Consider the following 72,089-nt stretch of genomic DNA (forward strand, 5'->3'; position numbering starts at 1 on the left):
TACACATCAATGCCAACACCACCCTGAGAGGAACCCTCATCTACAGACTGCCAGGCCCCCGCCCTCAATTCTACGACGCCATCGTTGACACAATCAGCTCCCACACCCTCGCATCCACGTACTACTTGCTCCTCAGCTACCTGAATTTCCAACTGGAGAACACCAGCGACTGCAACTCCTCTGCCCTACTGGACAACCTTGCCAACCTCGGCCTCAAGCAACTGGTCACCTCGCCCACCCACTCAGCCGGGCACACACTCTACGCCATCTTCTCCTCCAGCAGCCACATCACCTTCACTCACACCACCGAACTCCATTGGACCGACCACCGTTGCGTTCATTTTTCCTTCCTGAAGCCCACCACCAACAGCATCTGGTCCCTCACCGCAAGTGGAACAAGATCTCCAAGGACCAATTGATCTCCAACCTCACCTGATCCCTACCACCCAAAACCAACTACCCCAACACCGCCACCCTCAACCTCAAACAATGGCTCGACGACTGCGCCAACACCCTTGCTCCACTCAAGAATGCCACCAACACTGCGTCAAAAAGAAAGCTCCCTGGTTCACCGCAGACCTTCAGGCCTCCAAGCGAGAATGCCATAAAGCCGAGAAAATCTGGCGCCAAGAACAATCAGAGAGCAACTTCATCGCCCTTAAATCAGCCATGCGCAAACACCACCACCTCATCCGGACCACCAAAAGATCTTTCTACAAAGAACGAATTGACAACAACGCACACAACAGCAAGGAGCTATTCAACATCATCAAGGAACTCACCAATCCCAAGTCCTGCTCTGCCGACCCACCCCACTCACAAGACCTCTGCAACTCCCTCGCCACCTTCTTTCACCGCAAGATCACAGACATACCTGGAAGCTTCGCAATGCTGTCCCCCACCACCACCACTGACATGGTTGACCCCATCGCACCCTGCTGCACCAACGTACTGAGCGCCTGGACCCCCGCCAACGATGAGGAAACCACCAGAACCATGAGCACCATCCACTCCGGCTCTCCCACTGACCCCTGCCCTCACCACATCTTCAATAAGGCCAGCCAAATCATCGCTTCCCAGCTCCGGACCATCATCAACAGCTCCCTCGAGACCGCCATCTTCCCGGAAAGCTGGAAACGCGCCAAAGTCAACGCCTTGCTCAAAAAGCCGAAAGCCGACCCCAAAGACCTAAAAAACTACTGACCTACCTCCCTACTCCCCTTCCCTGCAAAGGTTATCAAGAAGATAGTCAACAACCAACTTTCCTGCCTCCAGTAGGACAGCAGCCTACTCGATGTCTTCCCAGTCTGGATTCCGCAAAAACCACAGCACCGAGACCGCCCTTATCGCCTGCACCGACGACATCAGGACCAGGCTTGACAAAGGTGAAACCGTTGCCCTCATCCTCCTCGACCTTTCCGCAGCCTTTGACACCGTCTGTCACCACACCCTTCGCACACGCCTCTTCGATGCTGGAATTCGCCACGGAGCCCTGGACTGGCTCACCTCCTTCCTTTCTGGAAGAACACAAAGAGTTCGCCTCCCCAGTTCCGGTCAAAGGCCACCAAGACCATCTGCGGAGTCCCCCAGGGATCCTCACTCAGCCCCACCCTCTTCAATATCTACATGGCTCCGCTCGCCAACATCGTCCAATCCCACAGCCTCAACATCGTCTCCTAGGCAGATGACACTCATCTCATCCTCTCTCTCGCGAAGGACCCCGCAACCGCCAAGAACAACCTCCACACCGGACTCCACGCCATCACCAACTGGATGAAAGCCAGCCGCCTCAAGCTGAATTCAGAAAAGACCGAGATCATCATCTTTGGCCCCAACAAGTCAGCATGGGACGACTCCTGGTGGTCAGCCACTCTGTGGTCACCCTCAATGCCCACCACCCATGCACGCAACCTCGGCTTCATGATAGACTCTTCGCTCTCCATGACCCAGCAAGTCAACGCCATCTCGTCCTCATGCTTCAACACCCTTCGAATGCTCCGCAAGACCTTCAGGTGGATTCGCGTGGAAACCAGAAGAACGGTCACCCATGCCCTCGTCAGCAGCAGACTGGACTACGGCAATGCCCTCTAAGCGGGAACAACGGCCAAGCTCCAGAAAAAAATCCAGCACATCCAGAATGCCTCAGCACGTCTCATCCTCAACCTCCCTCGCCACGAACACATCTCAGCCCACCTCAGAGACCTCCACTGTTCCCGTCAACAAAAGGATCATCTTCAAACACCTAATCCACACTCACAAAGCTCTCCACGACACCGGACCCGCCAACCTCAACAATCGTCTCAACTTCCACAACCCGACACGCCAGCTCCGCTCCGCCAACCTCGCCCTTGCAACAGTCCCCCACATTCACGGTACCACAACCGGCGGCAGATCCTTCTCCCACCTTGCCGCCAAAACCTGGAACTGCCTTCCTGCCAACCTATGTATGACCCTGGACCTACCAACCTTCAGGAAGTGCCTCAAGACCTGTAGCACCCCCCTGTGCCTTGAGACCCTTCCGGGTGAGCAAACAGGTCGTCAATTGCTAATAATAATTTTACAGTCATAAATTCAGTTGCAGGAGCCTCTGCCACTTTCATTTGAGAGGGCAGAGACTCTTAAGTCCATATCTAGGTGCAAAGTTCCACTCAGAAATGAGGAACAGCAAAAACGAGGACATTTACATTTAGTATAGGTGTAAATTAAGACATGAGAACAGGCACACAAGTATACTTACCTTAGCAAAATAGCCTGTTATTATGAAATGTAAAAAATTCCAACTGAGCTACAAACTTTAGTGAATGTTTCTTGGGCACCATTTTTTATAATGTCATCCAAAACCACGTTCATGGCTCTTAATCCCAAGAAACTTTAAACATAAAATATATGTTACTACGAAATACAAGAAAGAGTTTATGATTACTTGGGTGTGTGTATTTCTGCAAATGGTACCTGGACAAATGAAGTGAAAAAGGGTGGCACGTTATAGAGTTAGAGAGTCAATGCTACTATGAGATTTTGTTTCTCCAGATGTTGGATTACATAAGGCTTAAGAACAATCTGCAGCTTTCTAGGGATTCAAACTGTAGGGTGTTTCAAATTTTGGACAGCTTTAAATTGTTGAAGATACTCAGATTAACTAGTTACTGCATTTACCAGCTAGTGCACTGACTATTCCCCTATTGTCAAATCTAGAGGTCCATAGAATTGAGCATTGATGAATCGTGAGACCCATATTATTCTGGTTAAGAATATGGAGCAATCCGTGATAACCATTTTTTAGGAAAGCCCTTTGTGAGATCTTGGCTACTGATTGTGTACAAACTATTAGTCAGACTGCCTCTAAGAAATTCTGGTGTGAGAAATTAAGGTTTAACCATCTTTGGCATCATCTTGTACAGATAAGTCCTGAAGAAAAACAATCTAGTCAAGTAAGCATTGTGGTCTTTGATAAATTGAAGTGTACAAAAAGTGGCCATGTTGGTGGTGTAACTAAACATTTTTTTTTTTTTTAATACAAAGAAAAATAACTTTACAAAACTTACTTGTGAAGTTTAACCACTACTAGGCTAGATTTTGTTTATAAAATATAGGCTTACTATATTACTCCTGACTGATTTTCAAAATGGTTGATTATCGTTGAGCTCACTAATAGCAATGTACGGCCCATAGATCTAAACTCCATTTTATATTGTTTTGTTCATTGTACCATAGATTAACATTTAAATGGATTGGGTATACCTCACTGTATAACTTCATGGCGTATAGTAGAAAATCAGGTACAATGCATTCTTCAGTAGCTGCTGCGCATGTTTAATTTTTTACATTGAAAAAAGATTTACTTATTTAACCACTGCATCGTAAGCCACATTTTTTGACACATTTAGGGGCATTTTTTTTCAGGAAGTCATTCAGCGCAGCTCAGCACGTCACCTTGCTGCACTGTGTGGTGTGGCGGGCTAAAGGGTAGGAATGAGTCGAATTTAAAAGAATACGGTGCATTCCTGCCTTTTCCCTACACTTTTCCCTGTACCAATTTGGCTGCCTAGCGCCAATGCAGGCGAGCTTGCGTCATGGAGTAAGTGTGCCTCCATTGTAAGGAACATTGTTTTTGTGCAGTAAGGGGCACCTTCCTTCACAAAAACAATCCCTTGGGGCATTTTGCTCTTTCTATGTGTGCTGCAGCTCTGCATCTTGCAATTCGATCTCCAGACACAATACTTAGGCCACGTTAATGTCCTTGCTGCTAGCTGAAGTCCAGCATAGAATGTAGATGCAGCAGAGGGCACCACTCTCCAGATATTACTGGTCGTCGATTTAGGTCCCTGTCAGGTGATCTCTGATGTCCCTGAGACCTCCTCAGAGAACAGGAGGCAAGCCAACCTACCCTTGGAGTGTTACCCTTCGGGATGCTACACAACAGTGGGCAATAAGGCCCAGGCTGGTCAATAAGCAGCAAGGGAAGCGCGGATTCCCATGTCAGTTATTCTCCTGGACACAGCTGATTCCTCTGGCAGAATGACCACGTGGTCCAGCAGCACCAGTCCTGTATTGCCATAAAGGTTACTCCGCCTTGCAGACATTGAATACCTCTAATTATACTAGATGGTTCCTTTAAAGTTGGAGGTGGTTCAAAGGGTTCTCTTTAGAACCACAAATGTCTCCCCTTAATTTCCTCCCTGTCCTCCCTGAGGATTTTGGAAAGCAGATCTTTATCTTTAGTGGGGCTATGCCCTGGCTTCCGTAGGCCAAATTTCAAAAACCTCTCTTCTCAATCTTTCTATCCAGGCCACAAAAGGCATAGATCTTCCATTCAGAATGCCTGATTTTTATTGTGGTCATCTGAGGAATGCATATGTGCTCAACCCTCATGACCTGTAGAACAAAGCCTAAGTTACAAGATACCAGAACCATTTCAGCACATAGAAATGCCTACATCCTAGAAGTGACATTTCTAGGGCATCAATGACAAAACCATCTTTACCATCAGAAGGGGTCAGTCATTCTGAACTCAACGATACTAAACATCATAAAGCTGCTACCCTGTAAACCACTATTGCAGATAGACTTAATAAGATTCATTCTCCCATGTTACCTTATGGGTAGAACAGCACTCATATGTAGTGCGAACACACATGGGTATTTGGCACTCTTTAGGGCACATATACCCTGGTGCACACCCGTGCCTGCTGCGGCATGTGGGACACCTTAATTTAAGCCACCATAAAGGGGCAAGTGTGCCATTACTGGCCTGTTCTATTAGGCTCAGTTCCTATCTTAGACTACCCATGCACAAATGTGCACACCTTGGTAAGTAATGCCAGCTCCACTACCTATATAGAAAATCCATAAAGGCCAAGTTGCACACCCAGGTGAGTGCTACTAGCCGCCACCCACACATGGCAACACATGTGTGCAAGTAAGCACACAGTGGCAAGTTGTGCCAGTATCCTTTAAGGATATTTAGCTCTGGTGCAACTAGGCACCTCAAGGCCAGCTATGCCACGCTCCCCATATATGTGAACTCCCACATGGACATAGGCACGGAGAGGCCCCCTGGGCCTGGCTCACTACATGATCTGGTGCCCCTTGACAAGGGTGCCCCTATTGACAAGCTGTGGCAGGCGCAACATACATGAAATCCTCCATCATGTAAGTGTGCACCCACTGGCCTGGTATACCAGGCTTAGTACCTCTGAAGGCCCCATGGCCTCTGTGCACACCCTGGGCCCTGGCATGGTGGGAACCTCACATGTTGGCCAGATACATCCCCTCTATGGGACTACATGCACGCACACTTTCTCCATGCCCAGAGGGACAGTGCCCATGGCCAACAGCCACTAGTAGAGGACTGGTCCACCCTTATGGACGTATCTAACCCCATCTTTAGGTAGGGGACACCCACATGGGAGTGCTCCCTGACCGTAAAGAGTACACCCTTGTATCCATGCCTGCCCTCTGCCAACCAACAGCCCCAATATTGCGGCCCTCCGGGGAAGGTGTAAGGCAGCCCAGGGTTGGCCCCTGCATCGGGACTGCCACCCTGAGTGCAGGCACGCTAGCACCCTTGCAGGCCTCTTCCATAGGCCTAGGACATGGTTAATAGGGTCTTCTATGGGGTGGCAGACCCAGTACATGTCCCCCTAGTGCGCAAGGCCATACCCACCCTGGATATGTGATATACTTATTTCACTGGGACCTCTCGGGTACAGCACCTCAACCATGGCACTGCCAGACAGTTTGGAAGTGCCCAGATTCCTAAGATCATGCACAGAGAGTCAGCAAAATTCCGGAAGAAAAAGCTAAAAGCTTTAGGAAAATTCCCTCAGCCCAGCCATGTCCAACAGCTCCGATTCTCTAAGGTACAACTCACTTGATTTACGTATGCAATGTATTCGCAGATTGTTACCTTCCACTGGTAAATGTTTTGCTCATTCCTACTACCACTCCAATGTGGCATCATTTTGCTCGAGTATGGTTGTTTGATGATGTGGGAGCCAGAGAATGTTTTAAACTAAAAACTACCACATTTGTAAAAAAAAAAAAAAAGAAAAAAAAAAAAAAGATATTTTTCTAATCCATTCCCACTCTGGAGACAGTTAGAGATTTACTTGTATGAAGGACAGGAGACAATCTCTTTTGAAGTTGTAAATGGACCTGCATAGTGGCACATGGGAAGGGATTATTTTCTTGCTGAATCAAAAAAACACCTGAAATTGAACTTCAAATACAAGTTGCTAATTTTAAAAAGCAAACCAATTCTTGTGTCAATATTTTTTATTTTAACAAGTGCCTTCATTTACCTTCATTTTTTAATTTCCTCATTAACCCATGAAATATGTGCTCAACATTAATGGATCTCCGAAAATGATCTTACCTGCTTGAAGGAAGAGTTAACAGAAGAGATGCATTAATGCTGAACAGACCGTGTGCTTTTTTGGGTTTGCATCAATGCATTTATTATTTAAATAAACAGTTTTGCAAAGATATTCTGCCAGCTGACTATGGGCCTGATTACAACTTTGGAGGACGGTGTTAATCCGTCCCAAATGTGACGGATATACCACCTACCGTATTACGAGTTCCATAGGATATAATGGACTCGTAATACGGTAGGTGGTATATCCGTCACATTTGGGACGGATTAACACCGTCCTCCAAAGTTGTAATCAGGCCCTATGTCTCTTGAGAAAGGGGGTGTAGGTGTCCCAGCCCTGGAATGCTACCAATGGCTACGGCCCTCGACAGAACTTCTTTTGGTCTCCATTAATCCTTACTCTCCCCAGCTCTCAGAATTTAGCAGCAGAGAAAATGAAACCAGCTCAGTTACTAATGGCGAAGAACTCTGAACTATGTTCTAGATTTAGATGGGCCACTGGCTCTGCAGTTGGAAAACTCCCTCACAAGTGCTCACCTTAAAAGGGTATTTAGTGATTATCAGGCACTCACCCAGCTCGTCACTAACAATTAGCAAGAATTCACAGTAAATGATCAGTATTTCATCACTTAATACCATATTTATTATAATTATTTCCTAGTCCATATATATGCCCATGTGGCATCCACTGCGATCCTTTTAGTTCATAAAGAACTAATCAGACCCTTTAGAAAATCCCGTAAAGTAGCAAGTGAGCACACACTATAATTTTATAAATCTTGCAGATCACAATATATACATATACATAACCAATATCGCAAATGAGGTTGATCAATATCCACAGACATGAGTTAATGGAATAATAGGTATATAATAATGAATTAATATTGATAGACCAATTGAAGAATATTCAGCTGGTCCACCATTGTCCCATTGACAATATTTATATACTTAATTAATTATGGTAATTAATTTTCTTGGTAAATGATTTGGAATTGCAAATGGATTATCACACAGATGTCAGAGCAGGAACTGTAATGGTGTGCAAATTCTATGTCAGGACCGGAGGCGAGGATTATGCAGAATCTTTCTTCACTTTTAATGACAGCAGGTTCAAAGTTAACAAAGGAAAAACTACAACTCCCATGAGACCCACTCCCATGGCAACCAATGTCCAATCACACTGCCGTCCGACCAAATGTATAAATATCCCAATGCCATGACGTTCTTCCTCTTTCTTCACTGCTCTCTGTCAGATAAGTGTCACCTTCTCTGTCTCTGAGTTGTTGAGCTAAGACTGTTCCGTTAAAATAACTTGTATTTTGTCATAGTTCTATTCTTCATCGCGCGCGTGTGTGTTGTGGTGTTTGTTGCTACAGCAACATCAACGCGCGGTTAGGCTTTTCAGCCCGAGCGCGATCGAGATTTAATCTCGGTCGGGTCCACCAGAGGGCGCTCTTTCGCGCGCTCAGGTGTCCCCGAGCGTTATTCTTCAGCGTTTGAGTCGCGTTCGCGCTCGCACGCTTCAGTTTAGCGCTTTGGGGTTTAAAGCGAGTCCCTGCTCGTTTTAAACCCTCCCAACCCCCGCGGACACCGCGAGTCGGTGTTTTTTCTTTGCTCTGTGGGCCGTCTGCTGAAACGAGCGCTTCGCTCGTAACGACCCGGATTTTCCCTGTCACTGCAGGAGCGCGGGGGGGCTGCCCGACGAGATATTAAGGGCGTTATAATTTCTTCCTGCATAATCAAGAAATGTCCCTCAACGAGCGCGACGCTTTCCCCACCCTGTCCCCGGGGGAGGGCTCATCCCAGAGGGCCTCGGCTCCTGAGATGGACCTCCTGCTGACACAGGCCATTCATAGGGCCCTAGGGCCCTTGCAGGACAGCGTGGCCAGGTTGTCTGACCATGTGTTTGGGGAAACAGGGAAGGGGCTGACGGGGACTGACCTACAGGGAGAGGCAGTCCCCAAGAAACCTCGTAAGCGTGTCGCGGGGCACCTGGACGGATTCGGTCGTCTGACTGAATCTTTCCGTAAGAGTGCGCGCACGCTACAACGACTACCCTGCCGGGAGGGCTTGGAGCCCGGTGAGACCGGTGAAGTGACTCACAGTAGATTGGACCCGGCCCAAGGGTCCCCCAAACGGGTCGCGAGGGACACGGACGGGGATTCCTCCTCTGACGAGGATCAGGAAGCGGGACGCCCTTGGCGCCCGTCTTCTAACTTTTCAGACCCGCCCGGGACGGAGGACTCGGAGGAGGAGATGTTCCACCCTGAGGACTTATACCATCCCCGTTCTTCGGAGTGGCATCCGGATAAGAGGGTGGCGGATTACGTAGCCAGCAAAATTCGCCAACCCCTGGAGAAGGAGGTTCGGGCTAGATTGCGGGCGGAATGCCCACGCCCGACGCTTCCGGATCGAGTGGCGGCTACCCCTGATCTGGACCCCAAACTATGTACTTTCTTCGGAAAGTATGTCAAAGACCCGAAGAAGGGGATCGATCGCTCCTGGAGGGGATGCCAGGATAAGTTATTGGATGTCCTGGGTCCCCTCACGCAGATCATCCAGCTTGCCGAACGGGCTAGGCGATCCAACTCTCCCCTCCCCACGGATATCGTGGTGGGGTGGGCCCAGAGGGCGGTCTGCTTGCTGGGGAACGCCAATTGCGCCCTCTCTGCGGAGAGGAGAAGATCATTACTTATCAAAATAGACCCTAAACTGGGAGAACTCTCCAACTCAGAGGCAGGGGCGGTGGCCCAAGGGAACTTGTTCGGGGATCCTTTTCTGAAGGAACTGAGCAAGTTCGTAGCAACTTTCTCGGCGCTTGATAAGGCGCAAAGCTCAATTAAGAAAATCTTTCCGGGAAAGGTTTTCGGCGGGGCCGGACGAGGCAGTGGCCGCTCCTCCGGCCGCCCTTTCCAGCAAGGTCCCTCGCCCTACCCACCGCGAAACAACGGATGGAGGGATGGCCGTCAGGGCACCTTCTTCCCCAACCGGGGTAGAGGAAAATCCAAGCGATCCGCCCGTGGTGGAGCTAACGCCCCCGGAGGTGCTAACGGTAAGTGTTACCCTTTCTTCCCCTCGCACTCTGGGAGGGCGGCTACGCTTCTTCGCCCACAAGTGGGCATCCTTGACGTCAGACGCTTGGGTGCTGCAGACGGTCAAGGGGTTCCACATAGAGTTCCTGGGAACCCCAGTTCAGGACTCTCTTCCACGACCCTTGGTTTTCTCGGACGCGGAAGCAGCTCTGATAGACGCGGAAGTTCAGGAGCTCCTTCAGAAGGAGGCTATTCATCCATCGACGATTCACCCCAGGGGCTTCGTGAGCAATCTGTTCCTTGTAGAAAAGAAGGACAAGGGGTTTCGCCCTGTGATCAATCTCAAGTCCTTCAACCAATGGGTGGTGTATCGCCACTTCAAAATGGAGGGCATTCACATGCTCAGGGATATCCTACTGCTGGGGGATTGGATGGTACGGTTGGACCTCAAGGATGCTTACCTGACGGTCCCCATCTTTCCTCCTCATCGCCGGTTCCTACAATTCCTCTGGAGGGGTCAGGCATTCGAGTTTGCTTCCCTGCCATTCGGCCTGTCGTCGGCCCCGTGGTGCTTCACGAAGCTACTCAGGCCAGTCGTGGAATACCTGCGGGCTCGGGGGATCCGCTTGATTATCTACCTCGACGACATCCTCTTGATGGATCAGTCGCGCTCGCAGCTCGTATCCAATGCGAGCATAACTATCCAGCTCCTACAGGATCTGGGCTTCGTGATCAATTCTCAGAAGTCGGAACTGCTCCCCTCGCAGTCGATGACCTTTCTGGGTTTCCTCATCGATTCCCAGGCAGCCTCCCTCAGTCTCCCGGGTCCGAAGGTCAAGAAGATCAAGAAGGAGCTGTCCACGGTCTTGAGGCGGGACAGAATTTCCCTGAGGCAACTTGCCAGGGTGGTGGGGCTCCTTTCTTCCTCGATCCAGGCCATCTTCCCGGGCCCTCTTCATTACAGGGCCCTACAACGTCTCAAAGCCCATCATCTACAGAGGGGGCTTCCGTATTCAGAACTGATAGCTTTGTCCCAGGAGGCACGGACGGAGATCCAATGGTGGCTAGACCACATGGAAGCGTGGAACGGCAAAGCAATATTCGGGGCCGCCCCCGATTTGGTCATAGAGTCGGACGCCAGTCGTTCCGGCTGGGGGGCTCGTTGCGGGGACATCTCCTTCGGGGGCCGTTGGACCCAGCAAGAGCTCGAACTACACATCAACTGTCTGGAGCTCCTGGCGGGTTCCTTCGCGATCAGATCCTTGACGCGGGACAGGGTTTCTTGCTGCGTGCTGCTAAGGATGGACAACGTCTCGGCGGTTCAGTACATCAACCGCCTGGGGGGGACCCGCTCGAGGGCTCTAGCGGAGTTGGCAAAAGATTTTTGGCATTTTTGCCTTCAGCGTCAGATCTCGGTCACTGCGGAGTATCTTCCGGGGTCCCTGAACACCCTGGCGGACTGGAACTCCAGGTACCTGGAGGATCCCAGCGATTGGCGTCTGGACAGGGCGGTGTTCCTAGCTCTGTTGGAACGATGGGGTCCTTGTGCGGTGGATCTCTTTGCATCCAGGTGGAACACTCAGCTTCCTCACTATTTCAGCTGGCGCCCGGATCCGGGGGCGAGCGCAGTCGATGCTTTCCTTCAGAATTGGGGCAGAGATCAGAATTATGCGTTTCCCCCCTTCCTTCTGATTCCGAGAGTAACAGCTCAGGTTCGTCGCCAGGGAGCGACGGTCATTCTGATAACACCGCTTTGGCGGTCTCAAGTGTGGTTCCCAGCGCTTCTGGAACTTTCTTGCGATTTTCCCATTCGGCTCCCGGTCCGTCCGGACATTCTGTTGAATCCAGAGGGGCAATTCCATCCGTTAGCCCTTCAGGGCCATCTCTCTCTAGTGGCCTGGCGGATTTCAGGGAACGCTGGGCGGACCACAGACTTTCACGAGAAGCTGAGGATTTCCTCAGACAAGCATGGGCCCCTGGTACTTGCAAGAGATACAGATCAGCCTGGAACGGCTGGGTTCGTTGGTGTCTGGCGAGGCACTTCGATCCCTTGGGGGCCCGGATTACAGATATCTTGAATTTTCTAGCTAGCCTGGCTGCTTCTGGCCAATCCTATTGCTCTGTGAATTCTTTTCGTTCTGCACCCTCCGATTGATGATCACCCCGTAGGGGAGCACCCGTGGGTGTGCAAGCTACTGAAGGGCATCCGCTTGGCCAAACCGCCGGAACCCAGGTACACCTCCTTGTGGGATGTCGATCAGGTTTTACGATTCTTGATTGCATGGCCGGATAATCAATTCCTGTCGCGTAAACAGTTATCGGCCAAATTGGCGATCTTGCTCTGTCTCATCTCATGCAAACGGGTCTCTGATGTCAGGGCTCTAGATGTATCCGCTAGAGTTTTCTCGACGGAAGGGGTTACTTTCACGATTTCAAGGCGTACAAAGTCTAGTACCAGGTCGGTAACCTATCCCGCTTTTGAGCATGCGCCAAAGCTTTGTGTGGTTAGATGCTTAAAGAGGTATGAAGAGGTGACGGCGGGACTTCGGCCGTCGGGGGAGAGACAATTGCTCATCTCCATCAGGAAACCCTTCAAGGCGGTTTCCTCCCCCTCTATCGCCAGGTGGGTCCGGTGGATCCTATCGGAATCGGGCGTTAATGTCCAGCTATTTGGAGCTCACTCCACCCGAGGTGCCATGGCCTCTAAAGCTATCCATGTAGGCGGTAGATTGGAGGACATTATGAATGCGGCCGACTGGTCCTCTGAATCGACTTTTAAAAAATTCTATTTTAAACCTATTCATGAAGCCGCTTCGTTGGTGGTGAGTAAGCTTTGAACATGCATAATCCTCGCCTCCGGTCCTGACATAGAATGAGAAATTTCCTAGCTAACGTGAAGGAAAGTTTCAATTCTATTAAGGACACGGAGGCGAGGATTATAACGCCCGCCACGGTGGCCATGGCGCCCGCCCGGAGTGAAATTTCTTCCTTTGCAAGGTGGTATATTTGGTTTTCATTACGTATATTCAAATTGCGATGTCATTTTTCTTGCCTGAATTTGGTATTATAAGCTTGTTTGCTCTATCAATCAGAGGCTACGAGTTCGCTTGTATGATTAGTTAATTTATGGATTCGATTGCTTACCTTTTACTATTTACTTGTCCTTAGGAGTGATTCCTGCGACTACATAGTGGCGGTCCACGTCAGTTCGCAGTGAAGACGAGGAAGAACGTCATGGCATTGGGATATTTATACATTTGGTCGGACGGCAGTGTGATTGGACATTGGTTGCCATGGGAGTGGGTCTCATGGGAGTTGTAGTTTTTCCTTTGTTAACTTTGAACCTGCTGTCATTAAAAGTGAAGAAAGATTCTGCATAATCCTCGCCTCCGTGTCCTTAATAGAATTGAAACTTTCCTTCACGTTAGCTAGAAAATTTCTCATTACATGCCCAAAGTTTATGTCGCATAACTACTCAACATTGTTAGTTACCTTATTTAAATAATAGTATTGCTGATTTAGGAAGCTATTTGAGGCAAGAGTTATAGTATTTATACATGAGCAAGTTAGACAGACTAAATACACAAAAAGAAGACATGATGTTTTAGTCCTCTCTCTGTTTCTGTGCAGGAGAAACAGACAGAGAGACTAAAGTAGGACACAGCTAACGGAACACCGAAACCCGCGCGCAATGCAGTGACACAGTTATTTAACTTCGGGTGCTTATTGCACCCATTTGATGAGCATACTTGCATCGGACAGCATTATTTGAAAGGAAAACAGGATAGCAGCCATACGAAGGTAAGCGGGTGTGACTTGTTACAAACATAAAAATAACCTTAGCGATTTGGTCTAGAATGGAATTATAATTGTATTGAGCAATTCAAAAGACCGTTTACTTTGTAGTGGTTACGTGAAGCGGCTTTAATAACCATAATAACGCCAATACCGGTTAGTAGATTAATCTAAGATTAAGGGAGTGCTATTAACAAGAATGGTAATATAGTCTGTGGTAATGATCTATAACCATACAAAGGGGTAATATGACTAAATACCCTGGTTTTGATACTTGCAGAGGTTCCTTGATACACACATATGTTATTATAACTAATCTGAATATCAACAAGTGAATAACTTCTTTACTTGTCTAGCTGGACTTATCATTAGTTAGTTAGGGATCTGAGACAATAAAAATAATCAACATGATAAGTAATTCTAACTTTTCTTGTACTTTAAACAGATGGAGTACAAACAGTGGTGTACTTTGTGGGCCAACTATTTATGAACTAGAAACTTATGACAATTAGACGATTTATACTTGGAAACAAGCAGTCATTTGATGAATGCAGGTCAGTCTATATAATTAATTGGGCACTATTCACATGGGCATGCATGTATACAGGATGTGCACTGTTTTGCAAATGGAGGGAATATTAGTATTGTTATTAGCACAATTTACATCTAATGTAACTGAGACGTTGGGCACTTAATCACTTTTTAGCACACAGTTTTTTACAATTTATTTCAAAGTACACACGGATGGAACAGTACATATAAAAAAACGTTTTACTATAACACCTATAACATCATATTATTACCCACTTAACACCGCATGGTTAGCTATACCAGCAACAGAACCAAAGCTTTACTTTGTACTAAATAATCTTTTGTTATATATCACCACAGCCCTGATGAAGTCTAGTGGGAGATATCCCTGATGAAACACGTGTTGGCTGGATTGAGGATTATAAGATTGTTATTACGGTGGAGATTTAATGTGAAGTCAATGTGACTGGGATTTGGATGAATAACTAATGGAATTTTGTTGGACTCTTTATGAACTAAAAGGATCGCAGTGGATGCCACATGGGCATATATATGGACTGAGAAATAATTAGAAGAAATATGGTAAATATGGTATTAAGTGATGAAATACTGATCATTTACAGTGAATCTTGCTAATTGTTAGTGACTAGCTGGATGAGTGCCTGATAATCACTAAAGATACGTTTATCAGTAACCTTTTGCTGGTTTACAGGGTCTTCTGGAGGTATTCACCCTGCTCAGTGCACCTCCGGAACTAGTTAAACCTTGAATTAGGGACAGGTAGCACCAATACACTCATTGAATACTTACCTAATCATTTCATTCACCTTGAAAGGGTCCTATGCTGCCCCAGAACGTTATGTCTTAAAGAGAAAAGACATATCCAGCGTTTCTCCTTCAGCAGGTGTAATTTAATCCAAGGGTGGAACTGGGTTTATAAGGAATCTGACAGTGCCGGAAGGACTGGTTTAATGCGTAAGTGTGTGGGCCGTTCTTTTTACTTTATTTATGGTCTGTTTGGCCGGGTTTTAATGCTCTTTTTCCAGATATTACCACACACATTGCTTGCAGCAAGCACAAGTGAATGAAGTTTTCAACGGCAAGCAAATGATCTATTCAGGGTGTCTTTTATTTTGGTGCTCAGGACTATTTTCTGTTCCATTTTATGCAGCAGAGCCCAGATTTCTTCCAAGGTTTTCTTTCCCTGTTCTGCAGTTGGAGCCCATATGAACCCAGGTGCAAAGCTAGGCTAATCAGACCCTCTGAAGATGGAGATAATGGGTGTGTGTGTTATGTGCTTTTGAATATGCTGAAATGATCCTGGAACGGAGGATTTTTAAAATGAATTTGCGCATGTCAATGTACTCACTCCGTTTCATCCTGATTTGAATGCAACATAAAGTAACTATTTTATTTGAAAGAGATGATGACTATCCCTTGCTCATTTATAGTTGAAAAATCATTCGGCCCTGGCACCCAGGAGGCTGGTTCTTCTAATTAGATGAAAAATATATTGTTCACTAGGCCTTGCTAATGGAGCACAAGTGACAGAATATTAACCTTGAAGAAAAAATCCTTTAAATGTGTTAATAGAATCAATCATCGTATGGTGCAATACTAAAATGTCAGAAAAACTAAAGAACAAAGTGCTTCCAGGTTCAAAATATTCTAGTAGCATTTGAAGATAGAATAGAAAAGCAGCACATCATTCAATTTACACTCTATCCTCCAAAATACGGCTCTACAATTATAGCTCTCATAATACTAGGATTTTTCTTTCTTAGAGATTTGTACTAATGCTCTGGGAATAATTTTCCCGGTATGCATTGGTCCCTAATGCAATCCTGGGCTAAATATTCATTTTATGCATTCTTTACTAATCTAGGCCCCTCATCTTAATTTCCAATTTCTGAAAGAGTTTGACCATATCTATGATATTAGCATACTGCATTTGGTAACATAGCATTTTCTTAGGTTATTTAACTCATGATGTGAAAAACTCTGGCTAATTAAAATCAGAAGCCGAAAATAATGCGCACAAAATCAGGAAATGTGAAGGTAAGTAAAAATAGTTCAGATTACAAATTATGTTTCTGTATTAATCAACTGTGATTAATCTGAAAATTCTTAACTAACCACAGAAAAAAATATAGTACTATTGTATTAGGGTGCACACATTTCCAAATACGCCAACTTGAATGAATATCATAAAATTCAATGCACCAATTTCAATTCAATACAAAAGGAAAAGATATCCTAAAGGAATTGAGGACAGCGGTAATGGAAAATGTCAATTTTTCAGGGATTTTGCCATTAGGCAACTACAGATTCTGTAGTTGTGGGGTTTTCCATTCATCTCTGTTGGTGTCGCCTTAATAATACTGCCAATTAGGACTTGATAGAAAACTTTGTCAGAATTGCATTGTTAGTTATCATATCGACTAAATAATGTTTGTGAATTTTAAATTGTATTTATCTAATGCTTATTAATTCTGATAAAGCATTTACACAATATTCTATGCACACCAAGTCATATTTACTTTGGTGGGTTTGAAATGTTTTTGTTAATTTCTAAATATGTTATAACCTTGTATGGAAAGCATAACAACATATACATAATAAAATGTAATTATATACAATATATATATATATATATATATATATATATATATATATATATATATATATATATATGTGTGTGTGTGTGTGTGTGTGTGTATATGTAATATATAAACACAATTATTTTTATATATACATATTTATATATTTTTTCACTGAAAAAAACAAAGATTACAGGAACGATATAGCTAGGCTCAGATTTTTCAAACACAAAACCATAGAAATCCAGCAGTTATAGTTATCCGAGCGAACTATAACTTGCGGTCCCGCAATGCACTGCTTATGACTTAACATATTACATCACTCATGACAGTGACATCACTTATAACATCACTGATGACATCTCAAATTACAACCCTGATGACATCATCCACAATACACGGTTATATGAAAAAACATCTAGGATAGAAAGGCATGCATCGAACTGCATTACCACAGAATAGACAAACACAAGACACATTGAAAAACATACACATATCCACGCTCAGGCTTGCAGGCACACAACCACAATTGTGCACACAATTACAAAGACGCATTAGCAGAATTAAATACAGCAACACAGCTGCAGTCACACCACACCAAACAGAGCAGAAAGAATTGGTTTAACAGAGAATAAAACAACAGAAATGAAGCTTAATTGCTTGGCAGCTGTCATTTGTGACCCTGTTTGTTAGTAGCAAAAACACAGAACCAGGGCTACCGCCTCACACACTGTATCCCCCCCTTGGAATGTCATTCCCATTCCTGCGAGACTCCGCCCCTCTAAATGGCACGGCCTGCCCTCCACTTCCCCCAGCATGGGACTCTGAGCCACACAGACACCTGCAGGCCTTCCTCACCAGGAAGGGTCACCAGTGATTCCCACTTTTTTGATTCTAAACAGAGATGTATGTGAACTTATGTGCGTGTTGGCATGTAGTTATGTAACTTCATTACAACACAGATGCCACACAGACTGGATATGTCTGCAGTCTCAAAATTCAGGATGAGCACATCAATTAGGTAGATTATATGTATATATACATATATATATATATATATATATATATATATATATATATATATATATATATATATATATATATATATATATATAAATATATAAATATATATATATTTACTGAAAAAAACATGTCCCCACCAGGCACAGTTTTTATATTGAATAATTTGACTGCTAATGTTTATATTTTAATGGTGTTACAGAAGTTGTCATGAGTGCTGTAATAGCTGGGGTAATTAGCAGTGCATGGCAAAAGCACGAGTTATAGTTACCTTAGGGCATGAGTTATAGTTACTTGATAGAACTCTAACTAGAACTGCTGAATTTGTATGGTTTTGTATGAGTTAATTCAGAACCTAACTATAACATCTCTGTAACCTTTGTTTTTTTCATGAAATTTCTATGTTTTTTTTAATTTTATTTCCCAACTATAATGTCCCTGTAACCATTGTTTGTTTCAGCAAATGTCAATATTTTTTTTTTAACATGAAGTAATTTTCATTACTATACGTTAATCCAACCACCACCCTGCACGGTCTTTAGCAATGGTTGATCACAGAGCCTTAGAAATTCAGAAAAAAAGGTTACAGGAACGTTATTTTTAGGCTCACAATTCACGCTTGAAAAACCATAGAAATTCAGCAGTTATACTTACCTGAGCTAACTTTAACTTGCGCTCCTGTAATGCACTGCTTATAACCTCACAAACTAAATCTCTTATGACAAGGTCAGTGACATCACTGATGACATCTCACATGACATCACTGATGACATCATCCACAGAACCACTCACACACCTGCTAATACCCTCATACAAACTCTCATAGATCAACACACACACACAACTACTCACATACTCATTTACAGATCCATAAAACTATTGTCACACCCACTCACTCATACAGCCACTGACATAACCATTCACTCACCCATACAGCACTAACTCAGGTATTCACACACTCATACAGTTACTCACACACCCACTCACAGACCCATACAACTACTAACACACCTACTCATATACCCATACAATCACTCACATACCCACTAACAGACCCACACAGCTGTTGACACACCCAATCACTCGCCCATGCACCACTCACACTCCCACACACTCAGCCATACAGTCACTGACAGCCCCTCACTCACTGATACAGTCACTTACACAACTGATTACTCATCTATACAACTATTCACACACCCACTCACTCACCCATACAGTCCCTCACACACCCACGCACTCATCCATACAGTCACTCACATACCCACTCACTCACTGATACAATTACTCACACATCAACTCAATCTCTCATAAAGGCACTGACACAAGCACTCACTTATGCCTATAGTCATTCATACACCCACTCACTCACCCATAATCACTGACTCACCCATTCACTCAACAATACAGTCTCTAACACACCCAGTCACTCACCATTACAAGCACTCACACACCCACTCACTCACCCATACAGCCACGCACACATCCACTTACTCTCCCATACATTCACTGACATAACCATTCCCTTTGCATACATCCACTCACACAGCCACTCACTCACCCATACAGTCACTGACTCACTCACTCACTCACTGATCCAGTCACTAACACAACCAGTTACTCACCCATACAAGCTCTCACACACCCACTCACTCACCCAATCAGCCACTCACACACCCACACACTCAACCAATGCAGCCACTCACACAGCCACTTGCTGACCCATACAGCTACTTACACATCCATTCACTCTCCCATACAGCAACTGACAAAACCACTCACTCACCCATACACCCACTCACAGACCCACTCACACATCCATACAACCACTTACATTCACTGCATGATGTCATCAGTGATGTCACTGACCGTGTCATGAATGATATAATATGGCAGGACATAAGCAGTGCATTTTGGGGGTGCAAGTTATAGCTGGCTCAGGTAACTATAACTGCTGAATTTCTATGTTTCTTTTTGTGTGAAGCATCCCTGTAACCTTTGTGTTTTTAATTGAATTTCTAAGTTTTTTTTTTTTATTCGACTTCTTAACTATAACATTTCTTCAGTAAATATATATTATATAATATTATAGATAGTAAGATATATTTATCTCTCTCTCTCTCACTTATTACATCTCAAATTATTCATCATTCCAGCTTCATTTGTACACATTCATCTATAGACAGGTAAACCGTTATAGCTACGAAAGTATATGCAAACTAGCCCATGGTGTGTTTACTGCTTATATGCTTTTTCACCTGTTGTATTTTCAGCAGGTTTGACTGGCTGAAGTTTAAATAAGGTTGACTTATTTAACGCATCCTATAACCATTTCATACGTTAAATAAAACCAAACTCATAATTCCAATCCATGTGCAAATAGGGGTTTATGGGGTCTACGATTGGGTCAGAGTTAATTGAGCCAGTCATAATGAAGCCAACTGAACAAAACAACCGCTACTGTAGGGTGTGAGTTCTAGTTAATTGACATAACTATAACTGATGAATTTCATTGGTTTTGTTGGTTTAAAACAGTATGTTTTAACCGACATTTTCATCTAAGTATTATGCCTCTTTAACTTTTGTTTTTTTCAGTACATTTATATTAATACAAAGTAAGTTTGTATCACCATACTTAACTATAAAATTCCCTAAAACTTTAGGCCCAGATTTATGCTAAAGTGGTGCAGCGTGGCGCTGCTCCAAAATAGCAGCACCGCACAACGCCAATTTTGAAATGCAGGGTTGCGTCTTACTTGGCAGAATGCGGTGCACCCTGCATTTACCCCTGCGCTGGCGCTGAACTAAACTGCACCAACAGGCATTCTTGCATCATAGTGCAAGGGTGTCTACGTTGAGGAGATAGATTGTTTATGTGCAGGAAAGTGTCCCTCCCTGCACATAAACAATCTACAATGGCATTTTGACAGTTCCATGTGTGCTGCAAAATGCAGCACACATAGAAATACCAAAGCATCATTTTTAACAATCGTTTATGTCCAAGAACGTATCCCTCCCTGCATTTAAACAATTGTCTGTGCCATTTTGCTTATGTGTGTGCTGCAAAATGTAGCACACATAGAAAAAGTAAAAAACGAGGAGGAATAAAAGCATTCCTCCTCGTTCTGCGATGTTAACGCCACTCCTCAGTTGGCATTTGTTTTTGGCGCTGCTTCAGTTTTATGACAACTCATAAATTTGAGCCAACGTCAAAAGCAATGGGTTTTGTGGTGGAACACCCACAGCAATAACCTTTGCATGCCCCTCTGATGCAGAAAACTGCGTCGGAGTGGCTCATGTTTACAAGGATACGAAACACCACAAAAAAGTGGCATTGCAACTTCTTGTAAATAAGAGCTGTGCTTAGCGCCACCGGAGTGTTACAAAAAGTGATTCTCCGGTTGCGCTAGGGGCTCTTAAATATGCACCTTAGTTTTTTCAGTGAATTGTGAGGACTTTTGCATGGGTTTCCAGGTGCCTCCCTGGGACACCCATGTGTTTAATTTTTCTTGGAGGCTGTAGGGGTAGACCCAGGGCCACAACAGGCCAGTCAGCTTCTTTCAAGCAGCTCCATAGGCCTTTCAGGAGGCAGCATATATTTTGTTATATTTCTTTTACATTTTAAATTGGGGTGGCCTAGTGCACACCCGGGGCACTACACAGCATTTCTTTTATGTTACACGCCGCAGAGTTTTCCCCTGTACCCCCACAGACCCATCAGCTCTCTGTTACTGCAGAAGCCTGCAAAACTTTATATATATTTTTTTTTAATGGAGTAGCCTGACGTCCACCCTATACTCTCCACAACATTTCCATAGTTCAAAGTTATAAGTGGAGCCCAAAGCCCCCACAGACCTGCTGACACCCTGCAAGCACCCATTCTGGTGTAGCGAAAGCTGGCATTGCCCCCACCCAGCAGGAGTAGTAATTGTATGGAGTCTGCAGAGTGAAAGAAATTCTGTGTTTTCCTCACTGCCAGACCAAGGGCAGGGAGAAACTTTTGTGCTCCCACTCGGTGGGAGTAGCTTTCTGATCACGCTGGGTGGGATCAAATTAGACTTCCCTACCTGTGCTCCCACAGGCAGATAAACCATGGTGACCTAGATGTTAGTGTTGTTGGGATACCGTGGAAGACCTGGCTCCGGGGAATGGTACCTTAGAGTCACACAGTAGTTCGGGGAGGGGGTTGCATCCCCTCAATGTGAGGCACCCACTTTATGTGGAAACCATCATTCCAGGATTTCCACTATTTTCAAGGACCGATCACAACATCCACCAGTGTAATCTCTAAAGATGAGTCTCTCACTGGGGAGACAAACAAATACTGAGCAAAGCATTCTTTGGCATCATGCTATTAATTGTGAGTCCCACCAAAGATGGCAGCTTAATAAGTACCATGAGCCATGTAGTTCCTCATAATTTTCCAGCATCTTTTGGCAGTGCCACAATCGCCTGGCAGCAAAGGTACCTACTTGTCTCTTCCCACATAACATACTGGCATTAGAGGGTTGTTGAGGAACGTTAGTATTTGCTGCACAAGATGTTTGACACTTCAAGACACAGCCTGGTGGCTTGCTAATTAGAATCTCATATTGATAGTGATAGTAAGCAAGGCAACACTATAGTAGAATTTGAAGCCATGTTTAAATGAACAAGTATGAGGCTTGTTTAGGAGGACTGGAATCTGTACATGAAACACAGATCTAGTAGTTTGAAAATGGCCAAATGGGATGTCTTACACTAATAAGTACAACATCGGGATGGGTGGCAAAATAACATCTTGGTGCAATGCGTGAAAACATGTATGGATATTGTTATACTTGACAGCCTTAAGTGGGCTTTCCCCCAACTTTTTGCCTACCTTCTTCACTTTTATGACCTTATGTTTGCTTGTTTTGCTACTCTGAGCACTTTACCACTGCTAGGCAGTGCTAAAATTAGTGATTTCTCCCCTAAATCATGGTAACATTGGCTTAACCCCCTACTGGCATATTTCATTTCCTTTTATAATTTTTATTTAAAATGTCACCTCTAAGGTAGGCCCTGGTCATTCCTGAGGGCATGGTGTATTGTTTTAAAAGGTAGGTCATGTACTTTTATGTTTTACATTTTCTGGTAGTGAAAAGCTCCGAAAGCTGTTTTTCGCTACAGAAAGGCCTATCTCTCTCAATAGGATATTGGTATTACCTAATTAGACCTTATAAGTGTAATTCACAATCTGGAAGAAATAATTTGGTCAGGTTTGGTGTGTCTGGGCTTACAATTTAAAATCACAACTCATGGTGAAGTGAGATATTGAATTGCAGTTTTGAAAATGCCACTTTTATAAAGTTGGCATTTTCTTACTTTAGCCATTTGGTGCCTGCTGCCTGCCTGCAATACATGACTGAGGTGGGGTGATAGCTGGGCTTGTGCATTCGCCTTAGACAGCTACACACAAGGGGAGCTTAAGTGTGATTGATGGGCAATACACAGCCTGATGGGTAACCCTGGGCAGGATGAGAGGGAGGGGCTGACCCTTGCACCTGAATAAGCAGTGTCATGTCTTCACACAAAGGGCTGCAGACCCCCCAGAGTGAGTCTTGGGCAAGGGCAGGAAGGGAGGACCTCAACACACTTCAAAAACCTTTCTTTGAAGTCTCTACCACTTCGGTATAAGTATAGGACCTCTGGCCCCAACAACTCAGTACACTTTTGGACCTGTGAATACTCTGCCAGGAAGAAGACTGCTGTGCTGCTTCACAGATGGCCACTCTGCTGAGCTGCTACTCTGCTGGACTCATGCTTTGCTGTACTGACCTACTGCATGCTACCCTCTCAGGAACACAACAGAATTCAGCTCACCCTGCTACAGCACCTAGACTTTGCTTGTTGCAAGTCTCGCCCTTTCAAGTGGTGCCAACCCAGTCCTGGACCCATTGAAGTGGGTATAAAGTGCTGCTTCAACCAGAACACATGCATCTTCATTGGAACCAGCACATTTTCGCCTTTTAATGGATCAGAAGCAGCCCATCCATGCTGTTCCTGAGAGTGGACCCGGCACATCGCCTTCGGAACCAGTGCACCACCTTTGGAATCGATGCACCCCTGACTGCAGTAGCAGCAGCCACATATTGTATTCGGAACCAGCGTATCACACTCGAAACCAACACAATACTCCAATTGCATGGAAAAAATAAATGCACATCATACACTGTGTGGCTCGATATCGACGCAACGCTCCGGATGCACCTCGCACCTTCATCGATGATGACACAACCCTGATCAAGGCACTATGGTTCAGCTGGCCCAATTGGGTCCCTGTATATAATAAAAGCATGCTGATTAAAATATGTGAGAATCATCGCTAAATGTAGCCTTACTAATATGAATTAAGTATGAACTATAAAACAAAGCTAAAACAGGGATGACCAACTCGCGTTCTAGAGGTCCTCATGACATACCCATTTTCTGCACTCTGGCATTTTGAGAAATCATCTCCTGCAACTAATTCTCTGACTAATGGGATTAGCGCAGGTCCATTATTCATTGTGGACAATCACTGTTCCAATATCATTTGCATTTGTCACTGCAAGCATGAGGAGTGGGCTGGGTGATTACATTTTGCTTCCTGTCTCATAATACGCTGATAAGTAACCCATCAACACTGCTGTCATGGGAGGTGTATCATGATGTTGAAGCCATTCTCCATGTTGTGCAAGTTTGGTGTTGCACCCTGAATCACAGACAGAAGACTGCGTCAGGTGAATGGACTGGCAAAGTCCATGCCTGCAATTTTGCAGCATAGCAATGGTGTAGTTTGAGAAGAATTCATTAACGTTTTCCATGAAGCCATTTAATGTGTCAAGAGTAAAGTATTATGTGAGGTCATTAGGGGAATAGGTTACAACTAGGTTATTAAACTATCACTGGCAAAGTTCCGTGTTTATTTGGTTTTTCTTTTAAACCTTACTTCTTGTCACATTCTCTTAATTAATTATATTCTTTCTTTATCCTTGTGTTTTTTGTGAATCTCTCAAGCACGTTATGACCTCATCATCAAATCTAACTGTAACATAATTTTAAAGTATTTTTTTCTGCAAATTTCTGCTTTTCCTATAGTATTTTAAATTTATAATGTGCAAACCCACTTCTCTTTGTATGATCACGCGCAGCAGACGTTGGGCTCCAGCCAAAGCTTGTCGTGAACCCTCAGCAAGCATTCAACCTTATTATTTCTGCACACCGCTATTTCTGTGCTGATGAGATTGAACAATGGGCTTTGTTTCTGTAGAATTTTTTTTTTGTAATTGTTTATCTTGTATTTGGTTTGAAACTCCTTTTTACTTTAAAGAAAAGATAACAGTGTTGTGATACCATATTTTTTTATTTTTAAAATACTTTTATGTAATACAGTTATTAAATTTCTTTTGTGTATTTTGAACAAGTCTTTTTGGTATTTCTTGAGATGACCAGGCATTCCTTTGGAAAAAAAAATACAATTATATGTCACCCTGAAATTGCAACTTTCAGATAATGTTGTCATCGTCCTCTTCTTGATATTAACTCTGCACTTCCAGTTTTGCAGTTCTGTCTCCTTCTAACACTAATTTGTTAAGGACATACGTGAAATTGCTTTGGGCTTTTTTTCTGAAGGGTTAATTTTACAGTAGTTTTACCCTAGCAGGTAATAAGATAGTAGTTTACTTTTTTATTGGTACCTCCGTGGAACTGGCAGTACTCCAATACTCCTCTGGAACCAATAGAGACAATGATAGAGTGCCACTTTACTCCCGGAGGCATTTACCCTTTTTTCTGAGTCCGGTGGTAGTACAATAGAACCCAGAACATTGAAAAATAGTTCACATTCCTCTTTTCATGTTTCAGCCTAGGACATTCCTAACAGGCCTAAATAACTAAGAAATGTGCTTTTATTAAAATGTCCACATTTTCCAGTGTTGTGGGAAAGCGATATCTAAAAATAACTACAAGTAAAAGCACATCCGATCAGTTGGTATGCTTGTATTCCTCCAAGTAGTAGTTGTTACCCCATTTCCTGCATTTGGAAACGTGGATATCATTTGGATCACACCTTGTGAAATCTGTCTCTATTTTTTTGGTCTTCCTCTTTTTGGGGGAGTATTAAAAATTAAGTTGGGGAACACAGATGAGACATGCGTTCTGGGTAACTTCCCTAAACCTGAGCCCAAAAGAGTCAGGAACCAACTTGTCGATCTGCCCCTGATACTATCTAAAAAGAGGGTCACTGTGGCATTGAAAGCATCATCAGGGCCCAAGGTTGAGACCTGAATAAGTGATGTGACTTGTGGGCCAGAGCTGAAGAGAGAGTGCTGATAAGGGAGGAGACCAGGGGCTACGTAGGCTTCCCATAAGAAACCTGTGGACAGAGACCTTTGATGAAGGGAACACCTGACAGGGACGGAGTCTGAACAGGAAGGGACCCAGACGGGTAACAAAATAACGGCCTAGAACAGGAATGAGAGAGATGGTATGCCTGAGGGTGAGTCGGAGGAGGGGTTAACGTCTGAGCGACAGGAAGTTGGATGCCTGGGCTTGCTCCCTTTCCTGGAAGACCCAGCGTCACTCCTCCTGAACTCCTCCTGAAGATGGGCGATGCGATCAAGAAGTTGGCCATGTTTTAATACTATTGTTGACCCCGAGACACAGTTAGTTATTAATGTTTATTTTGACACTACAAAGCACTGCTATGGGGAATCTCCACATGCATATTAGAAGGAAGTCACACCACAAACACAGTGCCTCATTGACATTTGCAGCCCAAACGGAATGTCGGTACACAACTTCACATATCACAAACCATACCCATATCAGGGGGATGCTTGAAGGGGATGGAGTCCAGCTCTCAGCCACCCGACTGGGATCCACATTGTTAACCACAATCACTGAAGCACCATTTGGGCAGCTATTTTGTATTCGGTATAGCAGTGGTGAATACTAACCAGAAAGATGGAAAAGTTAACTGATGTGTTTCCTCTTGTTATAGTGAACCAAATGCCAATAAACAAAAGTTAAAAAAAGAAAGACATCAGTATGAGACCACCGTGAAGTTCAAGTCTCTGAAGACTAGTAGGAGCTATGCAAAAGCCCACCCAAATTCATGGTTTGAGAGTTCTCAATTCCACCTGGCATGTAGATGGTCCCTGCAAAAAAGGTTGAATGCAAAATCTGTGACTGAGTTCAGCCAAAGAAAAGGAGAAGTACTCCTTTGTTATTTCAAAAATGCATAAAAAGCTAAACACATGGCATTTCGAGCACTGAACATTTGAAAAAGAAGCAGGCAGGAGAAGCATGGAGTATCTCCATCTGGGACTGTCTTTCAGGACATGGTGGTGATAGCGCGTCCAGTCCTTATAAATTACTTATACTTGGACACGCCGGAGGTCGGTGAATCTTTTGACCGGGATGAGCTCTCCTCATCCAAAGAATTTCCAGATCCCTCAAATCAATAATCAATAATCTTTTATAATCAATAACCAATACTCTATTAGTAATCATTCAACAAATTAGTTAATCAGAAAATCAGTAATTAGACACACCATGACCTTTCAGTCATGAATAACCACACCTGTTTATTAAAGGTTAATGAGTTTATTTCCCTATATTAACAAGGCTAACACAATATAAGTAAGTCTCAAAATCAAATGATATACATATACGAACATTACTAGCCGTCCATACCGACAGAAGAAACGCAATCTACGCAAAATCTGGATTATAATGCACTCGGTTATAGCAATGCAAATCACTAATAAGAATAACTGAATGTGACTAATTGCATACATTGGTCAGCATAACAAGATTTCATTTCAGCATGGTGCATCAAGTGAATACCTCAACTAACCTCCGATTAGCATTGGCATGTGGGGCTTCATGCAAAAGAATTTAATCAACATAAATTTAGAAAACTTCTAGCTTAGGCTCTGTCTCGGAAAATGGTGCAAAAGTTATCGTACGGGCAAGATGGGGTAAAGTTAAAGTTAAAGTCTCTAGGGTGAGAATTCTTTAAAGTCTCTCTCTCTGGGATAGAGAAAAAGCATCAAAGTGTCAACAAAATGGCTTCTCGAATCTGGCTTCAAAATGGCATCAAAGAAAATGGCTGACTTCTCTTTGTCCGGTGGGTTTAAGTAAGAAAACGTTCGAAATTCTCCAGGGTCTTCCATTGGAGGGTTCATGGGGTGGTTTCTCTTTGACCAATGAATAGTGTCTTTCTCTTAGTACTCATTTCTGCATAAGGTGTCCTTGGCGTTTTGGAACACAAGTAGCAACAAAGTTTGCCAATTATTTCTGTATCAGTGTCTTTATTGTCTGCACCTGCAGAAACTGCAGAAGCTGTTGCTTCAAAGGGGATGAAACTTGCCTAGGACGCAACTTTTGAGATAAGTGTTTTAGTCATTCTACTTGAAAAATACAGCTTTTAAAGTTTAAACATGTCTTTGTTAATACAAGTGAAGACTACGCAGTTAAAATTGAGACCAGGCGACTAGGCCAAAGCCTCTACTAAATTTAAGCTAAGCATTTAACAGTTTTAACGAGAAAATCATAAAATACATCTGCAATTATGACGGATTACTACATTGTCGATTCTTCATGATTAATCAAGCTCGTTTATACTAATGGCGACCTACTTCGTGGGCACATTTTCTACACACATTATTTTTCTTTGCTAAAATCACATTGCCTTATACAATTTTGTTACATGATATATGAATGTTTGTTAGCCTTTTTTTTTCTGCTTCATCAGTGGCACCTGGATTGACACTTCTGTCAGATGTTACAGTGGCCCAACTGGAAGTCTTTGGAACATATTTATACTTGGTTTGTGACATTTTAGCGCCATTTCTTTTGATGCTAAAATGGTGCAAACTTAACTCCATATTTATATTTTAACACTAGACCCGTCTAGCGTCAAAATATAGGAGTTAGCATTATATTGTGGATGCCGCAAACTACCTTGCACTAATTATATGCAGGGTAGGCGTTCCCATCCACAATATGACAATAACCCCCTAAGGACTTAGAACGACATGCATGGAATAGGTGAACCCAAATAATGGCGCTGGGTCTGACCAGGTATTAGGGGACCTTTGGACCCATTTCCATGGCTACATACCATGGAATGGGCCCACAGATGCCCACCCCAAGACCCAGGAACACCCCACCCACACCAGAGGGACACCATAGGATGGGTGACCCCATCCTGGGTAAGTATCAATAAGTATTATTATTTTTTTGTTTTTCTGTGCCATTGGGGGCCCCTTACATGGGGCCCTCTGCCTGGCATTGGGTGTTATGGCCTTGCCCAGTGGACACTGCTCCCCCGGGCTGGCCATTGGGGTGGTAGGCATGACCCCTGTCTTTACTAAGACAGTAGTCATGTTTGGGTGGTAGTGCATCAGAAAATGACGCTTGGCTGGTTAGTGGTATATTTATTGCCACTAGCTAGCCTAGTGTCAGTTCTGACCCACTAAGCCCTTTTCCCTTCTCCCCATCCTCCCGGATAGTGTCTTTTCTTTAGACGCTAGCCTGTCCTTTACGCCACCGAGCACCATTCGATAAATATGGCGAGTGGCTGGCACTAGCAGGCGCTATGGATTTTGCCGCAAAACTCTGTTAGCGCAGTTTTGTGGCTAACTCCATATATTTGTTCGATGCTATGCCCAAGCTGAATTTATTTTTGTCTCAACTGTGCCAAATTTTTCTCTTTTGGCGAGTGCCATCACTTGAAAGAACCGGGTGATAGGTAACAAGGCTATTTGTAAATAGTGATTTTTCTTCTGTTTCCCAGGCAAAACCTCCAGTTTTTTTGGTTATTTTTATTCCTGAAAAAAGAATAGTCACTCAAATATTAAAAATCTTTTTAAAAATGAAAAAGGCTTCTCAGAGCTGTTTTTACTGGCCAAAAATGAATACAAACATTATGTTGTTTGTTATGTGTGTTCCTAACTGTCAACTGTGCTCTGAGCGCACTGGCTGCAGGGATTATATATATGGTTGGCCTAGGCACCCAACATTATGGTGGGTGGCCAACACCTCCTGTGCATAGCCTTGGCTGTGGAGAGCAGGGGTAGGGTACAAGGTCTCACTTGCAGCTAGTCCCTGTGACCAACCTGTGAAAGGGTGGCTGATCCTATTTTTGCTGTATTGTTTTGTTGGCCTTAGGACTCTTAGCACTTTACCACTGATAAGCATGTGCTTTTCCCCTAAACATGGTAACATTGGTGTACCCTCAATAGGCATGTTTAATTTACTTGTAAGTAAATTGCAAAGTGGTATACCATATGACCAGGACCTGTAAATTAAATGCTACTAGTGAGCCGGCAGCACTGATAGTGCCACCTACTCAAGTAGCCCTTAAAACACATCTGAGGCCTGCCACTATAGAGCCTGTGTGTGCAGTTTCACTGCCACTTAGACTTGCCATTTAAAACCTCTTGCCAAGCCTTAAACTCCCCTTTTCATACATATGTGACCCCTAAGGTAGTAGCTAGGTACCCCAGAGGGCAGAGGGCCATGTAAATATAAGACAAGACATGTACTCTTAAGTTTTACATGTCCTGGTAATGAAAAACACCCAAAGCCATTGTTCATTCCTGTGAGGCCTGCTCCTCTCATAGGCCAGCATTTAGAATTCTTTAATACACTTTTAGACTGTAATTCCTGATCAGAATGGAGTAACTACATCATCTTTCATATCATTGGAATGGTAATATTATATCTTTACTGGTAAAGAGAGATTTATTTTTATGATATCAGAAACGTCACTTATAAAAACTGGTCATTTCTCTGCTCTCACTGGTCTGTGTGCGTGACAGCCTTTCTCCAGTTCACATCTGGTCTGGGTGAGAGTTACATTTGTGCATTCCCTCCAGACACTCAACACAGGACACTCGACTGCATCTGCATTCATCTGCAATCTGATGGGTCTTCTTGGACTGGAAGGGTTGAGGGGAGCTCACACCTACACTTTAAGAGGGAAGTGCCTGTTTCCACACAAAAGGGCTGATTGCCACCTACTCATAGTCTGGAGCCAGGGATGGGTTAAAAGGGGGACCTGCGTACTTCAGAAGGAACCTTTGAAGTCACCCCTCACATCAAAGGTACTTTTTAGTATAAGTACTGGGGCTCTGACCCCCGAAAACAGTAAACTTCTGGACCTCAAGGAAAACCTGATGGAGTAAAGGCTACTGTGCTTAAATCTTGCTGTGCCTGACTGTTCCAATGAATTGTTGTCCTGCTTTGCTGAGATGCCCCCTTGCCTGCCCTGTGAGCTGTGCCCAAGCCTGACTCTGCTCTCAGCAGCGACAATGACATCTAATCAGGTACTTCATTTGTCCTGGTCCATGGCCATGGCAGTGCAATTACTTGCTTAACTTGGACCCAAGTAGTCCCAACATTGTGTCATGGCACTCTTCGCCACAGGGGAGAAACCTACACTTCACTCATATCTGTGATACCGCCCCAGTGGGACTATAATTAGCTTACTTCTAATCAGCAATATTTCTTTATTTAACAATGTTACCCAAATTACCGTAAAGACACTAATACGAGTCCTATCAAAAGCGCTGCAATTGATATCTTGAAAGTGAATAACTCTTAATGTACTAATTAGATTTTTGTTCTTTTAGTCTTATTTACCTTAGATGAATTATCTCTAAACTGGTGTGTAGCTTTTCTGTGGTGTTCTCATTGAGCTGCTGTGTGTGTGTGTGTGTGTTACACAAATACTTTACACTTTGTCCATTAAGTTAAGCCCGCCTGCTCAGTGCCAAGCTACCAGAGGGTGAGCACAGGTTAATTTAGATTTGTATCTCACTTGCCCTGACTAGGATTGTGGTCCCTACTTGGACAGGGTACATACCTCGGCCAACTACAGAGTCAATTTCTAACAGTGGCCAGCCTCAATGGGCCAGCCAACACCAACTGCACACTGTTGTTATCCATGCGTTGGGCACAGGCTCCAAATTGACCAAAGGGAGTAAAAGCTCCCTCAGACAATTAGCTTTGAGTAGTTTTTTATTTTGATACTGCTGGAATATCGCATTATCAACCAAGGGAATACCACAACTTTTCCTGAGGATTAACCTCTCCATGCGAAAACTAGAGCTCCTATTTAAATTATATTTCTAAAAAAATGGCAGAACAGATTTATACTCTACTTTGTTTCATTGCTCCTGAGTACCATTTGTTGTTTTTCACCTACATTGACTGGCATTTACACCAGACACCTAGCTTTAAAAGTGCATATCTCTACTACTCCGAACAATTTCAGTGAGCTATAAATGGGATTCACAACTATTTCAGCTTTTTAGCTATGTGAGCATAGCGGCTAATTTCAGCATGAGTGTTCACTTCCTTGATTTCTAGTGCTACTTGATGCCTTCTCTTTTACTTTTCTTGAAAGTATTTTGGTAAGCATCTTTCAAATGCTAAAAGCTTGAGGTCCTGCTCGCCTTATGCTCATGGTCACAGCATTGTGACTTCACGTGTTTCTAACGCACTGTACATGGAATCCTGTAGCACAAACATTTTTTACTCACTCGCCCAACAGTTTCCTAGGCAAATTAACATTGGTAATCACACTTGTGGGAGCATCCATTTTTCTACACCTCTGCTTCACAGATCAGTGAAAAAGTTTCCATGAATGAACCAACATTGATGAACTTGATTTTGGGCAAATTATGCACAGATTTTTCACATGGTGCCAAAGTTACTGGCAGAACAAAAAATGTTTTTCCTATAAAACACTAACTTAACTAACTATAACTACACAGTGGCAACTATCAGTATGTAATGCATACACACACACACAGAGACACACACATATAACACACTGAGCAATACTGTCACTATTTCAACACTTTGGGTCTGGTGACATTATAATCCATGAAACAAAAAATGGAGTGGCTTCCAAATGGCTCCAGATTGCTAAAATGGCTCGATAGGATCATTTAACATGTTATTTGGTATGCTGTGTTTATATTGGGTAATTAGCTTGAAAAAGCTGTTTCTTCAAAGTGCAGCTCACAATAGACACTGATTGACATTAGAATGTTCAGTTTCTCTGTATATTTCATGAATGATCTTTTGATTTAACTATGGACAAAGATGAGAGCCACTGGATATATGCAATTTTGTAGGTGCAGTGTTTGCTGTATAGCCTTGTATTTACCACATTTGGGTCATATTTGGGTCATAACAGCACTAGATTTGCATTCTATGTTCATTTCACAAAACATGTTTTAGCTCAAAGTAATGAAAATGATACAGCCAGACAAAGTGCTGTACAAGTTGCATATTTTGCTGTATAATTTACATAACCTCAACACATAATTTGGGTCCAGATGTACAAAGTATTTTTCTAGTCGGAAGCAGCCCAATTTACAGAATCAGGCTGTTTGCAGCCACAAAAATGCTTTTTCAAATGTACAAAAGCACAAATTGTGATTCAGTAACATGTTACTGATTCACAATGTGTGTAAGAGATTCAGTATTTGGAAGGGGCGTTTTGAGGGTGCCCTGCCCAAATAAAGAATCTAAATGCTATGTACTAACGTTTTGCAACTGAAATGCAGTCAAAAAACATTTGTACTTTACCCTCAACTCAAAGTTGATGGTAACCTTTTGGCTAATAGGAAGGGGTCCGCTTGGGACATACACCCCTTTAAGAATGCTTAGAAGTGTGTTTTTTAATATCAGGCAGTGGTCCCATGGACCAATGCCTACTCTTAAAAAGTAAAAACAAAACGTTTTCTTTAAAAAAAAATACAAAAATAAAGCATCTTCTTTACCTGTAAGGAAAAACAGCTGCATTTCAAAATAAAAAGCTTTCTTTATTATTAAAGCAATCGGGGGCATGTTGGTCTGCTGGCCTCAGCAAGCCACCCTCCTTGTAATGCCAGCAAAACCTAGTGGGTCACAAATTGCGACCTACCTTATTGAAATTTATGAGGTATGCAACTACGAATTGCTAATTAGGAAATAGGGGCCAAATATAACATTAGTAATTACAATTACCAATAGTAATCTGCAAAAAAAAATGTTATTTGGTAATTGCAATTTTATAATGTTAGCACATCGAGCCCTTGGTCTATCTTGTCAAATGATCTTAGTACCGCTGACAATGGTTAAGTTATTCAGAGTAGTTTTGCGGATACCATAATGATGATGAAAGCCATATTCCACAGGGGAGAAAAGGCATACTTTCCATATTTCCTGGTTCCTTGTAAAATATGGGTAAGTAGATCAATTAACATGTTCAGTGTGCATACTTATTGTCTTTATCAGGCCCATCAGAATTAATACATTTAGGAAAATGCCCCTTTTTGTATGATTTCTTTCTGAATTGATGTTTCTGCCTGCCATAGCCCGGGCATGTGCTCTGAACCCTAAAACATGTTGAAACTGTCTACACTCTGTGTTGGCATACATATCTTAACTATGCGTCCCTAGTATATGGTACAAAAGCATACACAGAGCCTGCAAGGTAAATGTCACTAGTGAACTCCTGCACATATTATGCTAGCACTAAAGTGACAATGCACACCATGTCTCCTGGCCTGCCCCTGTAGCCTGAGACAGTAGTTTTAAAACTCCCCATTTGACATGGCAAAATTAACCTTTTGCTAGGCCTAAATCTTAGTTGTTAATACTCATAATTAACCCTAAAGGTAAGCCCTAACTGTCACTAGGGCAGGTTGCATGAAATTTAAAATGTAGGCCATGTATATTTTATGTTTTACATGTTCTGACAGTGAACACCCCAATGTGGTTTTTCACTGTATCAAGTCAACTTATAATTCATCCCTGTAGTTTGGGAATAGCTAGAAAAATACTTCAATGAGTCATTTTTAATAGCAATTAAAAAAACAAACCTAATGGTCAAGTCAAATGGCTCTTTTGATGAGATGCAAAATGGCTCCCAGGGCTCACACAAAAAGCTGCATGTGTTTGGATGTGTCCTATCTTTCTGACAGGGTAACCATTTGGGCACTGCCCAGGAACTTAATTATCTTCAAAGGGGCCTGCCAGTCACAAGCAGATATAGTTCACATTTTGGTATGCCACCCCTGTAAATGTCCTCCTAGGCAGTCAGACTCCACTCCCAGTGGGAGAGGAACTGACCTCAGAACCAGTTTTAAGTGGCCACAGAGGTGAGGGTGCTGATTTCTCTGGCCACACTTCTGGTGGGCACAGGGAGCTGTGCACAGGGGAGAAAAGTTCAGCCATATTGCTGCCACATAGATTTTAGGTAGAGAGGTGCAATGTGGGGTAGTTTATACTAAAAGACAGAGTAAGGGCTGTAAAAGTGCATAGGGTCACCCAAGGGAAGTGTTAAACCATAGGTCAGGGAGTGGCCAATAATTTTCCCCACTCACAGGCTAGCAATGAGCATAAATGTGGTACTTCCAGTACCCCTTTCAGAACACTTCTTGATCTGTGGAGCACAGAAAAAGGACCGCACCTGCTGTTGAACCTGTGGAGAGAAACCCCAGGGGCTGGACCTGCTCCCACGTATACCTGGGACAGAAAAGTGTACTCAAGGGATCAGTTGACTGACCTTGTGTTAAGCTATAAGGCTACAAATGCTGCAAGAAGCCTTCTTTTCCCAAGACACAAGCTGACAAGTTCAATCTGGATTTGCCCTGGACCCCATTGGTGGCTTCGGAAAGAGTGAGTCTTAACCATCAAGTGGTGCACATGAGGTCCTGGAGCCTAGTCTAGAATTTGAGCATACTCTTGTCACCCTAAAATCAGCAAAATTGGATGCTCAGAAACATTTTCAGAACGATTCCTCCAAAGCTGCATCCGCCAACGTTGAACCACTGGTCATATTCAACTCATCGATTTTCCCCACTGAAAGGATTTTGACCTCCAGAGAAGTTTCTAAGGCAGAATGTAGATGGACTTGCATCTGATTTCTGATGAGACCTTACTAGCTGTTGGTTCTGAGCTTTGCCTGCTGTCAACCGAGTCAAGTTTCCTTCCAAAGCCATTTTTCCCACCTAGGAACCTAACTAATCCAGGCTCCTCCATCAAACCCAGCCTGCAGCTAACCTGCCAACGACCTGTTTCTGAGGACATTTATTTCAGAATATCTTTCAAGTCAGAATGTAAACTTTCCACCGGGACAAACCTGGTTCCTGTGCCCAACTGGCAGTAGCTTGCGGTCAAACTTAACTTTTGACTTGTATCTGGTCTAGCGTGATCACATAACCACGACTGGCACTTTGCAGTGCAATTTTGACTTAAAACTCAAAAAAATACTATCTACGGTTCCTTACATCTGATTTATGTTGTTTTGTGTCTATTTGTTCATTCCATTTTATTTTTAAAAAGTGTAGAGGGATTTTTAATGTGTTGTGATTTCAATGTTTTAACTGTTTTAGTACTGATAAATGTGTTACATAAGGTAAACCGTTCTGCTCTGTGCTTCAGCTACCGAAGTTTGAGCTCAGGTTAAAATTATTGAGACCTAACTGAGCCTGGTAAAAAATGGTGACATTATTACTTGTGGGGGATGCACACTAGTAATCACGTTTCTGACAATGGGTTACTCATAATGATGGCCTAAGACGTAGTTTTAACAAGCTTCCTAGCAACAACCACTATGCATCACCAAATCCGCAATCCTGTAGAACGAAATGCAGTGCATATGCTTACTTGAAGGCAAGTGGTGGGAATCAGCACTCAGTTTTTTGGGACCTGGGCATATTTTTGACATCAGAATTTGAGGGGTTATTCCAACTTTGGAGGAGGTGGTAATCCGTCCCAAATGTGACGGATTTACCACCAGCCGTATTACGAGTTCCATAGGATATAATGGACTTGTAATACGGCTGGTGGTATATCCGTCACTTTACCGTCACTTTTGGGACGGATTACCACTTCCTCCAAAGTTGGAATAACCCCCTTGATCTGCAGCAGAAGAGAGAAAGGTTAAAAACAGTAGAAAGGAACAGAACTAGAAAAATAGAAAAACAAAGATAAAAGAAAAAGCAGGGATGAAATAAAACTGCAAGAATGAGACAGAAACAGGAAGTATATGGTAGAATTAAAAAGAGACATAGGGGGTCATTACGACCCTGGCGTCATGGACCGCCAGGGCCGGGGACCGCGGATGCACCACCAACAGGCTGGCGGTGCATCCAGGCCAATTCTGACCGCGGCGGTAAAGCCGCGGTCAGAAAAGGGAAACCGGCGGTTTCCCGCTGGTTTTCCCCTGGCCTGAGGAATCCTCCATGGCGGCGCTGCAGGCAGCGCCGCCATGGGGATTTCGACCCCCTTACCGCCAGCCTGGTTCTGGCGGTTTTGACCGCCAGAACCTGTTTGGCGGTAACGGGTGTCGTGGGGCCCCCTAACAGGGCCCCAACAAGATTGCATAGCAGACACTGAAAATCGCGACGGGTGCAACTGCACCCGTCGCACCCTTTCCACTCCGCCGGCTCCATTCGGAGCCGGCATCCTCGTGGAAGGGGGTTTCCCGCTGGGCTGGCGGGTGGCCTTCTGGCGGTCGCCCGCCAGCCCAGCGGGAAACTCAGAATTACTGCGGCGGTCTTTTGACCGCGCAGCGGTATTCTGACGGCGGTACTTTGGCGGGCGGCGGAGTGAGGCCCATAAGGTGGAATCACAGCCAGACAACATCTGTATTCATCAACCCAGCATTAGGCTGCACTATCAGTCGGCTCCTAGCAAAAAATGTTGGAGTTCTGTACATATTTGTTTACAAATTAAGCACTGGGTTATGTTTGTATATATGGTTAATATTTACTGGCATTAGCCAAAGGTACAGCTGAAGAACCTTGAGTTGTAATTCATTAAATGAACATGATAGCACAATTCTTAAAATGTATAAAGCATAATACAGCTCATTGCTGTCTTTTTCCAGCACTGGCTGACAATGTGCTGCTATCACCAATGCAGGCACCCGTGCACCATGGTGCATGGGTGTCTGCTGTGTAACTAGGAATTGCTTTTGTGTAGGAAGGCACACCTTCTTCCAAAAACCACCCTAAGAGACATTTTCCTCTTTCTATGTGTGCTGCAGAATTTAGCACACATAGAAAGAGGAAGTAACGAGGAGAAATAAATATATTTCTCCTCATTATGCCTAACCTCGGGCAGCCTAGCATTTTGACACATTCCCAGTTCTAACAGAAAATTATACATCCTGAAATGTACTGAAATCCATGGGTAAATGCATGGGAACACCCATGTTCCACCCGTGGATTGCCTTTACTGGCAGAGTAACACCACAGTGATTTGCGCTACCTTGCATTACTGTTGATTTATCAAGTCACACAAGGCCACTCAAGGTGGCCTTGCATGGCTTGATAAATCTCACTTAAGAGTTGTGTTACTCTTGCACCCCATTGTGTGGAATAAGGGTGACACAACTCTTTAACAAATATGCCCCTGTCTGTTTTACTTTGAAAACTGTAGAGAACATTCTTAATTGTAAAATGTTCTATCTGTTAATGTTTTCTAATGTTCATGCAGGCAAACACTATTTGAGTACACCTCAAGAGATACATGCTGATCAAGCTGATGATTTTGCATTTCATTGTGCTATTTCCAGTAGCAGCTAGTAGCAGGCAGGGCTGGTGGGGCAGTACGTAGAGCTGGGGGGAATAATTGCAAAAAAATGCTCTTGTCTGCTGCCTCGCCTCTGCCCCTCCCGCCGCCGTGCCTCAGCCGCTCTGCCACCTCAGTTCTTCCTTTGCTCTCCTCCCCACCCAATCCATGTGCTTCTCTCAAGCTTTAACAGTGCCTGAGAGAAGAAACTGGATTGGCCTCAGTGGGCTGAAATGCCACTCAGGTCAGGAGTGGGAACCTGCACTTGGTCTCCACCCAGCTGTGAAATGCTTGGGTGGAGAGTTTTAAGTGTGCATGTCAGTTTGGCTGGCCTCAGACGGCTGGTCAAAGTGACTGCACACTTAGGGTGCACCACTACTCCGCCTCCCTCCTGACATGGAGGATGCTGGCCTGCCCCGTCATAGACACCAGAAAAATACAATTATAATTATGTATTATCATTTTATTTTTCTTCTGCCTTATTAGCATAGCAAAGGGGCTGCCCCCTGGTGATTTCCTCTCCTCTTTTGAAATTGATGTTTTGCATACATCTGCCTTATTGCATAGCCTGACATAGTATCGCCAACTTGCACAATTCCCCCACGTATTATAAGGAAACCTTATTCTTCAAAAATTCATATGGTAAACATATTCTCACGCAGGGGCTTACAAGTTTGGCTAGAAATCCTTCCACAGTGTATCTTTTACGCATCCTGTATGGAGGTTTACTATTTACTGAAACTTGAATTTACAGCCTTCTCATTATATGGGAGGGCCTGGTAGAAGCCTTTCTTTGAATTGCTAGAATTAGTAATGAAGTGCATCAATGTACCCTTTGGCTTAACATAAGATTGAGGAGGGTTCAAGGGCGGCAATTACCTCTTTGACACCTGCCAACCCATGCTCTAATACCTGGGCTGTGATCTCGAAGTGTAAGCACTTGTGTGTCCGCCTATTGGTCTAGATTTTCCCCATCTTGCCTCTTGTATTTCTGATGAATTGTCATTAATTTCTCTTGTTTACCTTTGTTAGAAAAGGAAGAAAAAGAAGGTTTATTTCAGACAAGCATAAGCTTTCTTTATTTGCTAGACAACACAATTTAGCGCTACACACACAGGCCTTTAAAATGGTTAGTTAATTGATGATGTGTTTTGAGGCATGTTGCGTCACACAAGTAGCCATGCAAATAAAGTAAATACAGTCCACAGCACATTGCCCAGCAGCTTCCCAGCCACTACTGAACAGTGGCAATTATAGTAGTCTATCAATGCTCCCCTCAAAATAACCTACCTGCTTTTTAAGGTTTAATCCCACAAGCTATGTTGGCTCTTATACTCCTCCCCAATGTCCCTGTGAATCCAACATAATAAAGCAGGTTGCCAGGTCTGCTGATGCTAGGATGCCTACTAGGAGAATATAGGACCAGCTGAGCAATGCAGCACAGACACAGATGTGGGAGACCACTGCCACAGTCAACAGTGCAGTGGGTGTTCCTGCACAAAGAGCCAAAGAGTGACACAAGCACACGTTTTGTTTTCCATACTTTCCCTACCTGCATTTTTTCTGTCCTGAGTATGTCTTCCCTTCTGCCCCTTAACCTTTAACAGTGTCTCCAAATCCTCAGGCAGTGTCAAGCTCACTCTGCAACCCCAATGGCATGCACCTGTGAAGAATGCCAAAGTGATCCTGGCCCCTGAAGAAGAGTGAAAGAATGGTAAGGAATTTTACCCCAGGTCAGCCTCTATAACACTCCATCATTGTCAAGGAACTTCTTCTATGCAGCTGAACAGTAAGTCAGGACTTCAAAACATTGATTTGGACAGTATACTTTGAAATTTTGTTTTTTTAATTAGTATTATCTCTATTTTAGTTTGCACACAAAGTAGTTATCTGACGTTACCTATCAGTTTTCTAAGCTGTTGACCTGCTTCCAGGTTGAATCTCTCTCCAGGAATTCATTTATCATTTTTTAGTAATCCTCCTCCCAACAGGGGTTCAGTCAATGGAAAACAGAAGGTCTGTACGTCTCTAAATGAGGCTGGCGGACTGAGTGTTTGGTGGACAGTGTTTTCCGTTGCATTTGCAATGGACTACATTGTGAAACAAATTATAACTCAGGCACTTAAGCCCTCATTACAAGTCTGGTGATCTTTAGACTGCCAGACTCGTGGTGGCAGTTGGACCGCAGCACTCCTGGTGGCCCTACTGCCAAATTATGACTCTGGCAGTTGGACCACCAGGGGACCTCCACCCTCCCAAAGTAACAAGGTTCCCGACGGGTAGGCGGCAGTCAAAGTCATGCTCAGCCACAGCTGTACTGATCACAACTTCACTTTCCATCAGCCTTTTTCTGAAGGGGAGCCCACCATGAAAAGACTGGTAGAAAGCCAGTGTTGGGGATCACAGGTGGGCCCCTGTCCAGCACCTTCAGAACACCCGCTGTCTGCTAATGGCAGACAGTGCCCTTTCCAAGGGTGATGGAGGCACCTTCTGTGCAATGGCTTTGGCCTCGGCTCCACGAGGTGCTGAGACCAATGCTGCTACATGGTTTCCACTGGGCTGACTGGCGGAAACCTCAGATTTCTCAGGTTTCCACCTATCAATCCGCTGGAAACATTGTAATTGGCCTGGGGGGTGGATCGCCCGCTTCAGTGCGGTATACTCGCCAAGGGCTGGCAGGCCGAAGGTAGGCCCACCAACCTCCAAATGAAGCCCTTAGTTACATTTATGCAAACGTTCACTCACATCCATGCTGCATTGTCCTACTGGATTCATTTTAGAGGAACAGAGCTACACCTACAAACTCCAGAATTATCATCAAAAGCATGATACAAATGCTACAAAACAAGCATATGACACCCTTCAAAGTTGTAAAAAGCCATTTTATGCCAAGTTTAAAGTCTTTTCAGTCATTCTGTGACTTTTGTTCCAAATGACCAAGACAGAATTTATTGGTAGCTTTGATTTCAAAATTCACTCATTACACACCACAGGGTTTTAAGAGCAAAGCCATGGATGGCAAGTTAACTACCTTTTGGAGAGAGAATCTCACATTATCATTATGTGTCAGAGAGGGAATGATAGAAAAACTATCTCATGAATAACATTCAAAAAATGAATTTTTATGCAAACCTAAAAATAATCGTTAAAGTTGATTAACGGACTTGCACCTCCCAATGGTACAAACTAGAATACCACTATCGAATTTAATGCAACTTCAGTGGGGTTTGTTGGTTTACAATTGTATACAGACGTACATTTAAGCTGAAAAAGGTTCCTTTGCGTAGGACTGTATTTTGCCAAAATATAATTTATCATGAAAAAACACTAGTTGATGATTTTTCAGTAGTACATTGAATATTATTCCACAAATTAGCAGATCTAATAGAATAATTGTAATGTGGTTGGGGTCTGTCGACGCCTGTGGATTTGAGAATCTTGGTATGGTTGTATGATGGCCTTCTTCAGGTTCTTCATCTTCAGGTGGTTCCTTTTTACACCTTCTGAGTCTGTATTCACCTGCGCACAGGTCAGGCTGTTTCAAGTGAAGGTGCACATCACATGGTGGTCCTTCATGTGATCAGTCATGACTTCTATATGGGAGTTACTCCACAAAATTTGTTTTCCAAAGGTGTAAAAATAAATATATGACCAGTGTCATTTACATCCTGAGCCTTGGCAACTTGAAGTCCATCCCCAGTGCTGTGGCCTGGCACCAACAAGGATGTCCATCTTTAATTGCCAGGTCTAATTACCACCACAATGCTGCAAAATGCTGTGATTCTGTCACCAGACCTAGCTTAAAATGTTCTAAGCTCGGGAAAATGCAAAACATGGCTCAAGAAACCAGATTGGATCTCCAACGAAGATCTACTATCATGTCTTAGAACTTTGGAAGAACAGCTCTTTACTGGCTCAATGCACACTGTAGAGCACATCCTTGACATAATTTGGTAACACTGGCACCATAACAACCTCAAATTCCCTTGCCCCAATATGAAATGATCATCCTGCAATCCTTTTCAAAATCACACCTTCAGAGTATCACAACTCCAAAAGACCTCCAAGAACCCTAGACTGGAAAAGACTGAAGTTGGATACCATACAACTCTAGTGACAACCACTATACCTACTCCTGAAACCTTCAGCTATTTGGCATCAGCAAATCCAAAACTCAATGAGTATCTACCAAAATCCTTTGATGCAATCAACCCACAGAAATACCTATCACACTCAATGTGCATCAGGTCAATGAAATGTCTCAAGAAGGAGCTTGCAACACCTAAAGCGCTTACTAGCAATCAATGATGAATGAACCAAAAATCTAGACCAGAAAACGATACACTTGTGCACTCAACATCTGCGTTATACTATGAATGTCATGCCTCCTTTGCATATAGTCGCACAAAGGAGGCCTTTAGAATTCTGATTTTAAAGACACTTGAGCTTTCTCTAATGAACTGTTCCTCTCCATAATGCTCTGTGAGGATCTAATTGCCCATTTTATTGAAAAGCCAAAAAGATGCACACCCTTCTCAGCAAAACACTTCCTCAACTGGAAGCACATACCAAAATAACTGAAAGAAACATTCAGAGTCCCTTCTCCCCATTGTTTGATGAATCACTTAAGGCCATCAGCTGGACCTTAGACTCCTGCCACCTTCAAGGAAATCTTATGTAGAAAACGTATTGCTGAGGCTATTGAAATGATTACATCTACCTAAATTACTATGAGTATCATGTCAAAATAGCTCAAAGGCTCATCTATAAAACAAATATCTTCTAAAGAAACCTTATCTGCAACTGCATACAAATAGCCCTGAGAGCTAGAACAGAAATTACTTGCACCCTACATTTGAATGCTTGAATGCACTGAAATAAAAAAGAAACATCCTTACAGTTGCAGAGGCAGGCTTCTGCTTTCGAGAAGGGCAGAATCTCCTAGGGCCTGATTGACAAACTGTATTTCATAGTATGCAAATTAGTATTACAGTAGTACTACTTATTTACTACAAAATAAATTTCACAAACCTTTGGGTTTGACCTCTGCCTCTCCTATTTGTACTAGAGGGTGATCTCTGCACATTCATTTACACATTATTGTAAACGTGGGATGGACTGGGGGTGTGGGTGGAAAATAGACAAGACCTACCACAAAATAGAGGAGTTTATGGACATTATAAGTATGAGTTTAGAGAGAACCTGAATACTAGAAACACACATGGACAAAAGAGTAAACCCATTGTTATTCACAAACCACAATACTGAAGCTAGATTAAGCACCACTCATGGACTCTCATCACAGGTACTGCAACACACTCATATAAAATAACAATGTAGGCACAAACTTAAAATAACACACCATAGGAAATATTAGAATGACAGTGGGAAAAAGTCGATAGATAGACAGATAGATAGACAGATAGATAGATAGATAGATAGAAAGATAGATAGATAGATAGATAGAATATTTTGCATGCGATATTGCTGTCTATTTTTAATAATAAACCTTATAAAATTAAATTAAACATTATAAAACATGTAATTTATTTCTAGACATAACTTTTTAAGTTTTAACAGAATAGAACGCATATTACATTTTTTACTGAACTGAATGGTTCATTGAACTAGGTAAGATGGCTTGCCATTAATGAGTCAGTTACAGGATTAATATTAAACTGCCCAACTTTGACAGCATTTGGGGCAATTTCTGATCCCTCTAACTACATATCCGACTGACCTGTGCATATCCACCCTCCCAGAAAGATTAGGTTGTGTCTTCCCCCAATGAGACTACTCAGTTGGACTAAATAGTTCACTGCCCAACTGGTATTGGGAGCAATTTGAACTGCCCTCCTTCGACCCCCTGCCCTTGCATCTCCATCCCTACCCTCTATCCACACCAACCACCTTCTTATGTTTTAAAGAATGCTTTTGGAATAATTTTGTCAGGCAATGATGGGTGATTTGTGGTGCTGCCCATCATAATTGCTCAAAGCTGCTTTCCCCTTTTTTTCTACCCTTTTGTTATGTTTGAAAAATGTAACAAAGAAAGATTGCAATACATGTCACTGTGGGTAGGATTTTTCTTCCTAATATTATTCTTTAGGAAATCATATTCATAGATTAAATAAACATTTTTCATTAATAATTATTTTATACACATTTAATTTAATGAGTAAATGTGAAGTAACATTTTATTTTATGAGGCTTAGGTATGTAATAAACATTTAAAAATGTTTTGCATTTATATTTCATAATAAAATACTTGAATATTATTTAGAATAAAAAAGTAATATTCTCCTTATATTTTCCCATCAGGGATCTCCACCACAGTGACATAGAGCTTCCACTACCACTACCGTGGACTCTATGGTCTATGGACTCCTTTGGATCGGCTGTATAGACAGTGAGCATTGCAAGAGGGCTGGTACACCCTGCTGGTGGCAGCATTGTTGCCGGCTTGATTGCGACCCAGCGACAATGCTGCTGCCACTTTCCCACTGGGCTGGCGAACTGAAACCTTGGAAAGCCATTGGCTTTCTTCCACAGTGATTGACAGTATTTTTCTGATCACATGGTTAATGCCACTAAAAAATGAAGTGCACTTTAGTGTTAGGAATTGTCCACCAAGGCTTTGTAAATGGATTTTTTAAATTATTTTTCAGTCACTCATGTATGTCTTCAGGTGACAGTAGTCAAAGCCAATATGTTTTATTTCCACTGATAAGAATCACTGGTTTTGGTTATGTACATGGGATCAGAAAGTGTTTCTGTACCTGTTCTAAATATATCTGCATGTTAAAAGACATCTTTACTGGTGAATTAAAATCATATGCACTGGGTATTTATATTTTATTTTAAATGTAAAGAGTGTATTGCAAGCATATGGGTGCCACATTTAGAAGGGTACCAGCATTCTTTCTCTATTCTCATTTTTTGTGACCCATGCTTGCAATAAAAGGTAAAGCAAAATCCAGATTTACCAAGGCCAGACATATTGGCTTTGCCAGTGTTTCTTGTGTGTGTACGTCAAGTTCATGTATGTGAAAGATTTAGCCCAATGCCAAATTCATAGAATAATCATGAATCACTGGATATGTAAGCATACACCTACTCACAACTGAGGTTGAAGGGGGTGCATCTAATTGACAAAGCATTTAGGTAAACAGATAATGCCTTTAGCACTTGTGCGCATTTTCCAGGCAGTTCCTGCTTACCTTAGCTCTATGTGTCTGAAATCATAGCCCTGCAGAGAACCAGCATTTTTACAATTTTCTTTTATTGCAAACGTTTTCCCATGTAAAACATTCTCTTACTACATCCATCTTGAAGAAAACAGGTGGTTCAAAGTACTTTCTTGCACTTTCCTCACAAATTATGCCCGATCATATACATGTTTAAAAGTCTAGAAAGAGTGGCAAGGCAATCTCAAGTGTTTGTGATTAACTCTGTTAAGACTCTTAAGGTGTCTCCTTCATTTGGATTGATCTCTGAGGAACTGATTCACAAACATTTTTTGCACACTTGTGTTTAACCTAAATGTGAAAAAAAGTAATATTATGTTACCAGTACTTGTATAACAATCAACTGCTACAAGTGTGGCAACATGGTACTCTAAAGGCTCAGTGATCACAGGTAGAAATGCATGTGTGGTTCTACCATACCTGATTGGGAAACTAGGAGTGAGATGTTATAGGTTCTGATCTGTGTTCTAGCTGTGACGCTGGGAATCTGGTGCAACTTGTAGGTCTTGTCATAGTAAAAGGGAAACTGAGAGAGATGGGTTGTGCTCCATGCAGTTTTATTCTGTCTGAAAGTTGTTGAAATCTTTTCTGAAGGTGTATCAACCTGTTGTGCACTGTGATTCGCTACCTTTCTCTTTGATGGGAGTTTTCTTGGATATTGGTTAGGGGTCAGTTGGGGTCTGAACATATTAAGTGCCAAATATACAGCCTTTCAACTTTGAGTGTTTTGTTGTTTGCTTATATAGGCATCAGGCAGTGCTTACCCTATCTTGTCTAAAGCTGTCAAAGCTTCCATCAATAAAAAAACGTGAGCGTTACTGCCAAATCAATCTTATAACAGATGGAAGTCAGGTGGTGTCTAACATCCTTTTCTGTCATTGCTTGATATATCAAAACAATTAGTTAACAACTCATTGTGTTGATCATTTTGTTTTTTCCTGTTAATATTATATATAACCCACACCCACTGATTAATTATTTTCTTAATGCAACATACGGTTTTATAAGAAATAGAAACGTATTTCCAAACTTTGTGGATAAATTCTCCCACAATAATAAATCTGTGGATACATTGATCATAAGTATAGGAAAATTAAAAGATAATTAGGCATTAATAATAGTAGATACTCCCCATCTAAAATTAATTAGCAGACATTTTATTTATAAAGAAGATATTTAACATAGCAATATAGTTTGGCAGGGGCTTGTTAAAAAGGGAAAACAATGTTGGCTAGAATGGACTCTGTGGTCACGTGCCTCCACTTATACGGATTGTTAGTTGTGAATTAATCACAAAGAGGCCAATTCCAAGGTGCACAGTGTGGAGGTGAGCAAAATTATTTGAACCAGAATCACTGATTCTAGATGGAAATTCTTTCCCTACACCATATTCTTCTGTGACTTCCCAGACGGAAAAAGGGCTGTAACATTTAGGACATTGACCTACAACACTCATTTCAGCCTGTTTTGCTTGATTCTGGCTACGTTTCCACTCCTAGTTCCTAATGGTAAATATAGAGGATATATACCCACAAAAACACTGAGGGAGACACAGAGGCCTTCATTACAACATTGGCGGTAAATGCCACCTACCTCCGTGCTGACGGGCGCCAACATACCGTGACCGCGGCGGTGTACCGCTACGAGTATTTATGACCCACACAGAGAAATACGCCACTATACAGACACTCACACAAGTCCGCCAGACCAAAGGCCAGTGATAGAGTGGCGGTACCAAAACCCACACCGTTACACCAACAGAAATATGCCCACAGTATCAGGACCCACAAATCACCCGGCGGTCTTTCAACCACAGTAAACCATTGGTGGGACACACCACTGCTCTCAACATACACACACACTAACAAAACTACACCACATTGGAAAATACACACACCTGACACACATACACACACCACATTGACTTTTCTCTTTTCTTCTTTGACACAAGCACTCGTTTATTGGGCACTTCTTTCTGTCCTTATTTTTCTTGATAGGGGAGCTGAGATGTGAAAATGTAATTTAACTTTGTATGTAAATAAAATAAATGTATTTAAGTATTGTCTAATTATGCTGGCTGTTAATGTTATTGTTTTTGTATAGTAGGTACAAGAGTGGGCAATGTAGTCTTTTGATAATAATTCCTCAAGATGAAGGCATCATGCACAGAGCCAGGATACTTGGCATTCAGTTGGGATATGTACTGGTCTGCCAAACACACCATCTGCACACTCAGAGAGTGATAGCTTTTCCTATTCCTGAACACTTGTTCATTCCTCTGGGGGGGGGGGGGCTACAAATGCTACATGTGTACCATCAATGGCACCAATGATGTTGGGGATTTGTCCCAGGGCATAGAAGTCAGCTTTCACTGTTGCCAAAGCCTCCACCTGTGGGAATACGATGTAGCTGTGCAAGTTCTTTTAGCAGGGCAGACAACACTCTGGTCAACACGTTGGAGAACATATGCTGTGACATCCCTGATGCCATGGCCACTGTCGCTTGGAGGGAACCACTTGCCAGGGAATAGAGCACTGACAGGACCTGCCCTAGAGGGGGGATACCTGTGGGCTGGCAGATAGCTGAAATCAGGTCTGGCTCCAATTGGGCACACAGTTCTTGGATTGTGGCCCTATCAAGTCTGTAGGTTAGGATAATGTGTCTGTCCTCCATTGTCGCCAGGTCCACCAGGGGTCTGTACACTGGAGGATGTCTCCATCTCATATTTATCCTCAGCAGTTGAAGTCTAGGAAAAATCGCAGTTTGCGCCATGCTAAATGCCGTTTGCGATGCTCATTCACAATTTGCGAGTCGGTACCGACTCGCAAATTGTGAATGCGACTCGCAAATAGGAAGGGGTGTCCCTTCCTATTTGCGACTCGCATCGCTATGCTAAATTCCTTTGTGACCGCGAAAGCAAAGCAATTCGCAATTACCAACAGTGTCACACTGGTGGTAACCCATTCGCAAAAGGGAAGGGGTCCCCATGGGACCCCTTCCCCTTTGTGAATGTTGCCAATGGACCACAGCCTACTCTGAAAAAACGGAAAAAAACTGCTTTATTTAAATAGCAGTCACAGACATGGAGGTCTGCTGTCTTCAGCAGGCCTCCATCCCTGTGAGTGCAGGGACTCGCTATAGGGTCGCAAAATGCGACCCACCGCATTAATATTAATGAGGTGGGTCTTTGCGACCCCATAGCGACTCGCAGACGGGTCGCAAAATCGGAAAATGCTACCTCTGGCCCCAGGTTCTTAGCCTGCATTTTCTTATCCAAACTATGATGCATGACAGACATTTGAATTTGACTGTGCTCTCGAAACTGAGCTATTTTAGGCCATTACGGGCTTAGGTAACAAAAAACATGCACATGTTTAAATCTAAGGTGTTGAGAAAGTCCAAACTCCGAGTAGGAGCAGTTAAAATCCTCTTTTATTTATTCTTCTTAAAATCATCTTTTAAACACTGGGCACAGCCAATGTGTTTGGTCTCTAAAAAAGGACCACTTCAGGGCTGTAATGTGACAAATACAGATGCAGTATAAATACACACATACCAATACATCCCAAAACACAGAAATTATACATATATACAATAAAAACAGAAACAATAATTTGAACAAGGACAGAAACCAACAAAAAACTAATTATGCCTAAGTTGAATATAAAACAGCACATAAAAACAATTACTGTTATCAAACTGACCAACAAAATAGGCCATACATAAAGAGGCAATTTTCTGCGGCTTTCTATATACAATATAAACAAATGTATACTTTCCCATTCATTTCACTAAGTTGGTATTTTTACATCAATTAGGGTATGTATGTGTTCAGCCTTAACCCATCCTTGCTATATTGATGTTACCTATACAATGCTCAGAAAAGACTCTCAAACATTTGCAACTTTTTCATATAATAAGAAATCATATGGATCCGTCAAGAGAAAGGAGAATAAGAAGAGCCATTAAAATATACCATCTCAAATTCATTCTACCCGTTTTTTATCATGCCTCATTCAAAATAATTCCCAATTGTAATATGACTAGATGGCAAGGGGCAATAAACTATTGCTTCATAACAAAGGAGGTCAAAACCTATGGGGGTGTGGAGAACATCCTGTAATCTCCAACATGTCACTCAATTATGTTTCCCTCAAGGGGTGTGTATCATGTAAACTATAGTCTCTGTAAGACATACCAAACTAGGGAGAAACACTCTCTCCAATCAACATTTATATAGTTCATCAAAGAAAGTTCTCAAGCGATTCTCTGTGTGACGTCAACCACTCACATCTCGAATACTGCCTAAAAATTGTAAAGCAGTGAGACCTTCAAATACCCATAATTCACACAAATACCCAGAGTCATACCAAGTCATAACAATTGTCCAAATCCCCATGCAAACACAGGCCATTCCCTATGTTGTAATTACTGCATACCATATATTAGTCTTCATTTGTAACTAATAAGTTTATGCTATCCAAGAAAGAGATAGAGGAGGCATAGTAAATAGTTATCCTAAAATGAAAAAGCAATTAATACACCAGTATTAATTACAAAAAGTGCATACCGAGTTGAGACTTCATTCAGGTTTCAGAGGTCCATAAACACCTAGGCCCATTTTTATACTTTTTTAGCGCTGCATTTGCGCCGCTTTTTGACGGAAAAACTGTGCAAACTTACAACATACAACGGTATTTTGCAAGTTTGCCCGTTTTTTGCGTTAAAAAATGACGCAAATGTGGCGCTAAAAAAGTATAAATATGGGCCTGTAATTTCCATTTGTTAAGCACAGGTCAGTAACGCAATTTAGGCACCAGATTTATATTGATAAAATGCATCGTTGGTGATATTACGACATCATTCCAATCCATATAATTGTCCATATGTCACGATGAAACATACAACGCCTATTTACCACCGGGAAGATAAAAAATACCTAAGGGAGGGGCCCGTGGAGAGAGAGACTTGTTCTAGTCTCTCCGCGGGCACGTTCGGGAGGGCAGGAAGTGGCGCGGAGGCGCCGGATTGGACAAAAGGTAAGTGTGGGTGGGCTTTTAGTAAAGGTTTAAAAGGGGGGTGGAAGGGTGGGGTCGGCCTCTGTTCCGCACCGACCGGGGATAGGAAGGACTGTTTTTGACCACCCACCCACCCGGCTGTAGGAAGGAAGGAGAGAAAGGCGACATTAGGTTTGGCAGAGAAGAAGGGCTGTTAAGAGGGGGTTTAGAAGTCATTCAGGGCAGGTGATTGGTGTTGTTCATAGCAGGAGATGGGGGAGGGTGGAGAGCCAGATGCAGGCTTGTCCACCTTTCCAGGGGGAAAAACAAGGAGGTGAAGGATCAGAGTGGGGTGGTAGGTTACAAGCAAGGAAGGCATGAGAGGAATAGGGTAGCATCTACGGTAGGAGAATTGAAGGGAGCTATTTGAGGAGAGAATGAAGGCAAGGGAATCGTAAAAAGTTAAGGTCCTGTTAAAAGGAGGGTATACAGTTGAATGTCAGTTGATGTTATGATTAAATCCTGTCCTAAATAAATGACCTTTTACACCAACTGTGTAGTGTCACAGTATGTGTGTCCCGATAACATATGGCTCAAAGCCCTCCTCATGCTGATCAAAATTCACTGAACTAAAAAGCCCGTAACCAAAGGGTATTGTGATAAAACCCCGTACTATGAATTATCTCTAGGAATCATGCTACGCGTAAAACGTAGACGAGTATATGTCATATGCAAATCCACCATCGAAGCCATAAAGATCAAACAGCAATGGTGGTCACCCCACCTATTACGTGGCCGTGTAGATCTCAACATAATTTAATTAGCAAAGATACAATATTATCCACAGTCAAATAATGTATTATGTAAAAAAGCATATACCACACCAAAAAACATCCGTTATGTATACACAACAAGAAGAGGCAAAAGCCAAGATACTCAATTTATACATTTAAATATATCCATAAATAAGACGTATTGGGATTTGCTTAAAACTTACTACATGCTATTTTTTCACTCGCAGGGAAATGAAAAAACAAAGAAACCGCAACAAGGGGACTCCTTGGCTTTTAAATCCCCCGCCCCTGACAGTGCACCTGAATGTTATTATTCTTGTAATCTCATCAGCCATAATGCGCACACCCACCCGATGTTACGGTATTGCCCAGCTTAACACTGGAAAAATAACAATCCAAAATATACACCCTTCCTGCATTTGAGAGACAAGAAAACATCCTCCAAGCCCAAAATAAACTTTAAAAAAATAATCAAAGGTGTGGACACCAGGTGCCAGATGTAAGAAGCATTTTTATAGTCGCAAAGGGGCTGATTCACAGAAAAAAATTCACAGAAAAATGCTTTTTTGGGATGTGCAAAGCCCAAACTGCGATTCAGTAACTTGTTACCGAATCGCAAAGCAGTTTGGGTTTTGCGATTCGGTATTAGGAAGGGGCATGTCAAGGGCGTCCCGTCCTAATGACGAATCTAAATGGTATGTATGATTACTGTGTGACCGCAAATGCGGTCGCCAAACAATCACAGTTAGCACCAATCTCAAATTGGTGCCAACCCATTCGCAAAAAGGAAGGACTCCCCCTGGGACCCCTTCCCCTTTGTGAATGCATGCAAAACCATTTTTTCAGAGCAAGCAGTGGTCCCACGGACCACTGCCTGTTCTGAAAAAATGAAAAGAAAACTTTTCATTTTTGTTTTCGAAATGCATTCTGTTTTCCCAGAATCAGCCCCTTTGCGACTAGAAAAATGCTTTTCTGGGATGTGCAAAGCCCAAACTACGATTCGGTAACTTGTTACCGAGTCGCAAAGCAGTTTAGGTTTTGCGATTCAGTATTAGGAAGGGGCATGTCAAGGGCGTCCCTTTCTAATGACGAATCTAAATGGTATGTATGATTGCTGTGTGACCGCGAATGTGGTCACCAAACAATCGCAGTTAGCACCAATCTCAAATTGGTGCTAACCCATTCGCAAAAGGGAAGGGGTCCGCGTGGGACCCCTTCCCCTTTGTGAATGCATGCAAAACCATTTTTTCAGAGCAGGCAGCGGTCCCACGGACCACTGCCTGTTCTGAAAAAATGAAAAGAAAACTTTTCATTTTTGTTTTCGAAATGCATTCCCTTTTCCTTTAAGAAAAGCGGGCTGCATTTACAAAAAAAAAAAAAAAACAGCTTTATTTAAAAGCAGTCACAGACAGGGTAGTCTGCTGACACCAGCAGGCCACTATCCCTGTGAGTGCCGCCATTCCCAAATCGTGACTTACCTCATGAATATTCATGAGGTAGGTCATTTGCAACCCCATTGCGAACTGCAGACAGCGTCATTGACACTGTTGTACATCTGGTTTTGCAACTCGCAAATTGCGAGTCGTTAAGACTTGCATTTTGCAAGTCGCAAAATCGGATCTTCGTATATGTGGCCCCAAATCTTCACCATACCTCATCCTCATATAGCACGCTGGGGATGTGAACCCATGCACTGCAAAGGGCAGGTCCACCCAATGATACAGTATCCGTCATCTTGGCACAAGAAAATTAGCATTCTAAACCATGCACCCTTGCCTTAACTGGTAGGAAAGAAGACGTTCTCAAAACTCAATTCAAAAGATAAACAGACCGGGACACCAAAACTTCATCGTGTACCCCTTTATATCAAGGGAATACACCCAAGTAGCATCTCTGTTTGATTTATTTCTGTTTTTCTTAATTTAGGTAGGTTTATAACCAAGAAGGTATACTATACAGTACACTTGTGTGAAAGCCTTTGGGTACAATCACAAATATCAGTTGCTCACTTTAATGGCCCATACCACATGTAATTAGGATTCCAGTCCTGATGAACTGCCATGATCAGTTTTGACTTTAAACAGCCAAGAAACATGCTGACCTTCTTTTCACCCATTATCATTTGAGCCAGTCTTGACCACAGCTTCTATTTCAGACTATTACATTATTATACATATTTTTCAATGATAACAAGGGCACCTGCATATTAAAAAGATTAGTGATCCCTCAGTTATTTCTAACCTCACCTTACACCAATCTACTCACACTGCACATTGCACCTCACTATTCACATAGGCATAATGCAAAAAGAACTCCTGCAAAGAGTTCAGTGGTGGGTCCTGTTGGGCATTGCTGGGCCGACCCAAAAAGGAGTTGCCCAATGATGAAGCATGACACCCTTCTGGGTGTGTGAAGGCTCTTGCTCCTGGGCAGTCAGACACTCTGGGGCATATTTATACTCTGTTTGCGCCGGATTTGCGTAGTTTTTTTTTACGCAAATCCGATGCAAAACTAACTCCATATTTATACTTTGGCGTTAGACCCGTCTAGCGCCAAAGATCTTGGAGTTTGCGTCATTTTTTAGCTTGGACACCTTCCTTGCGTTAATGATATGCAAGGTATGCGTTCCCTTCTAAAAAATGACTCCAAGGCATGTGCGCTGTATTTACACTCCCGGTCAAAACTGACGCCCTGGAGTGGGCGGGTCAAAAAAAATGACGTCCAGCCGCTTTAGCGTCATTTTTTAACGCCTGGTCAGGGCAGGCATTAAGGGACCTGTGGGCTCGGAAGGAGCCCAGAGGTGCCCTCCCATGCCCCCAGGGACACCCCCTGCCACCCTTGCCCACCCCAGGAGGACGCCCAAGGATGGAGGGACCCATCCCAGGGAACGTAAGGTAAGTTCAGGTAAGTATTTTTTTATTTTATTTTTGGGTGGCATAGGGGGGCCTGATTTGTGCCCCCCCACATGCCACTATGCCCAATGACCATGCCCAGGGGACATACGTCCCCTGGGCATGGTCATTGGGCAAGGGGGCATGGCTCCTGTCTTTGCTAAGACAGGAGTCATTAAAATGGGGGTTGGGAGTAAAAAAAAATGGCGCAAATCGGGTTGAGGCGAAAATTTTGCCTCAGCATAACTTGCCCCATTTTTTGACGCCCAAGCTCCATTTTCCCCTACGCCGGCGCTGCCTGGTGTAAGTAATTTTTTTTGACGCACACCAGGCAGCTCCGCTGGCTAACGTCATTCCATAAATAAGGCGCCTGCATGGCGCTTTGGAATGGCGTTAGCCGGCGTTACATTTTTTTACGCACAACTGCGTTGGCGCAGTTGTGCGCCAAAAAGTATAAATACGGCCCTCTGTTCTGATGCCTCAGACCACCCCGTCCTTTATCTTCTTCTTCTATTTTTCACTTAGAAACTGCATATTCATATTGATATAGCCTGTTTGGGGTGTGTATGCTGGACCTTGGTTTGCCCCTACTCCCCCCTTTTTTGTATTTTGACTTGTTCAGTGGTGTCCAGTTGAAAACAGAAGTGGATTAGGGGAAAACGTTTTTACCTCATTTCCCCCCAATCTGCCAATTCAAGTATGGAGGTTGGGCTGTCACTTTTTTCTTGGCGGTAAGGCACATCCAAATCTGCATGGCAGGAAAGGTGGCTGGGGTCCGGTCAGCAGTCATTTTCCCTATGGTGCAGTTGATGCAGACGGTGTTTCTTGGCAGAGACGACAGGACAAATGTAGCAGCTCACCTATGGGACTGCCAACATCTCAATCCGGCGGGTGGACCGTCATGGCGGTGGACAGGTTTTCAGTTGAAAACTCAACAGTGGGACTGTTACTGCCAACATCTAAATCAGGCCCCAAGTTTAAGAAAGAATGAGCATCCCACAGACAAATTATGTGAACAAATTGCAGAGGCATGTTTGACCAGCTGAGTATTGTGTAAATATTGCAATGTTTTAAGTCCATGGAGGCTATTAAGGTAAAAAATAAGATGGATCGAAATCTTGAAAAGTGTAAGTGAGAAATAATATCTCTGGTACACTAATAAAGGACTCTGATGTCAGTAGTTCCATATAATGGAGGCATGCAGTTCTAGCAATGATCTTTTAAAAAAGAGAAAAACTAGTTTACCACTGCACTATTGATCCCTCTTTCTGCAAGACGGTGCAACACTGTGGCATACGATGTTTATTGCAACAGAGAGCTCGAGAAGAATTACTTACTCTCTGACTTTAGTTTTGACAATGGTTCTGGTTTTATCAAGAGCTATGACTAGCACATGCCCCTTTATGTACAGGAGGCTAATTGGCAAGCATCCAAGCAGCAAGAAGGTAGAAAGCTAATTGGCCACAATTTTTCCAGGCTGTTACTCAAAACTGAAGAAAAAATATTAAAAGGCTTGTAATCATCAGAAGGGTCCAGAATGGTCATTTTCAAAAAAGGAACTACAATCCACTATTCCAAATATATAGTACAATGCAAGGGGCATATTTATGAGCCCTGTTGTGTCAACTTAAAATAGAGATTTATAAAGCCATGCAAGGCCACTTTGCATGGCCTTAGTGTCTTCATAAATCTGAAGTAAGGGAACACAATGTCAATGTTCCCGTGCAACACCCTTGGTTTTCAACGTATTCTCAGGTTTGCCAAACAGCTTCTCAGTGGAGGCTTAACAAGGAGAAATAGCTTTATTTTTCCTTGTTAGTTTCTCTTTTGATGTGTGCTGTATTCTGCAGCACATATAGAAAGAGGAGAATGCCTCTCGGACTGTTTTGTGCAGGGATATGTCCCCTCCTGCAGAAAAACAATCCTGCAGGCAAAGCAGGTGCCCTTGCACCATGGTGTAAGGGTGCCTACATTGGCAATAGGCAGCCCATTGTATGCCAGTGCAGGGTAAAGGTGAAGGAATGCACTGTATTGTGTTCAATAAGACACATTCCTACCCTTTCGCTGTGATGCAAGGTGACTTGCTGCACTGCACTGCATCACATTCTCATAAATAGGCCCCCCAGTGCGAAAATTTGTATTGACAATATGTCTCGCAGTATCACAAATGATGATACTAAGGGCCATATTTATACTTTTTGACGCAAAACTGCGCTAACGCAGTTTTGTGCCAAAAAAATTAGCGCCGGCTAACGCCATTCTGAAGCGCCATGCGGGCGCCGTATTTATTGAATGGCGTTAGCCGGCGTTAGCCGACCGGCGCTGCCTGGTGTGCGTGAAAAAAAAACACGTACACCAGGCAGCGCCGGCGTAGGGAAAAATGGCGTTTGGGCGTCCAAAAATGGGGCAAGTCAGGCTGAGGCAAAAAAATCGTCTTAACCCGATTTGCGCCAAATTTTTTTGGCGCCCAGACGCCACTAACATGACTCCTGTCTTAGCAAAGACAGGAGTCATGCCCCCTTGCCCAATGGCCATGCCCAGGGGACTTCTGTCCCCTGGGCATGGTCATTGGGCATAGTGGCATGTAGGGGGGCACAAATCAGGCCCCCCTATGCCACAAAAAAAAATTAAAAAAAATAGTTACCACAACTTACCTTTTCTTCCCTGGGATGGGTCCCTCCATCCTTGGGTGTCCTCCTGGGGTGAGCAAGGGTGGCAGGGGGTGTCCCTGGGGGCAGGGGAGGGCACCTCTGGGCTCATTCTGAGCCCACAGGTCACTTAACGCCTGCCCTGACCCAGGCGTTAATAAGAGGTGCAAATGCGGGGTTTTTTGCCCCGCCCACTCCCGGGCGTCATTTTTGCCCGGGAGTATAAATACCACGCACATGCCTGGGAGTCATTTTTTAAGACGGGAACGCCTATCTTGCATCTCATTAACGCAAGGAAGGTGTTCACGCCAAAAAATGACGCTAACTCCATGAACTTTGGCGCTAGACGCGTCTAACGCCAAAGTATAAATATGGAGTTAGTTTTGCGTCGAATTTGCGTTGAAAAAAACGACGCAAATTCGGCGCAAACGGAGTATAAATATGCCCCTAAGCATATATAAACACGACGTGTATCGGGTTGACAGGGAAGCTCGACATATTACTTGCAATGCCTTTTGAGATAATGTTAGGTCAGATTTGACCAAAACGGGTCCAGGCAGAGTTTTGGCACAGAGAAGGGGATTCTCTTGGTCACTTAACAGAGAATCTGTTGTTTGCTATCATAAATTGTAATAGAAGGTCAGGTGGGATTAGTAAAGGACTACAGAGTGGTAAAGGTTGGGCATGTTTTATGGATATAAGCATTTTGAGATAGCCTTAGCTGAGTTTTGAAAGCAAACTTACTAGCTTAACAGTAGGTTCTCATCCATTCCTCTTCACCTTGCCTGGCTATCAAACAAATCTTTCAAAGAGAAAAGAGTGTTCAAAAGCTTAATTAAGAACACAGTGTCCTTTTTGCAAAGCGTATGACTATGGAGAGTGACAAAAAGGATGGTGGTAAAATCCTACACTGCATGGTAAGGATCATCCATATGTTCAGTGAACTTTAGCTGTGTGCTTAGACTGGCCTCAATGGCATCAAAGCTGGTGTGCCTCCAAGCCATATTGAAGGAGCTAGTATATGGGGAAAAAGACACACAGCACAAAGGTGACAGATCTAACTTGCATTAAATAATGATCTCAATATTCCAAAGGAATAAACTGACACCATACGCAAAATGATCTAAAATGTGTTCTTTATAGATAAAATCAATAAATGACTTGTGAAATCATGGTGCAATCTTTACACCTTTAGTTGTCAGCTATCCAAATTATGTTTATGGCATTTCACTGGTGTGTAATTTCTTTTTAATGAAGCATCCCTCTCTACCGCCCAAATCTACTTTATTACCACATCTAACTATATTATCACTTTAACCTTTGGATTTTTTTCCATGTAATTCTGTGGTTCTGTGATTATATTTACCCACTTTCCTCAATGAACACAGACTTTGGCTATGCATCCTGGGGTCTGGCCACAGAGCGTGCACTAAACCCCCATAAATCACCAAGCCTCAGCTATGCAGAGCCATTGGCGGTACATAGCTAGTGGCTGCCTGTGATTGACCATGCCTCAGCTATGCAGAGGCTTCCACTGTGCACAACTGGGGGTTGGTATTCAACCCCCACTAGCAGCTAACCCCGTTGTGCATGTTGACACAGGGTATGTTTGGGATTATGTAACGGGGAGGGTGGGAGCCACAAGGTAGACAGATCATGGAGGAAGGATGAAGTAAGACAGCAAAAAAGGTAACATATCAACATAGAGATCTGAACAAAGATATCAGGACCATTTTCATGCAACATCACCTAATGTTAAGAGAGATAAGTCCCTTACCGAAAGAAAGAGAATCCCCAATTTTCTCAGCATGAGTGGAGTGAAAATAGTGGTTATGCAGGCAACATACTTGAGAAAGAGAGAATCTGGATGGTTTGGATCAAAAATAAATACTACACAATTTCACTCAAAAGCTATGACCAAAACATATGATAGTGATAGTATTCTCAAAATCATTCAATATAGCTCTGCCAGAAATTCTAATTGTCAAGGAGAAGAGGTATGTCATGCTCAAGACAAAATTGGTAGTCAAATGTCATGGTTGCTGCCTCCTATGTGCCAAATCAAGGATAGTATAAGTGCTTATAAATGGTGTTGATGAACTTGGTGAGATTCATCGAAGAAACATTACTTATACTGGGGTATTTTCTTACAGTCATGGATGGAGGGATTGACAGTCTGGTGGACAACTCTGTGCCCAATAGGAAGATGTTGAAAGATACTAAAGAACACATAAGAGCTGGATTTAATGGATACCTAAAGATTGATGCATTCCAGAGAGTCAGATTTCACATTGTACCTGCTGCACCAACATACATAATCAAGAATAGATATGATAATTCTCTCTAATCATAACACAACACCAAAAAAAAGGCTAAGATATGAGCCATTTAAGTTTCGGTTTGGATAATTATATGACTGAATGTGATAAATCATTAACATAGGGTCTAGAGGCTTAGCCAACTAATATTGGAGAAAGTGGCCAATAGAACTGAGATCTCAAAGGCAGCAGATAGTTATATTGCGAAAATGATACCATAGAGGTCTACATTGCAGTCCCCTGTGACAAATTAGAACTGAAAAAAATCAGAGGAATGACAAAACAAAACGTGAGCTAGAGTACTTCTGAGAGAACTAACCTTCATAAGAGAGCAGCTCAGAAAAATAAAGAGCACTAGGCTATGCTGGAACTGAAAAAGAGAGTATATGAGACAGGTATTAAAGCCAACAAACTGCTGGTCAATACAGCCAGGAAAGCACAGTAGGCATGGAGGGCACTAATGGGAAAATGATGGTTGATGACAAAGCAAAGGCAAATATTCTCAAATCACTATTTGGCGTTTAATATACAGATAAATAAATGACAGAATTATTGACAGAAGCCAATACACTTTTCTTGAAGGTCTTGTGGGCTACAAATCTCTAAACAGCACAACTTAGGGCCAGATTTACAAGAAAGCGGCACATCGGTCCCGTTGGGCCACTTTTCTTGCGTGGCCCTACCTCCACCTAACGACACCATTGCTGTGCCATATTTGCAATACAGCGCACCATGGCACACAGTCGGAAAATAGCATCAACATTTTTGATGCTATTGTGATGCTTTCCTGCACTAGCATCAAACATTTTGACTCCAGTGCAGCAAAGTACAAGGAGGCACATTGATTACAATGAATGTGTCCCTTTAACACCTGGATTGATCAGGCATTAAAAATGATGCCCAAAATGGGGTAGTGAAATCTTGTAGATTTCACTGTGCCATTTTTGTGGGCTTCCTAATGCCGGAACCCCACCATGTAAGATACATTATGCCTGACACAAGCATAATGTGGCGCAAGCAGTCGGCGAGTAGCGCAATGCATGCATAGCGCCACTTTGTTTACATGGTGCAGAAAACAACTGCCTCCTTGAGCCACATTAGCGTAAAAAAAAGTGACGCTAATGTGGTGCAAGGAGGCACTAAGGTCATGTAAATCTGGCTCTGAGTGCCCCTGAAGGAGTGGAAAAAATGAGGATTACACTGACAACCCTGAATGCCAAAAAGTCACCCTGACTAGACTGGTTCTGCAGGAGATTTTAAAACACGTTCTCATTTAACCTAACCCATTACTTCAGAGGGTGCTCCATTCATTTGAGAGACAGTGAAAATTACTCCAAACAATTGAAGAAGCTACAATAACAGTGAGCCCTAAAGCATAGGAAAAACCAATTGAACTGCATGGCATATAGGCCAATCACTTCATAGATTCTAGGTGTCAAAATATATTTGAAAACTGTGAGACTTACACCCCCATTCCCTCCTTTGTACATGAGGGCTAAACAAGCTTTGTTACAGGATATCAGCCATTTGACAACAGATGGTTGGCCCACCCTGTCAAAAAAGCAAAGGAAAATTATCTAAAGGCAATTCTGGGGTCACTGGATGCCAAACAACTTTTCACAGGATGGACTGGGCCTTCCTATGAATGGCTTTGGTAAATTCAGAATGGGGGACCAGTTTATCAATGTGGTGAAGACTGGGTGACACCACTTGGAGCTTAGGACTCACAGCATAGTCCAGGTGCTGGCTTCAAGGTGGTTGGAGCCTTTCTGTCCCTGAGGCTCTGATCGGGAGTCCAGCCAAATAACCCTTTGAGTTACTCAGGTGGTCCTGGGTTTTTGGTGGAGGTCCAGTCCTTTTCTTTCAGGGAGCAGGGCAGCAGAATAGCAGTTTTTCTTGTAGAGCAGCACATTAGCCCTTGCAAGTCTTCTAAAGGTCTCTAGGTGTTCTAAAGAGCTGAGTCCAAGGGTTCAATATTTATACCTGGTGCCCACTTTGAAATAGGAAAATGTTCTAGAGGTTCCACCCTCAGAAGTGTTAGGAATTTTCTGTCTCCCTGCCCTGGTACCACCTTGTCAAGGGGCACCAAAGACTAGTGTCAAACCCTTTGTGAGTGTGCTTAGGCAGAGCCTTTGTGATGTGCAAGTGTACTAGATGATAACACCTTCCCTCATCAAGTCAGAGATGGCCCATCCTGCCAACACCTATTTCCCCTTTGTCTCACTTCCTGGGAGCAATACCCAAAGACCAACTGCCAACTACACCCAGTCATGTGATCTAGGATACAGGCAGCAGGCATCAAATGTTTAGGACAAGAAAATGGCAATTAATTTTCTAAAAGTGTCATTTTCAGAAATGTGACTTAAAATCCACCTTTACCATTAAAGGGGATTTAAAATTACAATTCTTTAGATGCATAGTTGGCCTTGCCTACTTGCTACTAATTGAAAGTTAGCACTTACATGTAATAAGATAACTCAGTGTTATCCTGTGGGCAAAGTAAGTCTTCCAGTAATGAAGAATGAAGTTAAGAGTTTTTCAATACCAGGACGTGTAAAACTTAAAAGTATGTGTTATTTTTTTTTAAATACACTGCCCCCTGCCCTATTTGCTGTTCAGGGCCTACCCTAGGAATTACATATGTATTAAAAAGGGAGGTTTTGCCCTGGAATCTTACCAGGTCAAAATGGCAGTTTAAAACTGCACACACAGGCTAAAATTGCAGGACTGGGATATGTTTAAAAGGCTCCTTGAGTGGGTGACACAATCAGTGCTGTATGCCCACTGGTAGCAGTTAATTTACTGGCTCTGGGTACATGTCGTACCACTTTACTAGGGACTTACAAGTAAAATAAATGTTCCGATTGGGTCTAAGCCAATTTTATTATGTGTAAAGGAGGGAGTACGAGAATTTTAGCACTGGTTGTCAATGGTAAAATGAAAACAGTCATAAAAGCAAACAAAAACAGGATTCAGAAAACAGGAGGATGAAGGCAAAAGGTTTTTGGTTGACCCTGTTTAAAGGGTCAAGTCCAACAGAAGGGAAATCTGGATGTGTCATGGCTAAACTAAGTGGCAGCAATTAAAAAGAAAATAATCCCCAAACTGCTCTATGTATTTCAAGCACTCCCTACATGTATAGTAACAGCTTTATTAAGAAAACCTTCAGGGTGCACTGAAAAAATGTGTATGGCAAGGAAGAACTCCAATAGTGTCAACAAAAATCTTGAAGGGTCCTAAAAAAAGAAAGGAGTCGGGTACCCGGGTATTCTTAACTACTGTAGGGCAGCTAAACTACACATCGTAGTAGAGTGGGTTAGGATGGAAATCAGGCTTACATGAACAGGGATGTGGTGGGCAGATCATTGTGGTATCTGATATGGTTGAGGCATATGTACAGACTGCATAATGTGTAGAATGGCCACATCACTGATAATGTGTTGGAAGTCTGAGGCTCAGTAGCTAAATCACATGATATCTCAAAATTTCCCTCTCTACTAATTACTATATTTGATAATCCTGAATTCATACCAGGACTTAGCCACACAAACTTTCTAAACTGGAACAGCAGAGATTGTAGAGTGATATCTAACGTGTTTGTTCGTCTGTTATTCATATCCTCTGTGGACTGTAGGAGTGACTATGGGCTTGGAGAGATCGAGAGATCTGGATGCCACCAAATAATGCATTCAGGTTTCCAACCCAGTTTTAAGGAAACATTACTGAGACCGCCGAAGCCGGAGGAGAAACTCCTAACTTCATACCATGGAATCAAGGTGTGGTTCCTTAACGTTCCTCAAAAATAGGATTTATGAAAAAATATCACGCAATGAGTGACTGACTGAAGCAAAAATATACCTATGGACCGGTGGGAGGTCTTTTGCAAGGGCACCTATAATCACTGCCTGCTATTTAGCACGGCAAATTAGTACTACAAATTATGATGCTGTGGGCCAGTGATAGATGTTGGAGAGGGTGTGAAGAGGAGGGATGTCATTGGGCATATGATGGTCATGCCCGAAACTGTGATTTATTAGAAAGAGTTTCTTGTGGCCATTAAAATGTTAAATTAAAATGTACATTTTTTGGGGCATATTTACACTCTGTTTGTGCCGGATTTGTGTCTTTTTTTAATGTAAATCTGGTGCAAACATAACTCCATATTTATATTTTGACGCTAGACCCGTCTAGCATCAAAATATTGGTGTTAACGTCATTTTTTGCCTATGGAAAAATACCTTGCGTCAATGAGATGCAAGGTAGACGTTCCCGGACAAAAAATGACTCTAAGGCCTTTGCGCCTTATTTATCCTCCCCTGCAAAAATCATGCACGGGAGGAGGAGGGCCTTAAATAATGGTGTTAAGCCTTTTTAGCGCCATTATTTAATGCCTGGGTCCGTTCAGCCGTTAGGGGACCTGTGGGCCATTTTCCATGGTAAGAGGCCATGGAAACAGCTTACAGGTGCCCTTCCCTGCACCCAGGGACTCCCCCACCCACACCTGGAGGACACCAAAGGATGGGGGACCCATCACAGGTAAGTCCAGGTAAGTCTTTTTTTTTTTAAGTGCCCCTATGTACTCTGCAGGAGTAGCGCCAATATTTTGGTGCTACTCCTGCAGAGTTCATCAAGAGCGTCATAAGGAATGACACTATTGCCCTGTAGGCACAGAGAAGGCATGGCAAGAGGACATCCCACTTATTCCTCAGGTAGGTCTGCAATCATGCCCTTCAAGGTCTTCTTGAAACTTTCAACTAGACCATTGGATTGGGGGTGATAGGGTGTAGTGAACCTTTAAGTTACATCACACGCAACCATAGGCTTTATGTATGCTGACATGAAGTTAGTGTCTTGGTCAGACACTATCACACAGGTAAAGATCCCTATCAGAGTTCTGGTCACCACAGGTACAGTCACCATCCTCAGAGGGATTGCCTTTGGGTTGCCTGTGGCATGGTCCACCAAGACCAAGATGAACCTGTTGCCTAGGCTCTTTTGGGGCCCAATGAACCAATGATGTCGAAGACCACCCTTTGAAAGGAGGTGCCAATGATGGGAAGTGGGTTCAGGGGAGCTTTCAGCTTTCTCCCTGGATTCCCACCGGTCTGGCAGGTGGGACAGGACCTGCAGAATGTATCTGAGGCTGTTTTCATTCTGGACCAATAAAAGTGGGTGGCAAGCCTGGCAAAGGGCTTGTCTTGCCCTAAATGTCCTGCCAGGTGGTTGTCACGAGCCAAACCCCGTAGGAAGGCCCGGTAACACTGGGGGACCACCAGCACATGGGCTGCCCCAGCACCTGGAAACTTAGGCTCGCTGTAGAGGAGATCATTCTCCTACTTAATCACGTGATTCCCAGAGGCTTCACCTGCTGCATGGGTTGAGGCCTATCGCCTTAAGCCCTTAAGAGTGGGACACTCTCTCTGTGCTTTGCAGAATTCCTCCCTGGTGGGCCCACCCACAGCTTGCCAGCCAGCAAGTGCAGGTTGGTCACCTAAGGCAGCAATGTCCTCACGGGTTGGCTCAGGGGCCTCCTCCTCAGGGACCCCGTCAAACACAACCATGGAAACTTCAGGGACCGGTTTCCCGTGCCCCTTGCCCTTCCCCTTGGCAGATATCTGGGCCATTGTTCCAGGCTCCAGACACCCTTTACTCCCTTCCCAGGCTCCCATGGACCATGTGCTCATAGCAACAACTGGCAATACCATCATCTTCAAGTGAGTTCTGAGTGCTACTTCCTTTCAGGTAGTGTGCTCCAGGTCATTGCCTAACAGACAATCTACAGGCATAGCAGAGTTCACAGTGACTTTCAAAATACCAGAGCCCCCCCCCCACTCAAAGGGAACAACATCCATCTGTAGATGACTCTCATGATTGTCAGAGACTATGACTTGGTGAAATATGTTGGTTAGAACCTGTCTGCTGACACCAGCTGAGTTGACACTTGACAGTTGTCATGCTGACTCCGGTGTCACACAGAGACTCCATCCATTGCCCATTAATGGTGACCCACTGCCTATACATGGAAGTATTAGCAGGCATGTGTGCTTTAGGCACCATATCTTTATCCCCCAGGGACACTAGGGTTAGTCTGTTCCCCAAAACTAGCTGGCACTGCCTCCTCCCTGAGTGCTACACTAGCCAACTCAGGTGTCTGCCCACCAGTGAGACATCGCCTTTAGAGTGACCATACTTGGAGCACTCTGTACATTGGATGCAAACCTCCTTGTATTATGGTCATAAAACCTTTTCTTTTTAGGCTCATACTCGGACTGGTTATCACTATTCCCTTGGGAATTATTTTAGGGGCCTTTAGAGAACTCCTTATTTTAAAGATTTTCTCCCCTTTCTTTCTTTTAGTGGTAACCCTGACCACCTTTGTGGATGCCCCCACCTATACCTTTTTGGACTCTGGTGCTAGCCTAGAGGTCCTCCTCCTCAGCAAGCTTTTTGTGACCAGCCAGCTTACTATCAACTAGGTGCATCTATCATGCTAGATACTGAGAATGCGCACTCTCAAGATCAAGCTGTACAACCCAACATAATCATTGACTTTGTTGCCCCTCACCCAGCCATACAGTGCCTTACTGGAGTAATCAATGAAATCTACCCAGGATTAGGTGGGAAGATTCTGACTGTCCCTGAATCTTTGGCAATACTTCTCAGGGGTCAGTCCAAAAAGGCAGTCAAAATGGCTTTCATGGGCGTTTACTTGATCTGGTCCCCAACCTCTATTGTTAGAAGTGTGTCCCTCTCAAGTGTTGACATGTGTTCTCAGAGACCCACCCCACAGTGCTCTTCAGGAACCCCATTTACCCTCAGTACAACTTAATAAGCAGAAAACCACTTATCAATGTCATCTTCCATCACATAACTGGGCACCAAATCCTTCAGTATACGAACCTTCTTGTCTCCATCAGGCACTGTAGGTATACGGCCACCATTTCTGCTGGAATTTACCTACCTGCCCTTGAGTGTCAGCTCTTTTAGATTCAGTTCATCAGCCAGGAGTAGTTTCTTTTTTGCTAAGACTCTCACAGCCTTCCTCTCCTCCATTTCTAATTTTGCCAACTGCAGCTGGAATTCTCTCTCCTCTCTCATTTCCTTTAAGATCAGGCCATGTCTAGAGACACTGCTTCCTGTCCTCACAAGTAGCACAAATCCAGAGTTTTCCCCCTCAACTGCTGCAGGTAGCTCCTCATATGAGCCATTCACATGCTCCCCCAATTCATCATCCTCTTGAGAGCAGGCCTCTGCCCAAGCCCGCAGTGCCATTTGGTACTCCACCATCCTGGCGGCTTCTTGGGCAGGTACCCATCCCTTTGCAGAAGCTTTTCAACAGGTCAAATGTGTGATTTTCCATCTTAGCCAGCTCAACCTCCTTGGCTCCACTTGTCGAACCAGCTATACACATGATGTATAGATGTATTAAAAATGCAAAGCATGTAAATTGCAGAAACAGGAAAAAAATGGAAATGGTCTTTAAATGTGAGGAGGTAGAGTATACATGGCTATTGTCTGGCACTGCACAAACACAAGTCCTATCCTCACCGCTAATCACTAGATTAGAAATTGGGTCTCTAGTTGCCAGGAGTATGCACCTTGTCCAAGTAGGGACCACAATCCTAGTCAGGGTAGGTCACAACACAACCTAAACTATCCTCTGCTCCTCCTCTGGTAGCTTGGCACAGAGCAGGCAGGCTTAACTTAGAAAGAAATGTGTAAAGTATTTGTGCAATAATTCATACAGCAGCACAGTAAAAACAGCACAGAAGTACTCTGCACCATTTAAGAAAAATAAATAATATTTATCAGAATAAAAAAAGACCAAAACAACAAAAATCCAATGTGCAAAGGTCAAGAGATCACTTTTTAAAGGTTTAGATGGTTCTTCATCCATAAGAATCAGTGGTTGTATCTTTTTAGCACACAGTACCTGGGATGCGCCAAAAATAACAATGCAGAGGGCGACAAAGGAGGTGGTGCTTTGAAAAATAAAGCGATGCGTCAAAACTTTCCAGTGCGGCGGAGGTGATGAAGAAATTATTTTCTCGCGGGCAAGGTGATGCTTCGATTTGTGGGTGTTCAGGCTTGGCTCCTTACTGCAGTGCGGAGATATTTTGATGTCCAGGGATGATGTGGGAAAAATCCAAAGTGGGCTGGGAGGGTGAAACAGGCACTGCATCGATCCAGTAGACAAAGCTGTGATTTTTCAGCTGTAAGAAAGGCAATGCATTGAATTTTGCAGACGTTGAGTCAATTTTCCTACGCAGTGTATTTTCTCTCTCTGGTGAAGTCTTTGATGGCCCTGAGACTTCTTAACAGGAGGCAAGGTCAGTCGAAGCCCTTGGAGATCACTTGTGGGGAAAGGCAGAATCCTTCTAGCAGAGTCAGGGAGCAGCAGGCAGCAGGGCAACACGCAGGAGAGCAGTTCTTCCAGAAAATCAGTCCAGATGAGACCTTTGTGCAGCACTGCGGTCCCTATGACAGAACCCAGTTGTAGGTTCAGAAGTGTCTGATTTCAGGGGGTCAAAGTCCTAGTATATATACCTAAATGTGCCTTTGAAATGGGGAAAACTTCAAAGAATTGTTTTGAAGTGCACCAGATTCCCTTTTAACTCACCCCTTAACACTTAAAAGTATATAAGGCAATTTCCAATGCTGACCTAGGTAAGCAGCAGGCTTCAAAATAGTGAAAAACTACTTTGAGAGTTTCTCACATCCAGTACATGTAAAACTTACAAGTACATGTCCTGACTTTTACTTACATAGCACCCTGCCATTCGGGTTACATAGGACTTAACTTAGGGGGATTTAAGGCTTGGCAAGTAGTTTTAAATGCCATGGTGAAGTGACAGTGAAACTTCACACACAGGCCTTACAATGGCAGGCCTGAGACATGGCTAAGGGGCTACTTATGTGCATTGCACAATCAGCACTGCACGCCCACTAGAAGCATGTAATTTACAGACCCTGGGGACATGTAGTGCTCTTTACTAGGGACTTATAAGTAACTTAAATATGCCAATTGGGTATGAGCCAATGTTACCGTGTTTAGGGGAGAGACCACAAACACTTTCACACAGGTCAGCAGTCTTAAAACCAGCAAAAACGAGATCAGAAAAATGGAGGGAATCAGGCAAAAAGTTGAGGGAAGATCACCATAAGGCTGTCAGGCCTAACAATACCCCTTCAAGTTTTGAAACCATCCTCTGTCTTGTTCTTGTGGAGTCCAATTGGTGTCACAGGAAAATTAAGTTGTGTTGATGTGAGCTCCTTCAATACATTTCCAGTTGATAATCAAAGGTCCATATGACCAGTGGTGCAACTTGTTTGATGACTACACCTGAGAACACAGGAAGAGTTACATGTGTTAGAACACTGTGATTCCCAATAAAAACAGACCACGCCACTGTGATCTCTGGTGTAAGTTCAATGGAATGGGAAGAAACTGGTAAAGAACATTGGAAGCTCATTTATCAGGTTGTCCCAATGATAGCGAGGCAATGGGAACAAGAAAAATGCCCAACGTAAATTTTTGGTTGTGCAGAATCTGAGCCACAATGCCTGTTTGAAGATTGTCTGCACATATCGCAAAAGAAAGAGACAAACTCCTGGTAACGTTGCAACCAGTTCTGGATTATACGAGTGAGAACGACAGGGAGGTGACAGGTCCTCCTAGATTAAAAGCTTAAGAACGTTTGATTGCATTTAAGGGAAATCGAGTGAACGGGAACATAAGAATGTGTAAGGTAAGGGTGATGTGCTTCTAGGCTCTCTCAACTGCTCCCATATGGGGAGGGTGAGAGCTAACAGATCGATGAAATCTAACGGTTTAAAATATTAAACACAGGCAGCAATAAAGTACAGTAGATACGGAAATATACAACATAAGCCACTTAAATGAATGTAAATAAAACTGACGCACCTGTGTACAGGAACATAGCAAGAAAAATAAGTTGCCAAAAAAGAACCATTGGCGGCAGTATATGGCCATTTTACATTCATCTATAATTTTTCCTCTTTCTCTACCTGCCTTTCTCTCTCGTCCTCAAATAAGAGGTTAACAGAGCTTCAAATAGTCAAGGACATTATCATGTAATATTCCAGCTCCGGTTTCCAAACATTTGTGGAAAGTTTAGTTTCGGGAATCTTGTCATATTCTTTGCAAGTGGGCAGAGGTTAAATGAATAATTTCAATGTGCGTGTGGGTAATGTATGGTCATGTGACACAACGTTTGAGCACTTTCAAAAGATGGAAAACCGGAACTAACCTCTGCGTTACTAAACCTCTTGATTGACGGTCTTTTAGTAAAGGTTTTTGCACTCAAGTCACAGGTCAATAAGAGTTTCACACTTATCGATTTATATAGGAATAAGTTATTTAATGAAGTAGAATTTTGTGACTCTTGATTTGGTTACAAATGTATTATCTTGCTGAACTCCTGATGAGCCTTTAAAACTGGACGTTCTGACAGCAAGTTTAAAATGTAAATTTTTAACACTGGCTGACTGAAAACTGGAGAGGCATGATATTTAGTAAAGGACTTCAGTTTTCATAAATCTGTCTGGAGCCCCATGAATGCTGGGAAAAAAATAAATCAAAACAAGTGCCGTTGTTCATTCAGATGTTATTTGCCTGAAGCTGTGGCTTGATACTCACCTAAACCTATTAAGACAGTGCCTTGATCGATTGGATCCATTGTGCCTCCAAATATGGTATAGATAGAATTGAACGTAATTTACAGAAACGGGTCTTCATACTATGAAAATCACAAAACAAATCTGCTGTGAGGAGGCGGCATGCTTGAGTGCTCAGAGCAAGCAGAGGCATGTCAACATTCTCTACTGTAAGATGTGAAAACTGAAGGTGTTCTGTACAAGGGTAAATACATCCTCAATCTCCTAATGCCAATGTTAAGCGTGATGCAAGGTATTCAGGCCCATATTTATACTTTTTGATGCACAACTGCGCCAACGCAGTTGTGCGTCAAAAACTTTACCGCCGGCTAACGCCATTCCAACGTGCCATGCGGGCGCCTTATTAATGGAATGACGTTAGCCGGCGCTGCGGACTGGTGTGCGTCAAAAAAAATGACTCACACCAGGCAGCGCCGGCGTATGGGAAAATGGGGGTTGTGTGTCTAAAAATGGTGCACGTCAGGTCTGAGGCAAAATTCAGGCCTCAAACCGGATTTGCGCCATTTTTTTTTACGCCCAACCTCCGTTGACATGACTCCTGTCTTAGCAAAGACAGGAGTCATGCCCCCTTGCCCAATGGCCATGCCCAGGGGACTTATGTCCCCTGGGCATGGTCATTGGGCATAGTGGCATGTAGGGGGGCCCAAATCAGGCCCCCCTATGCCACAAATCAAATCAAATCATTAACATTTATAAAGCGCGCTACTCACCCGTGCGGGTCTCAAGGCGCTAGGGGGAAGTGGGGTTTACTGCTGCTCGAAAAGCCAGGTTTTGAGGAGTCTTCGGAATGCGGAGTGGTCCTGGGAGGTCCTGAGGCTGGTGGGGGGGGTGTTCCAGGTCTTGGCTGCCAGGAAGGAGAAGGACCTCCCACCCGCCGTGGAGCGGCGGATGCGAGGGACGGCAGCGAGCCAGAGGAACGGAGGAGACGGGTGGGGGCGTAGAAGCTGAGGCGACGGTTGAGGTATTCCGGTCCCTTGTTGTGGAGGGCTTTGTGTGCGTGGGTGAGAAGTTGGAAGGTGATCCTTTTGCTGACTGGTAGCCAATGCAGGTGTCTCAGGTGTGCGGAGATGTGGCTGTTGCGGGGTACGTCGAGGATGAGGCGGGCCGAGGCGTTTTGAATACGTTGCAGGCGTTTTTGGAGTTTAGCGGTGGTCCCAGCATAGAGGTTGTTGCCGTAGTCCAGGCGGCTCGTGCGAGGGCGTGGGTCACGGTTTTTCTAGTGTCGGCGGGGATCCAGCGGAAGATCTTGCGGAGCATGCAGAGGGTGAGGAAGCAGGCGGAGGACACGGCGTTGACTTGCTTGGTCATGGTGAGAAGAGGGTCCAATATGAAGCCGAGGTTGCGGGCGTGGTCTGAGGGGGTCGGTGCAGAAAAAAATACTTACCCGAACTTACCTTTACTTCCCTGGGATGGGTCCCTCCATCCTTGGGTGTCCTCCTGGGGTGGGCAAGGGTGGCAGGGGGTGTCTCTGGGGGCAGGGGAGGGCACCTCTGGGCTCCTTCCGAGCCCACAGGTCCCTTAACGCCTGCCCTGACCCAGGTGTTAAAAAACGGCGCACATCAGGCTGTGCGCCGTTTTTTAAGGCCCACCCCCCTCCTGTGCGTCAAAATGACGCCAGAGTATAAATAAGGGGCACAGGCCTTAAAGTCATTTTTTGGAAGGGAACGCCTACCTTGCATATAATTAACACAAGGCTGGTTCCCCCTTCCAAAAAATGACGTACATGGGGGAATTTTGACGCCCGCGGGCTCGGACGTCAAAGTATAAATATGGGGCAGGGTTTGCGCCGATTGTGCGTCAAAAATTTTTACGCACATTCGGCACAAACAGAGTATAAATATGCCCCTCAGTATGTCTACATAAGTGTCTGTGTGAACTGCGAATTCAATTCTTATGGATTTCAGCACTGGGCCTCATATTTCTTAATGCCTGAACGACTTCCCTAGAAAGACTTATAGCCTGTGCACGAGCCACACATTTAAAGCTGACTGAAAACAATAATTTATCGAAATAAAATGTCATTTACCAAATTAATAGGAGGTAACA

Source organism: Pleurodeles waltl, chromosome 1_2 (assembly GCF_031143425.1).
Source record: "Pleurodeles waltl isolate 20211129_DDA chromosome 1_2, aPleWal1.hap1.20221129, whole genome shotgun sequence".
Lineage (NCBI taxonomy): Eukaryota > Metazoa > Chordata > Amphibia > Caudata > Salamandridae > Pleurodeles > Pleurodeles waltl.